We start from the raw sequence: 70,265 nt of genomic DNA, 5'->3' as shown, positions 1-70,265 counted from the left end.
AGTGTCCATCACCCGGCCACCCCAACCCTCCCACCCGCTCCACTTCAGCAATCCTCAGTTTGTTTCCTGAGATTAAGAGTCTCTTATGGTTTGTCTCCCTCTCTGGTTTCGTCTTGTTATATTTATCTTTAAAGTACTTATTGATGGATAAGAGCTTATTGTTACTATTTTAGCAGTTGTTTTCTGGCTGTTTTATAGATCTTTTGCTCCTTTCTTCCTCTGGTGACCATTCAGTTATCACTTTTGATTGGATGGTGGGGCTTTATTTTCTTTCTTTCAGGTGATAGATGAGGTGGAAACTTGATAATCTTTTCTGTTTTTTTAGAAAATCTGACAATTTTTTATTATCCTTTAAGCCAAATGATAAATTAATTTTCAAAATTGTCTAGCACATTTTCTTATTATTTAGGAATGTAATGAATAAACCTGCTAAATATTGTTTGAATATTTTGTGAAGCTGATAGAGCTTTCCCAGAAGGTGTTGACAATTATAATCCCAGAGTGTACTGCTGAGCAGGTTTTTCTTTTTTCTTTTACTACCTATTGTGGGTTGAATTGTGTCATCCAAAAAGATGTTGAAGTCTTAACCCCAATAGCTACAAATGTGACCTTACTCTAGTGTCTTTATAGGGGTGGCTCAGTCGGTTAAGTGTCTGCCTCCGGCTCAGGTCATGATCCCAGTGTCCTGGGATCCAACCCCACATCAGGCTGTCTGCTCAGTGGGGAACCTGCTTCTCCCTCTCCCTGTGCCTGCCCCTCCCCCAGCTTGTGTTCACTCTCTCTCGCTCTCAAATAAATAAATAAATAAAATCTTTAAAAAAAAGGAAATAGTGTCTTTATAGAGCTAACCAAGTAAAAATGAGCTCATTAGAGTGCACTCTGATACAGTGTTATGCTCTTATAAAAGTTGGGGTAAATTTGGGCACAGAGAAATGCATAGAGGGAAAATGATCTGAAAACAGGGATAATGCTATCTACAAGCCAAGGAATGATTGAAACTACCAGAAGCTAGGAGAGAGGCATGGGACAGATTTTTCCCTCACAGCCCTCAAAAGAAACCAACCTCACCAACACTCTCTCTTCAGTCTGCTACTCTACAGCACTGTGAGAAATTAACTTTTCTTTTGAGCTTAGAAACTAAAACACCACCTATAGGTTTGTTTGTTTGTTTGTTTTTCTTTTTGCCTAATGATACCAGGATTCCTAACCATCTTTTGCCTTGAAAGTATGTAGTACAAAGTACAATCTCCAAATTCATATTGTATGAGAGATACTGATGGAAAGAAGTCAATATTATTTCCTCTTACCTGTAAACGCAGTTTCCATGTTTTATTTCTTCCTTAGAGCATTAGGAGATGAATGCAAAATAAAATTGGCCATAAAATTTATAATCACAACATTCTAAATCAGACAATTAATATTTTAACTTGTTTGATGCAGTATGATGGTTTATCAGGGAGACTTGGAAATTGTGGTCATGTTGTCCAAACAATACTCTGGTCTTCTCAGAAATGAAGTATGATTTGATTTCATTTCTAATATTCAACATATGGTAAACTTCAGAGAAGGAGAAAAATCTGTTCTTGGATTATGATGAATGACTGATTATTACAAAGCAGAATGTACCCTTGGAACATATCCTATACATTTCTGAGCCATTGAATATTGCACAAAAGTGGCTGCCTGTGGATCTTGGAATTGCTCAGTACAAAGGAACATGTTAATTAAGGCAGTCTCAATTCAGCACACAAAAGCATGTAAATTATAACTCAATACAAGGTCAATGAAAGGCTATTTTCTTGTTTTATACAATAATACCTTAAAAAAAGAATATAAACACATGAATCTACTCTTCAATAATTATAAGGTTCAAATTCAGCCTACAAATATGAGAACATTCAGTTGGAATGTGGTTGTCTACACTTCTATTTCTTCTTCTAGGGTCCAACAAAATTTGCACTGACATACCACAAAGCAAATGTTGATACTGAATATATACTGATTAAAAGGCAGGACCTAAATGATGCTTGTATAAATTATAGTAGTATTGAAAGGACAAAAGGAGAACATTTTGTGGAGACAAGTAGTTTCCAACTGGCTTGTAACATTTTTCCTAAGAATGTAATATATTTAGTATCAGAATTTACAAATATAACTTGAACTACAAATAATTGGTGTATTTTTTTCTTTCTTAAGTCCAAGGTAATATTTCAGACCTTAAGTATTTTCTTGGTACACTTTGAAGTATTACACAGTCAAAAAAAAAAACACCCAGGACTATGATACTAATATGTACCAAGAAATAAAGGACCTGGGTCGTTGTCACAATATAAGCAATTTTATAATTTTACTCCACTCTTATAATTTGATTCTACTAATAAGAATATGTCTATAGGCTGTCTATGTTTGATTATTATTACATCTTGGATTTAATAAATAAATAGGGAGTCATTGTTAATAATATGTGCTTCATGGAATGGTAAAATTGAAAATTAAATATATAACAAAGTTAATTTTAGTGATTTTTTTTCACTTTTGTAGCCAGTCTCAGAGTTATAAAGGGCTTGAATATCTATTTGATATTCTAGAAGATATATAGGTGAAATTCATGGCAGATCTTGAAGTATACTGATGAGAAATAACAGTTGAATTTTAGCCAACAAGGATGTATGTAAAGGAAGGACCACACTTCAGTGACAAAAGCTTCTGTTTGAGCTGTACATGTGTAGTGGAGTGGTAGTGGGATCAGATTTTCATTAGAGTTAAGGTTGAATGGATATGGGAGCAGAGACATTCCACCATTGGACAAAATATTGAGCCTATCATATACAGATTCAAAGTTTCCTTTTCAGGCATGGGAGACTGACAGGGACAAGAGAGCACCTAAATTTACCAAAGGATTAAGTAGAAATGTTTTCAGTAAAAACAGGAAATATAAACCAAAGTAGAAGGCACATCGACTGGACCATAATATTAAGTGAGAATTGAATTATTGGATTGAGAGAAAAAAAACTGTGATGTTATATAAAAAATTATTCTGAAACTTGTTAAGAAGTAAGAAAGACTTTATTCCAGATATTACAATAGGAATATTATACTAGGGGAGACAGACCAGAGTCAGCTCCAAATATAGCAAAGATAACAGGAGATTTATGGCCAGTAGCAGAGTGAGGGGTCAGTGGATAGAAAATTAATGAAGAGGAGATCACCAAGGGTAGGGGAATTCTTGCTAATACACCTTAACAGGATTCTTTTTTTTTTTTTAATTTCATAATCTTTTTTAAAAAATTTTATTATGTTATGTGAATCATCATACATTATGTCATTAGTTTTTGATGTAGTGTTCCATGATTCATTGTTTGTGTGTAACACCCAGTGCTCCATTCAGTATGTGCCCTCTTTAATACCTATCACCAGGCTAACCCATCCCCTCACCCCCTCCCCTCTAGAACCCTCAGTTTGTTTCTCAGAGTCCATTGTCTCCCCCTCTGACTCCCCCCCATTCATTTTTCCCTTCCTGCTATCTTCTTTTTTTTTTTTTTTTGAACATATAATGTATTATTTGTTTCAGAGGTACAGGTCTGTGATTCAACAGTCTTACACAACTCACAGCGCTCACCATAGCACACATTCCCCCCAATGCCTATCATCCAGCCACCCCATCCCTCCCACCCCACCCCCCACTCCAGCAACCCTCAGTTTGTTTCTTGAGATTAAGAATTCCTCATATCAGTGAGGTCATATGATACATGTCTTTCTCTGATTGACTTATTTCACTCAGCATAACATCCTCCAGTTCCATCCACATCGTTGCAAATGGCAAGATTGCATTCCTTTTGATGGCTGCATAACATTCCATTGTATATATATACCACATCTTCTTTATCCATTCATCTTTCGATGCACATCTTGGCTCTTTCCATAGTTTGGCTATTGTGGACATTGCTGCTATAAACATCAGGGTACACATACCCCTTAGGATCCCTACATTTGTATCTTTGGGGTAAATACCCAGTAGTGCAGTTGCTGGGTCATAGGGTACCTCTATATTCAACTTTTTGAGGAACTTCATACTGTTTTCCAGAGTAACTGCACCAGCTTGCATTCCCATCAACAGCGTAGGAGGGTTCCCCTTTCTCCACACACCCTCCAACATCTGTCATTTCCTGACTTGTTAATTTTAGCCATTCTGACTGGTGTGAGGTGGTAACTCATTGCGGTTTTGATTTGGATTTCCCTGATGCTAAGAGATATTGAGCACTTTTTCATGTGTCTGTTGGCCATTTGGATGTCTTCTTTGGAAAAATGTCTGTCCATGTCTTCTGCCCATTTCTTGAGTGGGATTTATCCCTGGGCTGCAAGGTTGGTTCAACATCCATAAATCAATTAACGTGATACAATGCATTAATAAAAGAAAGAAAAAGAATCATATGATCCTCTCAATAGATGCAGAAAAAGCATTTGACAAAGGACAGCATCCTTTGTTGATCAAAACTCTTCAGAGTATAGGGATAGAGGGTACATACCTCAATATCATAAAAGCCATCTATGAAAAACCCACAGCGAATATCATTCTCAATGGGGAAAAACTGAGAGCTTTCACCCTAAGGTCAGGAACATGGCAGGGATGTCCACTATCACCACTGCTATTCAACATAGTAGTGGAAGTCCTAGCCACAGTAATTAGACAACAAAAAGAAATAAAAGGCATCTGAATCAGCAAAGAAGAATTCAAACTCTCACTCTTTACAGATGATATGATACTTTAGGTGGAAAACCCAAAAGACTCCACCCCAAAACTGCTAGAACGCATACAGGAATTCAGTAAAGTGGCAGGGTATAAAATCAATGCATAGAAATCAGTGGCATTCCTACACACTAACAACAAGACAGAAGAAAGAGAAATTAAGGAGTCAATCCCATTTACAATTGCACCCAAAACCATAAAATACCTAGGAATAAATCTAACCAAAGAGGCAAAGAATCTGTACTCAGAAAACTATAGAATACTCATGAAAGAAATTGCAGAAGACACAAAGAAATGGAAAAATGTTCCATGCTCATGGATTGGAGGAACAAATATTGTGAAGATGTCAATGCTACATAGAGCAATCTACACATTTAATGCAATCCCTATCAAAACACCATCAACTTTTAAAAGAAATGGAACAAATAATCCTAAAATTTGTATGAAACCAGAAAAGACCCCGAATAGCCAGAGGAATGTTGGAAAAGAAAAGCAAAGCTGGTGGCATGACAATTCCGGACTTCAAGCTCTATTACAAAGCTGTCATCATCAAGACAGTATGGTACTGGCACAAAAACAGATATATAGATCAATGGAACAAAAGAGAGAGCCCAGAAATGGACCCTCAACTCTATGGTCAACTAATCTTCAACAAAGCAAGAAAGAATGTCCAATGGAAAAAAGACAGTCTCTTCAACAAATGGTGTTGGGAAAATTGGACAGCCACATGCAGAAGAATGAAACTGGACCATTTCCTTACACCACACACAAAAATAGACTCAAAAGGGATGAAATACCTAAATGTGAGACAGGAGTCCATCAAAATCCTAAAGAACACAGGCAGCAACCTCTTTGACCTCAGCTGCAGCAACTTCTTCCTAGAAACATTGCCAAAGGCAAGGGAAGCAAGGGCAAAAATGAACTATTGGGACTTCATCAAGATAAAAAGCATTTGCATAGCAAGGGAACCCGTCAACAAAACCAAAAGACAACTGACAGAATGGGAGAAGATATTTGCAAATGACATATCAGATAAAGGGCTAGTATCCAAAATCTATAAAGAACTTATCAAACTCAACACCCAAAGAACAGATGGTCCAATCACCTTAACAGGATTCTTGATGAAGATAGCCGAAGGTGATCAGATATCAAGGGTGGAGATAAGGAATTTCATCAGGTATCAGGGTTGATCACATATGAAGGATGGGTGCATTCTTACCATACTGACTTAGTAAGACTTTTGCTAAAACTGGACTTGGCCAGGAGGGACATAGGAGACAATTGTAAAGGCCTGCTTGAGAAGAGGCTTCTGAGAAGCCTACCTGAAGTTTGGTCAAGGAAAAAGTCTTTGTCAGTGGGTAGAGGATACTTGAGAGTAAGGCTTAAAATGAGTAATTTAATAACAGATAATATTTATTGGATGTTTAATCTGTTTCATATATGATTAAGAGTATCTTGTTTTTTCTTATTTAATAATTGTAAATTAAATAATAACTTATAATAAAAATAAATTATAATTTTATAATTGGAGAGTTCAGCATTACTAGGAGGTAGAAGTAATAGTATACTTACTTTATCTTGGAGTATACAGAACTTAGATAAGAGAAACTTCTGCTCTCATCCAACCTGGAGCAATTGGATCAAAGTTACTCTCCTGCTCAAAACAAAACAAATCAAAGACCAGAACAAAGCAAACAAGAATTCAAAAATCAAAAATGATGCAAAATATATGACTGTTTTTCTAAGATACTGAGTATCAGGCAATGTAGGAAAGTGAGCTGTGAGAGACAGGAAAAAATTTAAGTGAACCATAGAATGCTCTAGCTTACTGCCTTGAGAAGTTTCTTTTTTTATTATTATTATTATGTTATGTTAATCACCATACATTACATCATTAGTTTTTGATGTAGTGTTCCATGATTCATTGTGTATAACACCCAGTGCTCCATGCAGAACATGCCCTCTTTAATACCCATCGCCAAGCTAACCCATCCTCCCACCCCCCTCCCCTCTAGAACCCTCAGTTTGTTTTTCAGAATCCATCGTCTCTCATGGTTCATCTCCCCCTCCGATTCCCCCCTTCATTCTTCCCTTCCTGCTATCTTCTTCTTCTTCTTCTTTTTTTTCTTTTTTTTTTAACATATAATGTATTATTTGTTTCAGAGGTACAGATCTGGGATTCAACAGTCTTGCACAATTCACAGTGCGCTCACCATAGCACGTACCCTCCCCAATGTCTATCACCCAGCCGCCCCATCCCTCCCACCCCCCCACCACTCCAGCAACCCTCAGTTTGTTTCCTAAGATTAAGAATTCCTCATATCAGTGTGGTCATATGATACATGTCTTTCTCTGATTGACTTATTTCACTTAGCATAATACCCTCCAGTTCCATCCACGTTGTTGCAAATGTCAAGGTTTCATTCCTTTTGATGGCTGCATAATATTCCATTATATGTATATACCACATCTTCTTTATCCATTCATCTGTCAATGGACATCTTGGTTCTTTCCATAGTTTGGCTATTGTGGACATTGCTGCTATAAACATTGGGGTGCACATACCCCTTAGGATCCCTACATTTGTATCTTTGGGGTACATACCCAGTAGTGCCATTGCTGGGTCATAGGGTAGCTCTATTTTCAACTTTTTGAGGAACCTCCATACTGTTTCCAGAGTAGCTGCACCAACTTGCATTTCCACCAACACTGTGGGAGGGTTCCCCTTTCTCTGCATCCCCACCAACATCTGTCGTTTCCTGATTCGTTAATTTTAGCCATTCTGACTGGTGTGAGGTGGTATCTCATTGAGGTTTTGATTTGGATTTCCCTGATGCCGAGCGATGTTGAGCACTTTTTCATGTGTCTGCTGACCATTCGGATGTCTTCTTTGGAAAAATGTTCATGTCTTCTGCCCATTTCTTGATTGGATCATTTGTTCTTTGGGTGTTGAGTTTAAGAAGTTCTTTATAGATTTTGGTTAGTAGCCCTTTATCTGATATGTCATTTGCAAATATCTTCTCCCATTCTGTTTCTAAGCCAGTACTTGAGACTATAGAAAGGCCATCCATAAGGATTAGAGATGACAGTACCTGGCACCAAGGCTGGGAATAGTGCTTGTTATTAGGCTGTTTCCAGCTCACCTATTTTGCTTCAGTTGTCAAGCAGGCTCAACTACTTCCTCTTCTCTCAGGGCTTGGTTGTACACAAGCTTCATCATGAAATTTAAATATTTAGCATTATTTTAGAAAGTCAATATATGCTAGATAATTATTTCTTCCTCAAACACAAAATTTCATTTATCTTTTGCAATTTTTAAAAATTTTATTTTGAACAGTATAAATAGATAAATACTATAAAAAGTAATGTTCCTGTATTGTATTACATAGTAGAATTCATAGAGACAAATTTAGTGGCCCCAGTATAGCACCTATGTAAGTCCATGGAATGAATTTTGGATTTATATTTAATTATAAATTATATTTCATTTTATTTATCTTAATTTAATAGGATACTTATGGTTAACTTTTTCAATACATTAACCAGAAAACAATGTTTTCTCCCTGCAGAGATGATTGATTTTAGGAACCCTGAAATACCTCCTTATACAGTGCAGTTTATGCCATGAGAATGAATATATATATATATATATGTATATATATATATAGAGAGAGAGAGAGAGAGAGAAAGAGAGAGAGATAGAGAGAGAGAGAGTATGTAATAACATTGAAGAGGAAGATTATGAGAAGAGGGAGAGACAAAGAGGAAAAAAACGCACAAAGGTCCTTGGTTTCAAGTCCTTCTCAGGACTTCCTATTTGTCAAGACCTGTGTGAGGTTATCTGGCTCACATTGGGAGGCAGACCTCACAGGCCAACCTAGATGTGAAAGGAGTAAAACCCAATATTCAGCAATTTTGAAGTAGGGACAATAAGAATATATACAACGAAAAGGTATTTAACTGATAGTTCTCATCTAATAAAACTGTATGATTTCAAGGCTGTGCATTTGGTTTTTAACAACTAAAATTTTATTGTGTAAGACTTTCTTTTATATTTTTGTGTGTGTGTACACATGTGTGTAGATAGATGGATAGAAAGATAGGTAGATAAATACATGTATTTTACACTAGCAAACATAAACTCTGATGGATGGTTTGGATTTTTTGTTTCCTTTTAAAAGTTCTTTACAGCAGCTTCCAAATAATAATGAGTAGTACTAATACTAAATATTAAAATGGATTGTTTTCAGTAGTGAGGTTTGCAGTACATTTTTTTTGTTTTCATATCCATAGGTTCATTCAAAATTTTTCCAACAGGTATTTTTTGAAAACCTACTATATGCCAGACAAAAATCAGAGATTGAGGTATAAACAACAGAAAAAATATTCTTCCTTCATGGAGTTTACATTCAGGTGAAAGATAACGTACTTGTATGTTTGTTTTTCAAAGATTATATAGGTTTTCACAGATTCTGAACAAAGTCACTAAGTGGATATAGATTGTACGTTTTCTTTTTTAAAATTAAAAAATGTAGCAATTTAGCTACATTTACCCTCATAATTAAGTTTTAATCAATTGTGTAATTGAGAACCCAATTCACTTCCTTAAACCCAAAATTCCCACAATAATTGGTCATTTTTTAAATATCTTCTTTGAATTAATATGTACTTAAGACTATCTTTCAGTCATTTCTTTCTTTCCTTTTTTTTTTTTTTTTTTTGTCCTATGCCCTTCAAGTTCTGAAATTAACTGGAGTCCTTTTGAAATTCGAAATAGCTCACATACTCAACAATCCAAATAAAACAATAATAATTGCTTCTCAAAATACATGTCTCAACCCAGCATTTTCATCTGATCTAATGTTATCAGTGTTTCTAATTCATACTCTGCCTGGTTTCAAAAATTCACTGATGTTATTCTTTTTAGATCAATGGAATCTAGCAATTGAGTAATCAATCTAACTTTCCATTATTTCACAAGATGACTTGAGAAATACCTTGTGGCATATCTTTGGTAAAATGTTCTGGACAAACAACAACAAAACGTTGTCCTCCTTGTCCTGGATTTATATTAGTGTGTATTTCTTGAAAGCACCCATGGAGCTCTCTCAGAGAACACAGGAATATAGTTGAATAGTGAACTCATTTTCCTGGGTACATTCTAAGTTCCTTTATTGAGTCCAAGACAATGAAGACATAATATTAAGTTTAGATCTCAGACATTCTACAAATCCGTGGAGTCACTGAAATCAAATTTCTCAGGGTATACAGAAAATAATGTTTTCTCATACTGAAGTCTTTTATTATACATACATGGAAGAAACATATGGCTGTGTTCCTTACAATTGAATTTCAGAAAGGCAAGTCAGGATGCTTTTGGTATTACATTTATGTTTACAATATTCTTCTATCAATATAAATAGATTTTGCTTTTTTATATGTGAGCAGAAATTCCAGCAGTGGTGAATGGGTTGGACACACCAATGTGACTGATCTATGCCATTACAGATAAAGCTTGAAAATGGATACATGACATGTTACTGATACCAATGTTATTTTCTTCGTGGCTCAAGAGAACTAAGTCCTCCAAAAGTCAACAAGATTTTTGTTTCTAATTGCTTATTTGAATGTAATGATTTTTAAAAAGTCACCATACAGTGTTACTTACTATAAAAAATTAAAAATTACCGCGAAATTTCTGACATTTCTCTTATTGAGATATAGGACCATGCCACTTCACTTTGAAATCAGGCAAGTTTCATGACTTCTCAGTGCAACAGAATATTAAGAGGTGGTCATCTGCCTGCGTCCAGACCCAGTCCTTAAGAGAGTAGCAGCTGTGTGTCCTTTGGAATAACTTACTTTGTGATACTGCCCTTCGGAATCCAACTGCTGTATCATAAGAAACCAAAATCATATGGAGAGGTTATCTAGGTGTTGTAGTAGACAGCATCATAAGAGTTTCCAGACAATACTACATATCAATTGCCACATATGAGTAAGTTCTCTTCAGGTTCTACTTCTGAGAACACTTCAGACGGCAATATCTGACCACAACCACTTGAGGTAACCCAAGAGAGAACCTCATGGTTGAGTTCAGTCAACCTAGAGAAGCATGAAAGAGAACAAATTATTATTTTAGCCACTGGATTTGATTTGCTTTCTTTGAAGAAGTAGATAATCAATACTAATCCCTTCATAATTTAAAATCTTTCAAGTTAGAATCTCTATTATGTTGATGAAATGGTCACAATAAAGCAAGAGACAGGAGTTTTGTTTTGTTTTGTTTTTTCCTTTCTGGTACTGTATAAATTCTTTTTTTTTCAAGGTTTGGGGCAGTATTTCTATCAAGTATCAATTTTCCAAATGTGAGCAGTTTGTTACTACCCATTTAATTCATCAAAATAACAAAAGAGAGTTGATCTTTTCTCAGATTCTTTAATGCTATGCCTCTCATTTCCCAAAGTTAAATAAGATTTTTTTTTTTTTTTAAAGGTAACTCCTTGGATTTCATCCATTAAATTATATGAGTGTTCATCAGATTCTTTCACATTCTCATTTTGAATATCCAACCTATGGCATAGACTAATTTACCAGATTATATTTGTTTCTGCTAACAATTCTTTGTAGCTAACTTGCTGTGTTCATGGATCATTTTTATCAACATTGAATAATTGAGAATCACACCTTTTTCATTACCTCTGAAGGTTCACTTTAATTGCTCACCTTGTAAAATTCTTCTAATTCACGTGGTCCAAAGGCATTTATCCTTTAGTCACTGCCTTTGTTGCTCTAATTCTTTTCCCCAAGCTATGAACATTACTGGAGACCTTTTCACCTTCATTTGGATTAGTATTTTGGAATTTGATAAAGAGAACTTCCGTACTCTCCACTCTCTCCACACAGTGAATGAAAGCCTCAAGCCGTCATGTATTGAGGCCAAAGAATTATCACATCTTGAACTACAATCACTTTAAATGTTTGGCCCTTAAGACCATCTAGCAGCTGCCTCTGTCACTCTGTATTGACATTTGTTATAGCTATAATATTTCTGAGGATTAATTCAGCCAGTTTTTAAATATTTCTCCACTGATTTGGGGAAAATATCCACACAAAAATTTTATTTTCAGTATTAACGTGGACTGTATTTCATCTTCTTTAAACTTGTGCAAAACATAAATTTGAGCATCAGGGGGATACTCTTATCCTCTATAAAGCCCTAGAAAATCTACCATAATCCTTTCTTTCTGGAATGGAAGCCAGTCTTTAAAAATTATGCATTTAAGTTTCAGACAAGTGATCTAGCCCCGTGATTTCTAAAGGGTGAAGCATCGTTCATTCGTCTAGTCAACAAATAATTTACGAAGTATGTGTTGTGTGCCATGTGCCATAGGTCAGGGTCTACAGAAGCTACAATAGTCAGGCCATTATCAAAAGTCAGACAATAAACAAGTAAGCACAGAAACAAATTAACTTTATGTTGTGAGAAGAACTAACTAGGAAATAAATGAGTTTTACGTAGAGCAATGCGATGATAATGATGGGCAGAGAATCTTAAATGTTAAAAAAGAACCCAGACATAGCAGGGATAAGAGGAAGTGCATTTCAGGCAGAAGAAAAACAAGCTTTATCTATTTGAGCACTGAAATGGAGGATAGCATGGATAAAGTTTGGTGTGAAAAAGGGGGAGTGTTCTGAAAGTTGAAGAAGTAGGAAGATTTCAACCATATTAGGGATTATATTCCATAGGGATATATTTATATTTTGTTCCCCAGGCACCTTGGTAATTTAAGCAAATAGACACTTTTTAAAACAATCTTACAAGTACATTTAGATCTTATTGTGTATGTATCTGTCAGGCTGGAGCATTCCTACTGTTTCTGTTATATGGATAATGGATAGAGATGATAATAATAGATGATAGCTAGCTAAATAGATGATAGATACAAATAGGTAGATCTGTATCACTTTTTTATGGTCAGTAAAATTGCAAGATTCCTTAGATAAGATCCGAAATTTTATAGTGCTGATATAGCTCCTAGAGTACTAGCACAGTGCTGAATATCTCATTGGTGCTTATAATTAGTGACCAATTAACTAAGTTGCATATGCTTTTTTAGTTTTATAGGCATTGTTTTTGAAAAAAAAGTTATTTTTTGACTGTTAAGCATTCACTTCTCCTTCTGATTAACTGAAGATTTAATTTGGGGGCTATCCCCTGTTGGCATATTCTTGGGAAGAGCTTTATGCTCCCTCTTCCTACCCAAGTAGAACTAGTGAATAGTCACATGATTTAGGCTCAGCCAACTGGATGTCCCCTTCAAGTTCTTTAAGGGCTCTAATACATGAAACAACAAACAGAGACAGTAGGATTCGAATTCATATACCACCAATTGTAGCATGCAAACCATTTTTCCTCTTTACTCTGGTTTACATTCAGTAGCTGCTTGGAGTGCTCCTTAAGCTTTCCACAGCATTGGTTCTTCGTTTCTGTGATTTCCCAATACCCTTAATAATAAACTTTTGTGTTGCCAGATAACCAGGTGACTTTTATGATATATTGGTTTACCTCCATACATAAACAAAATCTATTTACTTTTATATCTAAACAAATATCTATTTATCTAACTATATATTATATTAACATATATTAATATATAATATCTATTATATTAACAAAGAGGCTATTTATCAATACTTTCTGAGAAAAAAAAATGCCGACTTCAGTATTACAGTTTATTGGCAAAATAGGTTAATTAGTGGCTGTTAGTGTATTTGTACCAATACAGAATTCTGTAGTTCTAAAAGGCATATGTTTGTTCTGTAAAAGACAAACTATTGAATAGGTATATATCTAAACACTTGGTTAAGTAGATATTTCAGAAGTTTAAAGAAGCAAATCTTGATCCGTACTAATAAAAACTATATTTTTATTTAAATATTTGCATTTTGTTTATACTTAAAGTGAAGCATATAGGAGCCATTAGTTTTAGTCAACTAAAAGACCAAATATCACTAGTGTGATAAGGAAAGCGTAAGCCTTCCATCCCCACTATTCTTATTCCATTCACACTAATCTTTTCTCTGACATATATGTTTTACCTATAAATTTCTTCTTGCAAATTTCTAGCTCTCCTGTCCCTCCTCTTAAAAGCAGATGAATTCTCATCTTCTATAGAATTTCTTTGACAGCTAGAATTGAGCACTCAAAAGTCAGAACTCATTTGGCATTTTAATTTTTTTATGTCAATTTGCAAGTATGATAAGTTTGGTGTTTCTGAGTCTCAGATAGAATATAAGTCTGTTGAGGCAGACATTATACCTTATTTTGTTTTTTGGTTTCATTTACACAGTTTGCCCAAAGATTTAAGATGGTTATTAGAAAGATAATATAGACCTAGAAAAACAATAAGATACAAGGCTAAGTGAAAAATGAGATTTATTGGGTGACATTCTTACATAAAAGCAGGACATACCAGTCGTAAGAACCATTGTCTCTGACCTTCAGGTCTCCATAAATTTGCCAGTGCTTCTGATAATCCGTGAGCAGAAAGAGGATCTTGTTTTACATTCATTAAGAAATCTGTCTTTTTCTCCTCTCAGGGATTACTATACAGTCCTCCGCTTCTCTTCACTATTTTGAAAACTGACAACATGCTTGCCTATTTCCAAGTGCAAGGAACAGATCACCAGAGTCCTCCAATCCTGAGTAATTACTAAAAGACCGGGTGAATATCAAAAGTAATATAATTGGCTTTCCAGTCTCAGTAGGTTCGGGTTTCAGCCTGGGTCCATTTCTAGACCAGGAAAATTTAGCACAGTACCTTTAACATATTAGGAGCCGAAATGTCTGTAGGTTCAATAATAATATGTGTTGGCAGTGGTTTCTGAAAGCTTGTTTCATAGTACATTATTGCACACTCTTACTTACCTCAGTGTTGTGGGATCCATCCCTACATCCGGCCGCATAGGGCTCCCAGGGGCTCCATGCTCAACAGGGAGTCTGCTTCAGATTTTCTCTCCCTCTTCCTCTGCTCCTCCCTCCCACTTGCACTCATTTCTATCTCTGAAATAAATAAATAAAACCTTTTAAAAAAATAATAAAGCTCACCTTAATTCAGTATGACCTCATCTTTACTAAATACATCTGCCAAAACTGCTAACAAGCAACAATATGAGAAAAAAAAAGAGAGAGGGAGAAGGGAGGGAGGGAAGGAGGGAGAGAGAAAGAAAGAGAAAAAGAGAAAAGAAAAAAGTGTTGCAGAAGAAAAGTTGGAGGAAAATGTAAGAGCCTGTGTAGTTAGAATTGTTGGGAAAAATTTTTAATTTGGATTGGTTTTATTTTATTTTTTTGGAAAGGGGGTGAGTCTTTTTGAACAGTTATGGTTTATTACAGAGGAAGAAAGAGGAGAGTGTAAGTTTCTATTTTGGATGATTCCCAGAGAATAGGAACTATTTTGGATGATTCCCAGAGAAAAAGCTTTCACTGCTCATCCCTTAAGATACCAAATATCATCAAGATCAAATGTAGAATTCAGAAGATAACTTTTAAATGACAAATACTCATGAGTTAATATACTTTATGAATATGTGCTATGTATTATAAATGGTTATCTTCATCTGAGTAAAGACTGGATTATCTTTTTCCATTTTCATAGCCAAGCTACTTCTTTTAATGTCACTTCATAAAATATTAGATTGGAAGATACCTAGAATTTAAAAAAAAATTATATTAGCATGTTGATGCTTGAGAACATTTACAAAATAGAGATTTAAAAAGATACCTCCAGTTCTACCACTTAAACACAAAAGTTGTCTCCATTATTTAACATCTGGTATCATTTTATTAAATACACATATATTTAAAGTAGTGGTTTCAAGCTTATTATTTTATTGGTTACTAAGTATAACTATAAACTTTAAATTAAATTTTAAATTGTTTAATGGCCATAAATATAATTTTGTGTCTTATAATTGTTAAAATTTAGGAAACAATAGATTAATCTTCAAATTCAGTTTGGTTTTACTGTAGTTTTTAAATCCTCTTATTTCAATATTCTTTTAATATCATTTAACAACATATTCATGGTGTAGTCATCAAGTGAAGGAATGACATTTGTAACTAATTTGAAATTCTGATATTTTGTTCTTTATTATAGTCATTTCCACAACAAAGAAATTTAGTTTTTTACCCATATGGCATTCTATTTTTTCATCTTCTTATATAAAACAAGAAAGTTAAGGATACTCAACTGACCTTATTTACATGTTTTAAAAATATTTCTACTTTTACAGTTTTTAATAGAAGACATCTTACCTTGTACTATGAACAAAAAGCTGTTCTTTAAACTGCTTATTTGAGATAATGTCTTGATAATAGATTATCATACTATTTTAAGAAATAATATAGAGAGGTCCCTTGTAGCCTTTACCTGTTCCCCCAATAGTATTATCTTACAAAATTATAGTACTTACCACAACCGGAAAAATAATATTGGGATAAATTAAGATGGAAAAAATTTCCATCATCTCAAGGATCTCTCATATTGCTCTTTATAACCATGCTCACTTCTGTCCCACCACCACCCATTCCTTAAATTCTGGCAACCACTAATAAGTTTTCCATTTCTATAATTTTTTCAGGTCAAGAATGTCATTCTATAAATGGAATCATATAAAATGAAACCTTTAGGGATTGGCTTCTTTCACTGAGCAAAATTCTCTGGAGATCCATCAAGTTTATAAATGTATCAATAGTCTGTTCTTATTTATTTCTGAGTAGTATTCCCTGTTATGGATATAACAGATTGCTTAGCCATTCACCACTTGGAGAACATCTGGGTTGCTTCCAGCTTTTGGCTATTAAGAATAATGCTTCAATAAATATTCTTGTACAGGTTTTGATGGAAACATGAATTTCATTTCTCTGGGATAAATGCCCAGGAGTGTAACTGTGGGACTGTATGGTAGTTGCATGTTTAGTTTTTTTTTTTTTTTTTAAACTGCCAAACTGTTTTCCAGAATAGTTATATTATCTTACATTCCCATCAGAAGTTTATGGGTGATCCAGTTTTCCACTTTCTCTCTTGCATTTGGTGCTGTCACTATTTTTTATTTTAGCTATTCTGATAGGCATAGAGTGACATTTCACTGTGGTTTAATGTGCATTTCCCTAACAGCTAATAACATTGCACATCTTTCCAGGTGCTTATCTTCTGTTGTGTATTCTCTTCAATTAAATGTCTCTTCACGTCTTTTGCCCATTTTCTAATTAGATTTTTTTTTTCACTGTTGAATTTGGAGAGTTCCTTATATATTCTAGATACTAGCATTTTGTTGGATATATGGTTTTCAAATATATTTTTCCACTCTGTAAATTGTCTTTAATTCTATTAACAGAATATTTTGAATAGCATTTTTAATTTTAATGCAGTTTAATTTATCACTCTTTTCCTTTTATTAATTATGCTTTATGTCTTAATTATAAGAACTTATTACCTGGCTCTAGATTCCAAAGTTTTCTCTCTCTTTTTTTATTAACCTCATAGTCTCAAATTTTATGTTTTATGTTTAAATCTATGATTCACTTTGGGTTAATTTCATATAAGGTGTGATATTTGACTGAGGTTTTTGTTTTTTGTTTTCTGGGGTTTTTTTTTTTTTGGCTTATGGATGTCCAGTTACCCCATTTATTGAAAATACTGTCCTTACTCAATTGAATTGCCTTTTTACCTGTGTCAAAAATTAATTGAGAATATTGGTGCGATATGTCTGAATTCTTTGTTCTAGTTCATTGATCTATGTTTCTTTCCCTCTGTCAATACCACAGACTCTTGATTATTGTAGCTGTATAACATGTTTTGAAATTTAGTCGATTGATTTTTCCTCTTTGTACTTATTTTTAAATGATTTAGCTACACTTATTTCTTTGCCTTTTTATATGGATTTTATGATAAACTTGCCTATATGTACAAAAAATCTTGTGGAAATATGCCTAGCAATTCTGTTAAATCTGCATATCAGTTTGGAGAGAATCAACATCTTTTACTATTTTGAGCGTTCCAATCCATGAACACAGAATGTCTCCCCATTTATTTACATCCTTTATTTCTTACATCAGCTTCATGTAGTTTGCTGCATACAAATTCTAAACAAGGGTTGTTAGAGTTATATTTAAGTATTTCATTTTTTATATAGTTGTAAAAGATACTGGATTTTTCATTTCAATGTGTATATGTTCATTGCTAGCATATATATATATATTTTTTTAAAGATTTTATTTATTTATTTGAGACAGAGAGAATGAGAGAGACAGAGAGCACATGAGAGGGGGGAGGGTCAGAGGGAGAAGCAGGCTCCCTGCCGAGCAGGGAGCCCGATGTGGGACTCGATCCAGGGACTCCAGGATCATGACCTGAGCCAAAGGCAATCGCTTAACCAACTGAGCCACCCAGGCGCCCCAATTGCTAGCATATATTAATACCATTTTTAAAGAATTAACAGATTTGGGAAACCCCAGCAAGACAGTAGACTAGCAAGCTTCAGTCCTTATTCTTCCAAAAAGCATTAAATAAACAACTAGAGACTGGTGGAAATAACTTTATAGGAGCTCTGGAAGTCTGTCAAAGACCTACAGCAATTAAAAAAAAAAAAAATGCCCAACCAAGAAAAAGCCATTCAAAATGGTAGGGACTTTTGTGAGATTTCTACTCAGACTTGCCTAAACCATTCTCCATGATGGCTTGGCATGGTTTCGAGGAATTGAACTCTGCAGTGTATTAAAAGGATTATAAACCAAGTGAGATTTATTCCTGGAATGAAAGGATGCCTCAGCATACTAAAATCAATCAGTATAATATACTACATTAACAGAATGGTGAAAAACAATAACAAAAATACCTGATCACCTGAATTGATTCTGGGAAAGCATTCAACAAAATTCAACACTCTTTCAGGAAAACAATTAACAAACTAACAATAGAAAAAAATTACATCAATACTATAAAGGTTATATTTGAAAAATCCTCAGCAAACATCTTACTCAATGGTGAAGAGCTGAAATATTTTCCAGTAATCCTGTATATCAGCAGCAAGACAAGGATTACTTGTTTTTGCCACTTATATTCAACATAGTAATGGAAGACCTCACCAGAGAAATTAGTCTGGAAAAATAAAGAAAATTCAAATTGGAAAGGGAAAAATTAACACTATCTCTAAATGCAGATGATATGGTCTCTTATGTAGAAAACTGTAAAGGCTACACACACACACCTATTAGAATAGAAAAACAAAATTCAGTAAAGTTGCAGGATACAAAATAAACTCAAAAAATCAGTTACTTTTTTTTTTTAGATTTTTATTTATTTATTTGAGAAAGAGAGAGAGAGAGAGCACATGAGAGGGGGAAGGGTCAGAGGGAGAAGCAGATTCCCTGCTGAGCAGGGAGCCCGATGTGGGACTTGATCCCGGGACTCCAGGATCATGGCCTGAGCTGAAGGCAGTTGCTTAACTGACTGAGCCACCCAGGCACCCAAAAATCAGTTACATTTCTATACATGAACTATTAAAAATACAAAAATGACATTAAAAAATCAATCCCATTTACAGTAGCATCAAAAAAGAATAAAACACTCAGAACTGAATTTTACCAATGAAGTAAACAACTTGTGTACAGAAAACTACAAATTGTTGCTGAAAGAAATTAAAGAAGACACCATCAAATGGAAAGGCATCCCATGTTCATTGATTGGTTGATTCAAATTCCTTAAGATGTCAATACTACCCAAAGCAATCCATCATTCAGTTGAATCACTATCAAAATCCCAGTGACATTTTTTGCAGAAAAAACTCATCCTAAAGTTCATTTGAAATCTCAAGGGAATCTAAGGAGTAGCTAAAATTACCTTGATTGAAAAAGAAAAACAAAGTTAGAGGTCTCACATTTCCTGATTTCAAAACCTCCTACAAAACTACAGTAACATAATAGTACATAGTACTGACATAAAGACACCACATGGAATAGAATAGAGATCTCAGAAATAATTCTTCACATATATGTTCAATTGATTTTGACAAGGTTGTTAAGATTATTTAGTGGGGAAAGAACAATTTTTTTAACAAATGATTTTGGGAAAACTGGATATCCACATGGAAGAGAATAAAGTTGGGCCGTTACCTTATATGATATACAAAAAATTAATTCAAAATGGATCAAAGACCTAAATAAGAACACTAATACCATAACAATCTTAGAAGAAAACACATGGGATACCTTCATGACATTAGATATGGTGATGATTCCTTGGAAATGACACGAAAAGCACAGGCAACAAAAATAAAAAATAGATAAATTGAGCTATGTCAAATGTAAAAACTTTTGTGCATAAAAGTACATTATCAACAGAGTGAAAGGGAAAGAAGGGAAAAATATTTGCAAATAATATATCAGATCAAGATTGAAATAAAAAGAACTCTTATGACTTAAAAACAAAACAAAACAAAACCAAACTCACAAATCTCCATTTAAAAATGGGCAAAGCAGGTGCCTAGGTGGCTCAGTTGGTTAAGCATCTGCTTTTGGCTCAGGTCATGATCTCAGGGTCCTGGGATCGTGCCCCACATCGGTCTCCCTGCTCAGGGGAGGGCCCGCTTCTCCCTCTCCCTTTGCTGCTCCCCCTGCTTGTGCTCTTTCTCCCTCTGTCAAATAAATAAATAAAATCTTTAAAAAAAATGGGCAAATGATTTGAATAGATGCTTCTACAAAGAAAATATATAAATGGCCAAAAGCACATGAAAAGATGCTCAAAATCACTAATCATTAGGGGAATACAAATCAAAAGCACAAACAGATACCACTTAATATCCATTAGGGTGGTTATTATTAAAACACAAAACAAAACACAGAAAGTAAGTGTTCACTAGGATGTGGAGAAATTGCAACTTTTGTGTATTGTTGATAGGAAGGTAAAATAGTACAGCTACTATGGAAAAGGATATGGCAGTTCCTCAAAAAGTTAAAACTAAAGTTACCATGTGATTCAGCAATTCTACATCTGTGTATACCCAAAAGAATTGAAATCAGAGATTCAAATAGATATTTGCGTACCCATGTTTATAGCAGCCTTATTCATATTAGTCAAAAAAGGTGGAAGCAACCCAAGTTGCTTTCATTCATTGATGGATGGAATGGATAAACAAAATATGTTATATACATGCAGTGGGATATCATTCAGCCTTAAAAAGGAAGAATTTTTGGCACAAGCTACAAATGGATAAACCTTAAAGAGATTATGTAAGAGAAATAAGACAATCATAAAAGGACAAATTCTGTATGATTCTACTTGTATGGGGTATTAGTCAGGGTTCTCCAGAGAAACAGAACAATGGCATATCCAGTAGGCTGGAGAGTCAGGGAAGAATTGATATTGCAACTCAAATCCAAAGGCAGTCTAAAGGTAGAATTCCCTCTTCCTTGGAGGACGTCAGTCTTTTTTCTCTTAAGGCTTTCAATTGATTAGATAAGACCCACTCATATTAAAGAGTAATCTGTTTTATTCAAAATCTAATAATTTAAATGTTAATCTCATTTTTAAAATACCTTCATACAAACATTTAGACTATTGTTTGACCAAACGTCTTGGTACTATAGCCTAGCTATGTTGACACACAAAATTAACTATTACAAGTTCATCTCTTATCAATTTGGGACCCATATACATTTCTTTAAATAATACCTAATCTCCAAATAAAGACAATAACAAGGTCATACTTACACCTAACATGATAACAACAATCCTGTGTTTTCAGCAGTTACATCTTGGAATCAATAGCATTTATAAAATATTAAAGTGTTTTAACTTTGAATTTTTAAAGTTTTTTTTTTTTTTTTTTTTTTTAGGAAATTCTATGCCAAACATGGGGTTTGAACTCACAACCCCTTGATCAAAAGGGAATTGCTCTACCAACTGAGCCAGTCAGGCACCCTCTAAACTTTTACACTTTATTTTATTTTTGAGGATTTATTTATTTATTTGAGAGAAAGAGAGAGAGAGCCCACATGAGTGCATGGGAGTGGGGGAGGGGCAGAGGGAGAAAGAGAATCTCCAGCAGATTCTCCACTGAACGTGGAGCGGGACTCGAGGCTCGATCTCACAACCCTGAGATCATGACCCTGAGATCATGACCTGAGCTCAAATCAAGAGTTGAATGCTTAGCTGACTGAGCCACCCAGGCACCCCAAACTTTCACATTTTAAAGATTTATTTATTGTTTTAGAGAGAGAGAGAGAGCTGGAGGGGAGGAGCAGAGGGAGAGGGAGAGAAAAATCCAAGCAGACTCCATGCTGAGTGTGGTGCCCAACACGGAGCTCGATTCCCGGACCCTGAGACCATGACCTGAGACCAAACCAAGAGTCAGATGCAACAAACTGTGCCACCCAGGTGCCCCTGGAACTTCGACATTTTAAACAGCAATTGTATTGGTTCCGTTTTTCTCTTGGTCTATGACCTGAAGTCTCAATGGACCGTTAGATGCTTATTTTTTCTAAAAGAACTGTCTGAGATAATCTTCCCCTTTGCATGCACAATATCTGCTATGTAATTTGTGCTGAAGGTGTATGCTAGGAAAAATATGGATGAGAATGACATTGTATTCTTCTCATTGTTTTATTCCATTGCTGCTATACTCATTCCGTTTCTTAATTGATTATATTCCTATTGAAGACATTCTAATGTCTTTCCATTACCTGTAGAACATCATTTAAATTAATTAATTTGTTATTCCAGGCCTTCCATTAGGTTAAAATTTATCTTCTGATTTTACTTTTACTGATTATCTATTTGTAATAATCACATTGATGATGATGATGACAGTAATAATAATAATAAATGTCCAGCCATATATAACATTTGTCAAAAATTATTCTGAGCCCTTAACATGTATTAAAATTTTAATCCTCATTTAAATTTAATCCTTATTTAAATTTAATTTAATCCTCATTTAATTTAATCCCTATTCAAAGAAGCAGATACTATTATATTCACCACTTTATATAAGAGGTAACTGAAACAAAGATTACTTAAATAACTTGTTCAAAGTCACAGACATTGTTGGAGAAGGTCATAAAGAAAATGTGACCACCAGTTGACCCGCAAGCTGGGCCCTTGATATTGAAGACTCCCTATCCTTGGGATGTGTGTTCTGCTTGCCTTCCCCACTCCCAGAAGCACCTCCATGTATATGTCTTGAGATATAAATGTGGTATTGAGGCTATCCAGACAGGGTATATGACTGAATACAGTTAAAGCCTCTATATGAATGTTGAAGATTCTGGTGGGCAGGTGTGGAGATCTACCGGTCTTGTGGCCACCTGACTTAAGCCTCCTAAGTAATTCCCCTGGCTTATTAAACCTGCTGCCTACTAATCTGAAGTGGTCTGCCTTTTTCTGTGGTCTGTCTTTGCCCGCCAAGTATGGAGGCTAGTTTCAGATTATACCCAGGAATTGCCAGAGGAAGTTTCTCTCTAGCAGAGATAAAAGTTAGCTGAACAGGATTTGAAGAGAGCATTTCTCTCCAGATTTGTGCCATTAACCTCTATATTCAAATGCCTCTCTAAACTGAACATTTGCTATATATTATCAGTATGTTAAAATTTACTATTTTTTTAAATCATATATTCTCACTCTTTAATGTTTTACAGTGAAAATCCTATGAGATTGTTAAGTCTTGTCAAATTTCATCTTTTCCACAAAACCTTCCATAGTCTAAGTTTGAAGTATTGTCTCCTCTCCAGTGATCATGTATCTATTTTAACATTGTAGGACATATCGCTTTCTAGCATGGATCTTAATGATTTATAAAAATATTCAATTGACTGTAATGTTTTTTGAAAGAATGTTATTTATGCATTAATTTTCTTAACTCTACACAGCTAGCAGTTACTAATTCTCCATTCCTATCCTAAATCTCCTTTCTTTATCTTTGTTGATGGATTAACACATTGTAGTGATAAAATTTTCCTCTATCATTAATATTCTGCTTTGCCTTTATTACATATATTTTTACATTCTATAAACTACACAATATTATTTTGAGTGAAAATTCTTAATTTTGGTAGAAATGCAATTAATTGGATGATGGAACTATAAATTGGTTAACAATTACTAGGAAATAAATCACTTTAGCAATATGCATAGAACCCCCCAATGTGTTATATCCTTTATCCTGCTAATTTTAAATTTTGGTAATATTTCTAATCCTATTCTGGAATATTGTCAGAAATGGTAAATACAGAAGAGTTTATACATAGACATATAAATTATAGTATACTTTCTAATCGTGGAAAATTACAATCAGAATATTAAGCTAAAAAGAAATAAGTACATTACTCCTCATTTTTGTTACTATTCTGTCATCAAAAACATTTCTAACAAAGATCGTTAATATTATGCAAAAATTAACTATACTTTCTAAGTAAAGTTATGCAAGATATTTATGAGAGGCATTCAATATTTTTTCAACTGTCAAAAATATTTTTAGAACAATTATTAAAAGTCAAAACCATTAATAAATTGTGTTTTCACCAGGATTAGCTCTTGACTTGAATCTTGACTTGATTTTCTCCAGTTGAGGTGAATTGCCTTTTCCATGTAGATGCATGTTATAGTATTTATTAAAAAAATTTAAATATCTCTTAATCTTATCTTAAACAATATCTGTGATACTGGGGGTGTGAGAAGAATCTATGTTTTTTATTGCTACCTTCAGTTCCCGTAAGAATTGGTCATACAAAAGTTGAATGAATATATTTTGAATGAAATTAATTATTTGCTATAGTACTTCAATGAAGAGATATCTATGGGCTGCCTCAGGTTTCTAGAAAGTGTTAAACTTCTCGTGATATTTAATCTAATAATCACCAACAATAGAATGAAAGATTTCATCACAACCAATTATTAATTCCCTTTCCTTTTCACAACATTCATTCTGCCCACATTTATCAAAGGGCAACTATCAGTTGTATCTCTCAACACTTTAACCTAACAGCAAATACAAAATACAGACCAAAGTAAAATGTAGGCCACAGTTGATGCTTCTAAACATATCTTAGAACAAATATTAGAAAAATACCTACTTCTGAAACCATGAGAAAAAATTTAAGCAGAAACATGTTGATCATTTCAGATGTTTATTCTTATTTTTTGTGGATGAAAAGGACACAGATGTATTTCCTTATAATAAACTTTGTTCCTTCCCCATCTATTTTCTGTAAGAGTTTTTATATAATCTGTTCCATTTTTAAAAAATTGGTTACAGTTTATAACCATCTGAGCCTGATCTTTTCTTTGTGGGAATAAGTTAACTATGACTTCTTTTTTTTTAATATATAGCTATTCAGACATTCTATTTCTTTAAGTTTGGTGAGCTGTATTTACTAGGAATTGTCTATTCTATTCAAGTTATTGAACTTACTTGCAAAAAGGTGTTCATAATATTTTTCATTTTATCCTTTTTTTTCATTTTTATAGTTTTTATTTAAAGTCATATACAAGATTACTTTATTCCTGCATCTTCTCAATTGTTACTTCCTAATATTTTCCCTTTTCCTTTCCTAAACTTCGCAAAATTTGGTTTTATGTTCAAGGGTCATTTTGTGGTCTTTATTCAGTTTTAGTCTAGTGATAACCACCTTGCTGGGGTGAATGCCCATGTGGACAGTCATGCCATTCGCCTTCTCTTGCTGCACTCGTTCCATGTAGATGATGTATTTCTTCCTGTAAGCCTAGATTTCTTTGCCAATTTGAGGACCTTTGTAGTGTCCTCACATAACCTGTACTTCATCCTCCTTTCGGAAGGGCATGGATCGAACACTGCTCTTCTATCTCAGCTGTTTGGAAAGAGGGGAAGACAATCTTCCTGTGAATGTGCGAAGACTTAAATGTCTTTTACAGTTCTGGCTTTTGGTCAGAAGTTACAAAAGGACTGAACTTTATTTTGGCTGCTGGCGCTTCAGCCATGGCCACGAAAGGGGAAGAGCTCACTTTATCCTTTTAATGTCTGTAGGGCCCATGGTGATACCTATCCCCTCTTACATTTCCTGTTTTCTTTTTTCTTTCTTTTTTTGCTGAGTCTCTAAGGGGTTATTTGATTTTGTTAAACTTTTCAAAGTACCAAAATTTTTGTTCTTCTACATTTCCTCCAACACTTGATATGGTCCATCTTTTTAATTTTAGCCATACTAGTGAGTGGTAATAATTAATTATATTGAGCATTTTTGTATGTTTGATTGCAATCCATATGTCTTATAACAGCAAGTAATGTTTAATGAGAAGATAGCAGCAGTGCACATGCATTTTGATTTAATTAGAATAAATTATTTACAAAAAAAAGGAAGAACAGATATTAAATACAGAAATAGTATCTCAACAACAAAAGCAGTGAATTGTATTACTTAGAGAGAGGGAGAGAGAGAAGAGAGATGGAGAGAAAAACAGAGAAAGATTGGATATAAGATAGATTTATTGCTGTGCTTTGTTGAAGTGCTAAAAGGAGGCTGCCTAAATTATTACCCTGATATATTATATGTGTATGTAATTTGTGTATGTATATGCTAAGGTATGTTTTATTAATAATTATATACATTTGCATGACTCATTTACTATTTCTTATCTTCTTTTTGGAATATTTCACCTGTGAAACCTAGACTATAATGAGACTATGCTAAACCCTTATTTTTTTAATTTCATTTCCAAGTAGTTTCTTGTGCATTTTTTTCTTTATAAACTACTTCCCTAATACCCTAAGTTAATTTATTTCTAAAATATTGGACTTTTTAAAGCTGAAATAAACTTCAGATGGTTCTAACTTAAGATAAGTAGTTGTTAGTAATTTTTGTACAAGATGTTAATGTTAGTTATGGTATTTATTTTTCTTTAGGCCAAGATTGATTTCAGCCCAACTACTTTTCAAGTTTGACCTTAAAACAGGCCTTTTCAGGAACACTGATAACTGCATTCCCTGTAAAGGTGAGGTAAGTCCCAGGAATTCATAAAAGATGGCTTCATGAACTGTGCTTCTGAGCCACTTGAGGAGGATGAGCAACTGATGGGTGGTATTTAGTAATTTTCTGAGTGGTGTAAGATAGGAGTCCAATATCATTTTTCTGTATGTGGATATCCAGTTTTCCTAACTCCATTTATTGAAGAGACTCTCCTTTCCCCATTGAATATTCTTGGCTTCCTGTCAAATATTAGTTCACCATATATGCAAGGGGTTATTTTTGGGCTCTGTGTTCTGTTCCCTTAATTTTTGTGTCCATTTGTATGCCAGTCTTACACTGTTTTGATTACTATCACTTAGGATGGTTTGAGATGAGGAAGTATGATGACTTCAGCTTTGGTCTTTTGTAGTTCCATACAAATTTTAGTGCATTGTTGATGGGAATGTGAATTAGTGAAGCCACTGGACTATTATTCAGCCATGAGAAAGAAGAAATTCTAACATTTGCAAGAACATGGCTGGAACTTGAGAACATTATGCTAAATAAATCAGATGGAGAAAGACAAATATTATATGATATTACTTTTGTGTAGAATCTTGAGAAAAAAAGCTAAACTCATGGAAACAGAATAAAATGGTGGTTACCAGGGCTAGGGGAGCATGGTTAAAGAAATGGGGAGATACTGGTCAAAGGGTATAGATTTCCAGCTATAAAAGAATAAGTTCTGGGGATCTAATGCATAGTATGGTGATTATGGTTAACATCACTAGATTATATATTTGAAACTTGCTGAGAGAATAGAATTTAAATGTTCTTACCACAAAAAAGAAATGGTAATTATGTGATAAGATGGAGCTAAAGGTAAGGTAATAATCATTCTGCAATATATAACGGTATCAAATTTCAGGTTGTTTATCACTTACACAATATATGTCAATTATATCTTAAATGAAGCTGGGGGAAATATATATATGAACTACACAAGAAATACTTGAGTTAAGTTCTTCAAAATCCCAGGTAAAAAGAATAGGTTGGGGATACAGCACCACCATGCAGTCAACATTTTAGAATTAAACAACCAAAAAAGATACTTAAGGACTGACACATTTGAAGGGCTTACTGATTCTTAAAAGCGTTGCATTTCTGAGAAAGGAAGCCTCAGTAAGGATTATTAATATCTGGGAATGCTCCATTAAGAAAGTGGGAGATGGGCACCTGGGTGGCTCAGTTGGTTAAGCGACTGCCTTCGGCTCAGGTCATGATCCTGGAGTCCCGGGATCGAGTCCCGCATTGGGCTCCCTGCTCAGCGGGGAGTCTGCTTCTCCCTCTGACCCTCCCCCCTCTCATGCTCTCTATCTCATTCTCTCTCTCAAATAAATAAATAAAATCTTTAAAAAAAAAAGTGGGAGATGAACTAGAACTTGGAAGATGAGTAGGTTTTCATAATGCCTTACACTGGTATTTAGTAATAAGGAAATATATTTCAATAAAATAATCTTACTCTTTGTCCCTTCTGTTTGATGTTTATACAAGTGAAAAGTGAGGAGAGCATGGATTGGCATGTGGCAGCACAGCAGGTGCTAAACAAACACAACACACTGTGCTCTTGCACTAAATATCATGAAAAAACACCTCCTACTTTCCATATGAATAGAAATGTATTAAATTATGGATTACCCTCTTAAACAATATAATAAATTAAATACCACATTTTAAGTATATATAAGTATATGTATACATATATTTATACTTTCATGTATAGGTTTAGATTTTTAATAAAATGATCAGCATGGAATTTCACAGGCTTGTATGAAATTTTATAGTGGGTTTTATAGTAGTTAAGTAATTAGTCAAATAAATCTTCCTCAAAATTATTGTGCATTGTAAAGTTTCCTGTGATATAAAAAAATAAAATGTCAATGATCCTTGAATTTTCAAAGAATAGATGCAGCATACACAATATATAAAAATGCTAGCACTTTACTAAAAAAAAAAATAAATAAAATCAGTGAGCCCAAGGAAACTTAATGACAAAATATAAAAATACTTTTTATTATTCTAGAATTAGGACAAAAGTGTCAGATACATATCAGTTAAGTGATAAGGATACTCTTAGGCTTATCATTTGAAAAAACTTGTAAAGCAAGGAATATACTACGTATAATACAAGCAGTCATCTTTTGTCTATAGAGATGCTGAGTAATGTTCTTGAAAGGTTGAATTATTTGCACAGAAACTATCAGGACAATCCAAGAAAATTCTTTAAATTATTTCAGTGAATTAATGCTGGAGTTTATTTTGTTTAAGATACTGCTTGCAGCGCATTGGGGATTTCATATCTCTGGAATATAAAGAAGCCTCTGACATTTTCGTCCTCTATTGCTACTTCATGTGTGCACACATTTCCAGAAGGAGAGTGCCAAAATCTAGTCAAATGGTTGAAAATAATGAGCAAGAGTGAAAGTACATGATCACCATCTCAAAGAAAGTCTCTTTCACACTGACATTTAGGCAGTCTGAACTTCAATATACTCCATGGGAAAAAAATGACAATTTCTTGATTGATGAGGAGTTGGTGATGTAGAAGTAACTGTGGCAAGTTCTGGCCAATAATCCCAATATATTTCTTTCACAGTTAATAAAATTTCAAAACCTGAGTTGTTGTAGTAAAGTGATTGTAGCATGGTTCTTGGATGACGGGAAGAACATCCTTTAGAATGTGTGTTTTCTTGCCATATTTTTTAAATAGTGTTTTTAATTTATGTATGTTGCTGATAAGAAAAATGCCAAATTTCTTCATCCTTTAATAGTATCGACTCATTCCCCCGCTCTACTACCACCCAGTAGTTAAATTTTAATGATCTATGTTATTTGTTAGAGGTATTTCAGTAAATTAAATCTATCCATAATTAAATTTTTTTTCAGTTGAATTGTTTCAATGTTTCAAAATTTCCCCCTTTAAGATTTTAGCCAAGTATACTTGACATATTTCACTGTTCCTATGTTTTTAAAACAACAGGGACTAATCAGAAATTAAAAGCAGCTGTAAACACTCAGACTCAATAATTTTCTCAGTCACTGAATTCAGTGCAGTTAAAGCTAACAAAGTTTATTACACTGTGGTCAACAGTATAGTAGCAGGTTCTCATTATTGGATATTAATTTAGGAATATTCCCCCACCAACATTTTTGTTATGTTCTAAAAGCTGCCTGCAGAGAAGTTTAGCACTTTGAAATGCAGATTTTTTAAGTTCCTCTCATAAACAATACCGTAAAAGGTGATGAATTGTTGAAGCAAGTTCACAAATCCTATTTACTATGATGTTATAGAAGAATATTATTGACGGCAACATTTCTATTGTTACTAACCCCAGCTCCTAACCTAGTTTCTATGGAAAGTATATTCAGAATTCTCTCAGAGAATGCTGGTCTGCTTTCACCAAGTAAACAGTGGGAATGGAAACTCCTGGGTTGCTTTGGCAGTAGGAAAAGGATTCCAGAATGAGCTTCCCCAAGGTGACATCTTTAGGTGAACAGAGATTGAACAGCAGAGTATTAGGTTGCAGGAAGCTGAAACAGCTTATTTATTAATTATACTTGTAAAAACAACAACAACAAAAAAACTCTAAGTGAGAATTCTTTTTTTAATTTAATTTTATTTTGTTATGTTATATTAGTCACCATACAGTACATCATTAGTTTTTGATGTAGTGTTCCATGATTCATTGTTTTCATATAACACCCAGTGCTCCATGCAGTACATGCCCTCCTTAATACCCATCACCGGGCCAACCCATCCCCCCACCCCCCTCCTCTCTAAAACCCTCAGTTTGTTTCTCAGAGTCCATAGTCTCTCATGGTTCGTCTCCCCCTCCGATTCCCTCCCCTTCATTTTTCCCTTTCTTCTAATGTCTTCCATGCTATTCCTTATGTTCCACAAATAAGTGAAACCATATGATAATTGACTTTCTTTGCTTGACTTATTTCACTTGCATAATCCTCTCCAGTTCTATCCATGTTGGTGTAAAAGTTGGGTATTCATCCTTTGTGATGGCTGAGTAATATTCCATTGTATATATGGACCACATCTGCTTTATCCATTCGTCTGTTGAAGGGCATCTTGGCTCTTTCCACAGTTTGGCTATTGTGGACATTGCTGCTATAACATTGGGGTGCATATGGCCCTTCTTTTCACTATATCTGTGTCTTTGGGGTAAATACCCAGTAGTGCAATTGCTGGGTCATAGGGTAGCTCTATTTTCAACTTTTTGAGGCACCTCCACACTGTTCTCCAAAGTGGCTGTACCAACTTGCATTCAACAGTGTAAGAGGGTTGCTCTTTCTCCACAACCTCTCCAACATTTCTTGTTTCTTGCCTTGTCAATTTTTGCCATTCTAACTCTTATAAGGTGGTATCTCAGTGTGGTTTTGATTTGAATTTCCCTGATGGCTAACGAGAATTCTTAAATGTTATTGTATATTGACATCTCCTGCTGCTGTCTGGCTGCCTGGAACCACATTGTTGGGTCAGCCTTTTACAGAGAGTGCCTCACATTCCAAAATAGTTACTCCAACTTACCATAATAAAAACTGGCATTCTTCCACAGAAGATGCTTTAGGATAATGTTTTGAGAAGAGACTGGTAAAAGAAATTAATAAAAATATTTGAAGGCTAATAGTATATAATCTTGTATTTCACACACTTTAGTCTATAGCTGAATGATAATTTCAGAATGGAGTTTGTACTTGTAAAAGGACTTATGTGAGCACCACTAAAAAAAATTGTACCATTAATATATGTAGCTTAGTTATGTACAAGGGGCATTCTAATCCTAAAGTAATAATAAGGTGATGCCTTGAAAAATAAAGAATGAGAAAGAATTCAACACTATTATTTTAATGGTAATTGATAAAAATCTTTATGTCTTGAAACCTAATGCCTTTAGTTATGGAATAGATGGTAGTTTGGTTATCTTGAATAAGAATACAACCAATTATAAAAATGGTAGAAAAAAACTGCTTCTGTTTATTTTCTGAACAAGATGATGGGATTGATAAAGATAAAAACTTATTTAGTTTAATATATTTATAACATGTAAATATCACTGCATTAAATATTTAATTTTTTTGGATAATGATTCTGCATGTAGCATTTCACCATATCCTACAGCTTTTTTTTTTTTTTTGTGAGGAGGCAGAAAGTAACATCTGTTGATTCATTTAATAATCATTTTGAGTTTATTTATGAATTCACTTATTGTGTATATATCTGCTAACATATAGTAATTTAGCATAAACTTTAGGAACTACTTTCTTAGATAATGATGAGTAAGAAATATTTCTTGTTTTCATACACTATTTATGAAATTAGAGCTAATATTTATATAGTGCTTAACATGCTCCTGGCACTGTTCTATGTTCTTTAACATATAAATATATTATATCTTCATAGCAATCCTATATAAGAAATCATATTACTATCTCTGTTTAATAAGGTACAGTGTTTAACATGGCCAAGAATACACAATTAGTAAATGTAGAGAGAATATTATTTAATTTATTTATTTTTACCAAAGATATTTTCCAATTTTTAGGCATAGGAAAATATTCAGGATACTTTTGAAGTCATCTACCTTAAGAAGGTCTCAGTTTATCCTGAGGGATGATGTTCTTAAATACTGAAACACAGAGACAACAAATATGCAATCACAGTGTTTTTTGGTGTTTTGTGGTGAATTACATGAGATGTCAGTGAAGCAAATAAGAGAGATATGGTAATTTGGTAAGAATGGCATTTCTGAATATTTTCAAGGAAGGGGAATTATAATTTGAATAAAATGTGGAGAGTGGCTTGTAAAGCAGCAATGATAACTTACAGAAATTCAGAGGAGAATTAATGATAGCAAGATGAAATTCGTGGCAAGTAGCAATAAAAAAATTAGGGAGCATTTAGAAAATAGAATCCACATGTGGTTTGTTAGATATTGGCATGAGGTAGGAAATGGGCCACTGAATAATGACACATTGGCTTCTGGGCTAGGCATTAGGGTAGTTGCTGTTGATAACCATTAGTTTAGACAAAGTAAAAATAAAGAGCACCAGCAATAGCAAATTTGGATTGGAGGATAAATGACTTTAGATACGGACACACTGATTTGAGTTATAATGTGGGAGATTTTGTATATGTGATGGCATGGGGACAAGTTGAATTCTGCTATTAATAATATACTATAATTAGATTTTTAATTAAATTAGAATTTTTTTAAAAATCTGCATTCAAATCAAAGTATTGTAGAGTTAATTTTACAAAAGTTCTTATGACTTATATGACTAAATGGTGGTTTATTGATTGTGTACTTCAAAAAAAGTCTGCTTTTTATAATCTTATAAATGAATGTGTAGTGTAGTGTGTGACATTTTTAAAAATAAACTTTGCACCAGGGCCTCTGTGAAACCTTCTTTTGCTCAGAGTTTGCCTGGTCCTCGGAGCACTCTGTGGGGCAGCCCCCAAGCCTCCCCAAGGTGTGAGCAAGTGTTTACTCCTGGCTTGACTACAGAAGGTGGACCAGGGCAGTGACCCTGAACAGGCCTCAACCTATGGTGCAGACAAGAGACTACAGAAGGAAGGGGCCCTAGGCTGAGCCATTGAAGGACAGGTGGTCAACAGCGCTTCAGGTTAAATAAAGGAGGCTATTTTCTTAGTGTGGATTGCTGCCTTTGGTAAGAACATGTCCATCTTGCCATTCACTCCACCACTCCACTTCTGCTGGGGTAGAATAAATCATCTGGTGGGCCTGGAGGAGCAGGTAGAGGAGAACAGAATGGACAGGCAGAAAAATGGTATGAAAAAGAAGTTAAAAGTTTGAAGAAGAAACTAAAGAAAACAGGTCAATTAGATGAGCTTGAGAAAGCCATCACCACTAAAAATTGTAATACTAAAGATGTTACCATACCAAGCACTTGTTCTGAAATTTGGAGACTGAGTACACCAAATATGATAGATAGTGGGATAAGATAGCCCTGTCATTGAAAAGGACTGCCACATTTTATGGGGTGCTGATCATGGTTCTGGCCTAATCATCACAGTCATCACAAACTCAAAGCAATTGTAAACTGTGAATGTGCTTTTAATCTCTAAAAGGATGAAGTATGTTTACTACTACCAGAGATTTGAGACACAAGTTTTGCCTCCAGTATTGAAATCCTAACCGAACTGCCACCTCTAGATGATTATACCTATTCCATCCCAGAAAACAGTAATTTCCCAGTGTGAACCAAGCCACAGAGTAACTACATCTCAGAAACTTCATCTCCTGGATGTATCAGGGAAGATGGAAAAACAGGTGATCAACGATGAACTAATGTATGGATATAGGATCTCCCACAGAACTATCTCCCATTACTCTTTCTCTGTTAATCATAGTTTGAATTTGCAGCCAGTTACTCAGACCCTGTACTTTGGTGTTCAGTAGCATATCATGAATTAAACCAGAGAGTGGCGGAGACTTTCCATGCATCACAGCTCTCACTCATTGTAGATGGTGTCACAGATCCAACAAACTCAGAAAGGTCCTGCACAGGATTATTCTCCAATGTTAACCAAAATGCTACTGTAGAAATGGCAAGCAGACATAGGAAGAGGAATGTGCTCATGTTAGATAAGTGGGGAATTTTTTTTACTGAGTACCTAAGTGATAGTGTAGTCTTTGTGCAAAGCCCCAAGTGTAATCAGAGATTAAGCTGGCCCCCTGCAACAGAGTGTAAGATTCTACCAGGCTGCAATCTCAAGATCTTCACCAACCAGGAATTTGCTGCTCTTCTTGCTCAGTGTGTTAATCAGAGTTTTGAAGTTGTGTATCAACTAACTAGGATGTGCACCATAAGAATCAGTTTTGTGAAAGAGTAGGAAGCAGAATACAGAAGGGCAGATGGTAACAAGCACTTGTTGGATTGAACTTCATCTGAATGGACATCTACAGTGGTTGGACAGAGTGTTAGTTCACATGTGATCCCTTCCGTGTGTTGCTCAAGCATGTCATAAAGTTTCATCATCAGTCAATCCCATCAAAAGGTTTAATGTAATAACTCTTTTGTCATAGTATTTGTCATAGCCTCATGGGGTTATGTGTGTTAGGTCCAAAAACTTGGACATAATTAATGGCAACACCTTGTAGAATAGGTTTTCTGTGTTTGAATATTAAATGAGAAAATTAGTTTCAAAAATACCCTCTCATACAGGAGGGAGAGAAGATTTTAAAGACATGCTGATGTCATCTTGGGCATAAAACTGAGTGTCCCAAAGGTTTATTAAAAACAGTAGTAGTTACGTGTACAGATAATGTATCATGATTCAGTATCACAGTATTTGTGCTGCTTATATACATTTTTAATTTGCATAACTTAGGTATTTGTGTGCAGCTTCTTGATTTAATCATGCCTTCATAAAGTTACAGTTATCTAATCTGTTATTCCCACTTACTCATTATTTTTGTCCTTTTAAAATATAGAATATATATTAAGACTGTCATATTATCATTTAGAAACAGATTTTCCTTGTAGAAAAACTAATTTTTCTGCCTTTTACCAAAAATAATTTCTTTTTGGGGGAAGTAAAATAAAATAATATAAAACACCTTGCAACAAAAGAGAATTCTTTCAGTCTTCAAGAAAAAAAATACTTTAGTTACTGTATTAAGTAGTAACATTTGTAAAAAATAATTCAAATAAATTAATATTTAGAAAATAAATAAAAATTAGAATTCGAAATTAGAAAATAAAGCATTTCGTCTGTCTTACTGATTACTTGCTGCTAATAAGAATTTCCCCTGCTATTGAAGTCCGCCTGACTTTGCCTATAGTTTATACAAATGAATATATTTGTGACCTTTCCATCTAAAAAATAAAAATCTCTGAGGTGACAAACATGCTATTTCCACTTAAATCAAATTTCATCTCATGGTTTTAGAATTATGCACTTTTCTGATATTTATGGTGAAACACATTTAGAAGCATCAACTATGGCCTACATTTTACTTTGGCCTGTAGTTTGTATTTCCTGTTATCTTAAGAAAGTGTTGAGCGATATACATATCTGATAGTTGCCCTTTGATAACTGTGAACAGAATGAATGTTGTGAAAGTAGGGGAACTAATAGATTGTGATTAAATCTTTCATTCTGTTATTGGGTGGTTATTAGATTAGTTATCATGAGAAATGTTTCACACTTTGCACAAGCCTGAGGCAGCTCTTAGATATGTTTTATTGAAGTCCTATAGCATATATCTAAATTAATTTTATTCAAAATCTATTCATTCACCACCTTTTGTATGACCAGTTTTTCCCAGGAGCAGAAAATATCTTTCAAAAACAGAGTGATTCTCTCCTTCCTGCCCCCAAACCATTATGTGGTTTAAGAGATAAATTTCAACACAGAATCTTTAAAAGTATATGGTTTTAGCTTAATAATCAGAAATTATAGTTTTAGCGTTTAGCCAAAGAATTGGAATACATTAAGAAGTCTAGGTAATAATTACCTCTCTGAGACTTTATATGAGACACTTCTGAAAAATAAATGTATTTTAATAGAGGTTCAATGGACAAAATAGACAATATAAAATGTGTTATTTATCATGAATCTGTTAATAAAAAATGAGGAAGTTGATTAATGACATTATAAACATGACCTTAATGAAGCTAGTATTAAATAAAATATCCAATTAGTTGGATTTCATTACCTTGCTAAAAGAAATTTTCCCGTGTGCTGTAGAAAAATGTTGCAAAGAATTGAAAACCTTTGAATGATATATTATGTGCTGTTGATGATTTAAAATTTTAGTGGTGGTAAGAGTATAATCTGATTTGTGTGTTTGGTCAGATCACTCTATTGATCTTATACATGATACCATTCCACTTGGCAGTTGAAATTGAAAATGAATGTCCGAAATGATGCATTTTATTTTCAGTGCATATAGTCATTAAGGCTAGACGTCAGAATACTAGCAGCTACTATATCCTAATAGATTTACTGCAAATATTGAAAGGAAATTCCTCATTATGAAATTCTGTACAGTATCCAAAACAAGCAAAATATATGATTTATGCACGTTTATAACATAATCCAATAAGCGTATTTCTCCACTGATACATGGCATTTACCATGGTTAGTTTGGTATAGTAAGCTTATTTAAAGGTATGTTTACTTTTTAATTTCAACTCATAAAGCCAGGGAACATATTTATATAAGGTATTACAAATTGTGCCTACATAATTTAGCTGCTCTGCGCTGTACTTTTTCTACTTTGTCATTCTTGTACCTTATGTTGACTACAAAGCAAGGGTGTATACTTGTCCTTTACAACTTCTCTGAATGTTTTGTTAACAAGAATGTTATTCATAAGTAAGGAAAATGATAGTTTCCCAAGACATAAAATTGCAGCATGCTTACTTGTTATTTTAGGTTGTATCTTTCTTAGAAGTCTCTTGCATATATGAAAGGAGGGGAACAAATTATAATAATCATTTTGAGTATGTATTTCCTTACCAAAGATCTTTTCCATTTTCATGCACAGGAAAATATGCAGGAGACTTTTTGAAATCATATAACAATAATTTGAAAAGGATTTTAGGTTTGTGGTTTAAAGAAGTAGCATATTTGGTTAAGATGGAATGTGCAACTAGATATAATTTTTTGTGTGTCTATCATTTAGTCCTATAACTATTTCCTTTAATTAAAATCTGAAAATATATTTTCCTTCTGTATCTTGTATGTGTCTGTGATCATGAGGAGCGCAACTCAGATGAACTGTAACTGTGGACTAGTGTTAAAAAATTAAGCTTACCCAAAGAGAGGTTGGCCTTTGCCCTCATTTTCTGGAAGGTAATCTCTAAATGCTTGGGATATCCTACCTGATAAAATGCCTTTATTGGCCTGGGGCCTTGGGACACGTCTGATAGTGTGTGCTGACAGTCTTTTATTGTGGGAGCTTTGGGCCTCTGGAGGGGCTGGAAGCATAGGTCAGCCACATGGGTAGTAAGGCATGTCTATATTAAACTCCGGATACCAGGACTCGGATGACTTTCCTTGTTGTTGTACTCTGTGTGTGTTACGGCTCAATCCTGGGCGCTGTTAGTGTTTGTTCATAGCTCCACTGGAAGAGTACTACTAGAAGTTTTAAACTTGGAAATTTCATAGACTCTATCTCATGAACCTCTTCCTGTGGCTGATTATAATCTGTGTCTTTTCACTATTAAATAGTAACTGTGAATATAATAGCTTTTAGTGAGTTCTGTGAGTCTGAGTGAATTATCAAACTGGAAGGTGTTTTCGGGGACCTCCAGACTTGTAGTTTGTGTGAGAGCAGGGAAAATGACTTGTAGACTCTGAAACTTTGCAGAACTAAGTATTTGTCTCTTTAAAATCTGGTTTTAGAGTGGAGTAGGAGTTAGGAACAGGTTTCTAGGACAATGTGGGTCTGGGCTTATAGAGAAGCTGACAAAATCTTGTGAAGATTACATAATTTAATGTTTTAAAGCACTTTAGAATGGTTCTTAAAGCAGGTTAAGCACTACATAAATGTTAGGTCTTGTCTTAATTCTTCGACATAAATAAAATCCTTTAAGTATGACTTTAATATAGCAAGTACTAGTTAAAGGAATGTATACACAGTCAATCATTGTTAAGATCTTAAGTGATTTTGGGGGCACCTGCATAACTCAGTCATTAAGCGTCTGCCTTTGGCTCAGGTCATGATCCCAGGGTCCTGGGATCGAGCCCTGCATCGGGCTCCCTGCTCCGCGGGAAGCCTGTTTCTCTCTCTCCCACTTCCCCTGCTTGTGTTCCTGCTCTCGCTCTGTCTCTCTCTGTCAAATAAATAAATAAAATCTTAAAAAAAAAGATCTTAAGTGATTTTTGGTTGACTTTGGCCTTAGAGCCTCTACTCGTCAGTCTCTTCCATTCACTCTAAATGAAGGGATTGAATTTTCAGTTCAAAGAAGTTTGTTCTAGAATCTCCTTTCCTGTTGATGTGATGAAGTTTCTATTCTAGAACCTGTCACTCACAGGTCTGAGTAAATCTATTTTTCTGGATCTTTTCGTGAGGTAATGAACCAAACATTAGTTCCTTCAACTAGGACAGTTATTTTCTGTCCAACTTTTGAACATTCTCAGAAACTGACTTTTTATTCATATAAAATGATATATTGATTTAATCTGTAATCTATGTATGTAATGGGCGCACTGGATCTTCTCTCCCATTTATTAATATCCTTAAAATGCTTGATAATCTTTACATGATCATTAAATTCAATACTTAGAAATCTAATGATGCCTCCTGAATTCTTATTTATAGGAACATCTTATGTATGGTTTACTTTGATTTATTTTGAAAAAATTCTTTGCATAATTTTGTCTTTTAATGATAATGCTCAATAGCTTTTTCTTTAGGAAAACATATTTTTATTGCTTTTATAAATCTTAATATAATTTTAGCATATCACCAAATTTTAATTTTCAATTTTTAAAGTGAATTAATCCAGATACTACACGTGACAAGTATTAGTAAGTTTACTGACTTCTTGCCAAGTTATTTTAAAATGTATTTTTTCTTCCCTAAACAATAATTAGGCCATAATGGATTTCACTAGACTAATTATCAATTATTACTATTTCATTTAATACTGGTGATCATTTTCTTTTCATATTTGAAAAAATAATGTTTCTAATATCTTTTGTATTCTAAAGTAGAGAATGGATGAAGTTTTCTTGGGGGGAAGTATTTATTCATTAGATGTGTTATTAATGAATTCTCTGCAAATGATTCTCAAAAAATTGTCTATAGTGTGTTTCTAACAATAAATCTGAATCTTTTAAGCTCATTTATATAAAGATTTTGACATTTTTTTCAATTATCTTATTCTGGATTAAGAGTTGTCAAACTTTTCCTTTAAAGATAGCCAGATTTTTGAAAATATTTTTTAAAAATATTTACTTATTTATTAGAGAGAGAGCATGCGTGCAGGGGGAGAGGCAGAGGGAGAGAGAGAGAATCTCAAGCAGACTCCTTGCTGAGCATTGGAGCCCTACAAGGGGCTTGATCCCAAGACTTGAGATCATGACCTGAGCTGAAAAGAAGAGTTGGATGCTTAACCTACTGAGCCACCCAGGCACCCCATAGGCATCCGGTGTTTATGGTGTCTGTTGCAACTACTTACCTCTGACATTGTAGTACAAAAGCAGCCATGGAAAATATGAAAATAGGGGGGCCTTGTGGCTCAGTCGTTAAGCATCTGCCTTCGGCTCAGGTCATGGTCCCAGGGTCCTGGGATCGAGTCCCTCATCGGGCTCCCTGCTGGGCGGGAAGCCTGCTTCTCCCCCTCCCACTCCTCCTGCTTGTGTTCCCTCTCTCACTGTCTCTCTCATCAAATAAATAAATAAAATCTTAAAAAAAAAGAAAATATGAAAATAAAAGGATGTGGCTGTAACCTAAAAAACTTTATTTAGAAAAAACAGATGGCAGCCCATGGGCCATAGTTTGCCAGCCTCTGTTGTAGATTAATAATGTATACATGTACAAATCAGTGACAGATTGAAGTCATCTGAATGTGAGAACACATTATAATAAACGTTACCATTTTTAAAGCCCAAATGTTATCCCATCAAAAACATTTGATTCTTTAGAATCAGTTATATAAACCTAGACTAGTAAAGTGTTTTGGTTTTGGTTTTGTTTTGATTTTTTCTGTGCAAATTCAAGAGTGAGGAGAGATTGAAAAATAAGTGAACAGTGTTTTAGGGACATGTGGAACAATATTAAAAACTGTAATCAGTGTCTCAGAGAGACATAATATTTGAAGAAATAATGGCTGAAATTTTTGCAAAAGTATTGATAGATACAAATTTACAGTTTTGAGAAGCTGAGCAAAACACAAGAAGAATAAAAACAAAGAAAATGACCTAGGCATATTGTCAAACCACTAAAATCAAAGATAAAGAGAAAATCAAGATGAATCTTAAGAGTAGCCAGAAAAAAAACAGCATGTTTTCCACAAAGGGTTATGATTTGAACAATCATTGACTTCTTATCAGAAACAACAGAGGCCTGAAGACAATGGAACAATGTATTTTTAAGTGCCACTGAAATTGATTTCTGTATCCACTCAGAATGTCTTTTAAAAATGAAATTGATATAAAGATGTTTTCATGTAGACAAAACAAAGAGAATTTCTTTGCCAGAAAACCTGTACTTTAAGAAATGCTAAAAGTTTTTTAAAATAAAGGATAAAAAAAATAATAAAGTTTTTAAAAGATAAGAATAAAATGAAAGATAATGATATGCAATGGAAACTTGAATCTGGAGGAAATAATAACAGATAAAATGATGAATAAAAGGATATATTTTCCTCTTAATATTTTTAACAATATACAGTTGTTTTGAGGCAAAATTGTGTTATTGTCTTGTGGGATTTAAAATATATGTAGTCATAATATATGTATGTATAATAACAGTAATATATAAGGACTTATGGTAGGTAAATTGTTATATATGGTCGCAAGGTTTCCACATTTTCTGTTAGTGTAAATATGTTATTTCTTGGGGACTATGAAAATGTGTGGAGGTATATTTTAATCCATAGAGCAGGCACCAAAAATTTGTGCCAACAGTTTTATCTAAAATGTCATTAGATAAACTAAAATGAAAGTCTAAAAGTATTCCAGTAGTTCAAAAGAAGACAAGAAAAGAGGGACAGAAATAAAAAAGAGAATGATAAGCAATAAATTAAAATAAAATTCTAAAATTAAATCTAACCTCAACAATAATTGCACTAAGTAGTAATGAACAAAATATACCAATTAAATGTAATGATGACAGAATGGAGAAGAATAATTCTACAAATGATGCAATTTAAATAAAGTCATATAGATATGTTGAAAGTGATTGGTTAGAAAAATATACACCAACCCAAAGCATAAGAAGCTTAAGTAGACTGTGTGTGTTAGAATAATATGGGACGGGGTGCCTGGGTGGCTCAGACGGTTAAGCGTCTGCCTTTGGTTCAGGTCATGATCTCAGCGTTCTGTGATCGGGCCCCGCATTGGGCTCCCTGCTCCAGCAGGGAGTCTGCTTCTCCCTCTCTCTCTGCTGTTCCCCCTGCTTGTGCTCTCTCTCTCTGTCAAAAATAAATAAAATCTTAAAAAAAAAAAAAGAATGATATGGGACAAAAGTAGATTTCACCACAAATGTAAATTGCAAGAGATAAAGGACAGTATTTCATAATGATGAAAGATGAATTATTCAGAAATTTCAAACAATTAAAAATATGTAGGTTCAAATAATAGAACTTCTAAGTATATGAAACAAGAATTAATAGATACAAGAAATACAGTATATCATAAGCAGATTATATGATATTAAATTGGTCTTTCAGAAATTGATAAAAACAACTAGAAAAAAAAAGCAGGGAAAGCACAGAAAAATGAAAACAATCACCTGGTATTGATTGTGATGTATAGAACATTGAACCTAACAACTTCACAATATGCAATCATTTCAGTTGGACATGGTACATTCAGCAAGATATATCACTTGATGAAACTTAAAATAAATGTCAAATAATTTAAAAAGCTAAATATTATATAGAATTTTGTGAATAAAATGCAATTAATCAATAACATATCTCTGAAAACTACAAATTTTGTTAAGTTTATACACAAAAATCATTCAGAGACCAAAGATCTCTCTCTCACCCACACACACATAAACAGACAAACACACAAGATGAAAATATTTTGAACTAGAAAGCATAACATATCAAAATCAGTAGGATGCAGGTATAAAAATAATTGGTTAAATTTATAGTTTTAAATTTTATGTTAGAAAAAATTTGGAAGTAAATTTATAAAATTACACATTAGACTACTCATTGTATGATCCACTAGCTGAGTTTCTAGAAGAAGCCAGGTGAGTATGTGCCAGAAAATAATCAGAATTATTGTTTTCTCTGGGTAAATGGGGGTACAGGAATCGAAAGAGAAGGGGCATGAAGGAAATTTCTGTAGCAGTGATGGTGTTCTCCCTCATTTAGGATTTCAATTGCAAATGGTATATTTATGAAAATTGACTATCCCTCAAACCACCAAAAAATATTCATATTAACAAGTGAAAAAACAGGGTTGCCTAGGTGGCTCAGTTGGTTAAGGGGCTGCCTTCAGCTCAGGTTGTGATCCCAGTGTCCTGGGATGGAGCCCCGCATCATCATCAGGCTCCCTGTCAGCAGGTAGTCGGCTTCTCCCTCTCCTTTTGACCACCCGCCCCGCTCATGCTCTCTTTCATGTTCTTTCTCTCAAATAAATAAATAACATCTTAAAAAAAACAATTCTAGACAGAGCATTCTCTGACCATAATACAATAAAATTAGAAATCCATAACAAAATTCAAATTTTGAATTTTCAAAATTCAAATTAAAATTTCAAAGATGTTATTAATCAGCTGTTGGGTCTTAGGGAAAATACAGACTAAAATTTCAGAACACTTCGGAAATAATGAAAACAAAGCAACTGGAATTTACAGGATAAAAAAAATTATAAGAGAAAATTTACAGTAAACTGATATTAAAAAGAAAAAAAATGAAATTAAACATATAATAAATAAAGCTAGAAAAAGAAACAATTTAAGCCAATAGTGAATGAATGCATAAAATTCAGATATCCTTTAATAAGGGAATAATTGAATAAATTATAATATATGCACCCAGTGTAATGCTATGGAGCATATTATAGGCGATTATATTAATAGCTTCCTGGGATGTATTATTAAATAAAAAATATTGTGAAATTATGCTTCCACTTTATCTAAGAAAGGATGGGTGACACAAACATGCATGTGTGTGTATACCTTATATTAAAAACAAATACAGAAACATAAACCAAAAAATTAAAGTGGAATGGTTATGTATAGGCAGGGTAAAGAGCACATAAAGAAAAGTCTCATTTCTCTGTTTTTGTACATTTAGCTTTGGATACATAGCTATTTTCCATAATTTTAAAACCAAGTTATATTAAAAGAGCAAATCCTAAAGAGTTAAAGTAAAGGTCAGGAACATGACAGGGATGTCCACTCTCACTATTGTTTTTCAACATAGTACTGGAAGTCCTGGCCTCTGACAACAGAAAGAAATAAAAGGCATCCAAATTGACAAGGAAGACGTCAAACTCTCACTCTTCACAGATGACATCATACTCTACATAGAAAACCCAAAAGACTCCACTCAAAATTTGCTAGAACTGGTGGAGGAATTCAGCGAAGTCACAGGATGCAAAATCAATGCACAGAAGTCAGTTGCATTTCTATACACTAACAATGAGGCAGAAGAAAGAGAAACAAAGGAATTGACCCCATTTACAATTGCATTAAAACCATAAGATATCTAGGAATAAACCTAACCAAAGAGGTAAAGGATCTGTACTCTGAAAACTATATAACACTTATGAAAGAAATTGAGGAAGACACAAAGAAATGGAAAAACATTCCATGCTCATGGATTGGAAGAAAAAATAGTGTTAAAATGTCTGTGCTGACCAAAGCAATCTACACATAGAATGCAATCCCTATCAAAATACCATCAAAATTTTTCACAGAGCTGGAACAAACAATCCTAAAATTTGTATGGACCCAGAAAAGACCCCAAATAACCAAAAGAATGTTGAAAAAGAAAACCAAAGCTAGAGGCATCAAGCTATAATACAAAAATGTAATCATCAAGACAGTGTTTTGTTTTGGCACAAAAATAGACACATAGATCAATGGAACAGAATAGAGAATCCAGAAGTGGACCCACAACTATATGGTCAACTAATCTTTTGCAAAGCAGGAAATAATATCCAATGGAAAAAAGACAGTCTCTTCAACAAATGGTGTTGGGCAAATTGGACAGCCACATGCAGAAGAATGAAACTGGACTACTTTCTTACACCATACACAAAAATAAACTCAAAATGGATGAAACACCTAAATGTGAGACAGGAATCCTAGAGGAGAACACAGGCAACAACCTCTTTGACCTTGGTTGCAGCAACTTCTTGCTAGACACATTTCCAAGGGCAAGATAAACAGGCAAAAATGAACTATTGGGACTTCATCAAGATAAAAAACTTTTACACAGCAAAGGAAACAATCAACAAAACTAAAAGGCAACCTACGGAATTGGAGAAGATATCTGCAAATGTCTTTTCAGATAAAGGGCTAGTATTTAAAATCTATAAAGAACTTACCAAACTCAACACCCAAAAGACAAAGATCCAGTCAAGAAATGGGCAGAAAACATGAACAGACATTTCTCCAAAGAAGACATACAGATGCCCAAGAGACATATGAAAAAGTGCTCAACATCACACAGCATCAGGGAAATCCAAATCAAAACCACAGTGAGATACCACCTCACACCTGTCAGAATGGCTAAAATGAACAACACAGGAAACAACAGATGTTGGCGAGGCTGTGGAGAAAGGGGAACCCTCTTACACTGTTGGTGGGAATGCAAGTTGGTGCAGCCACTCTGGAAAACAGTATGGAGGTTCCTCAAAACATTAAAAATAGAACTGCCCTATGACCCAGCAATTTTACTACTAGGTATTTATCCAAAGGATACAAACATAGTGATTCAAAGGGGCACATGCATCCTAATGTTTACAGCAGCAATGTCCACAATAGCCAAAATGTGGAAAGAGCCCAGATTTCCATCAATAGATGATTGGGTAAAGAAGATGTGGTACACACACACACACACACACACACACACACAGTGGACTGTTACTCAGCCATCAGAAAGAATGAAATCTTGCCGTTTGCAACAACGTCGATGGAACAAGAGAGTATTATGCTAACAAAATCAGTCAGAGCGGGCGCCTGGGTGGCTCAGTTGGTTAAGCGACTGCCTTCGGCTCAGGTCATGATCCTGGAGTCCCGGGATCGAGTCCCGCATCGGGCTCCCTGCTCAGCAGGGAGTCTGCTTCTCCCTCTGACCCTCCTCCCTCTCATGCTCTCTGTCTCTCATTCTCTCTGTCTCAAATAAATAAATAAAATCTTAAAAAAAAAAATCAGTCAGAGAAAGACATACATCATATGACTTCACTCATATGTGGCATTTAAGAAACAAGGTAGATGAACATAGAGGAAGGAGGGGAAAAATAAAACAAGACAAAATCAGAAAGGGAGACAAACCATAAGAGACTCAATCATAGGGAACAAACTGAGGGTTGCTAGAGGGGGGATGGGGTACCTGGGTGATGGGCATTAAGGAGGGCATTTGATGTAGTGAGCACTGGGTGTTATATGAAACTGATGAATCACTAAATTATACTTCTGTAACTAATGATATAATATATGTTAATTAAACTGTATTTAAATAAAAAATTTAATAAAGTAAAATAAAACAAATGAGTTTAACTATATCAAGCTGGTTGCATAGCTCATATAAAGTAAATATATCAAGTGATTTTAAAATATAGTAATTTGATGGGGCATGTCTTAAAGAGAAAAAAACTGCAATAAATAAACTGTTCTCAATGATCGTATTATTGATAGTCATATTCGTGTTTTTATTCTGAAAGTGGCATACATGCAAAAAATTGCATGTAAAGCAAATTATTAATTATGAGAATGTGATTATGAACCAAGTTTTTAAGTATAAAAAACACTTAAGTATAAAATAAAAAAGTAAAAATCCAAGATTATATATATGATCTAGGAATATCAGTATGAAGTTATGACTCATGTGCATATGTATGTGTGTTTTTTAGCTCTATTCCCTGAAAAGGAATGGAAACAATGACTAACTTAGTAGCAATGAATATCACTATTCACAGATTCTGGCCTCTTAATGTCATTCCCACTAATAGGAATGAAGATTCCCTGTAGAAATAGCTGATTCCATTTCTGTGACAAGAAATACACAAATGTTTTGTCATACCAGAAAAGAAGGAAACTGCCAAAGAGAAGAGGTCATGTCAAGAAGACATAAAAGCTATCATGCATTTTCTCTCGGTGGCCAATGATGGGACAATTTTGAGCATCAATACACGTAATAATTAGAAGGCATTTACATACTAAACATACATACTAAGTATATCTGAATCCAAGATATTGTTACTTAAAAATGTATAGTAATAACACAGAGGTCATCTTGAATGATTCTAGAAAGTGACTCCATATTCTGAATTTTGGCAAATGAAGTGAAAGAAGCTTTTAATCTGCCTGTCTGGTACAAGCTCTGCCTCAGGTTAAGCAAAGAATTTTTGAGAGAAAATTGCTCTTTGTAGTATCCAGCTAAACATGAAGATGGGATGATAGAATTAGAATTTCAACATTTTGCCATCCATAATGAAATAATGGATGTAGGTAGCTAAATTCATTATTTTGTGATACAATAAGAAAAATAATGATTGCCATGTATGTGCTTCCTAATGGAAGATGACATCACCTATGAAGTAATCTTGGAGAAAAACAAAACAGACCAAAAAATCACAATCAGATCAAGACTCTAGAATTAACATTCAGTTTAAAGAAAATACAGGATACATAGCAATATGTTGAATGACACTGCATGGAGAAAGTCAGCAAGATCACAACTCAACAGGATAAATGGCCTAGTTTCTTTAAAAGAAACAAAAAACTTTTGAAGTAATCAACATAGAGGTAGGGACAATTATGAATTAAAAGAAATTCAAGAGAAATGGAGATGGCAGTTTATTGACTTTTTTGTTGTGATTGTTTCTGATAAAAACATATTGTAAAAATGATTATAAGATATAAGAGCATTGAAAACACTGACAGGATATTTGTTATTAGAATAGTTGTTCATTTATTTAGGTGTAACAATGGTTTTGGGCATGTGTATATTTTAATTAAAGAGTTTCTGTCTTAAAAATGCAATGATCTGTATAGATAAACACTAATTGATGCATAATATTGATAGCTTCCAGAGTCAAGTCTTATATTTAAGCAGATTTCCAACTTAAGTTTGTTAACCAAAATTTTGGATTGTGTTTTACTGTAATAATGATTTTCAAATATATATATGGATTAGATGGATCGTTAGATGAAGGATGGATGGATGGATACATACATACATTCATAAGCGTGGTGATGGATGGATTAGGAAAGAGAAAGTGACGAGGTGGAGGAGATTAGGGCAGGAAAAAGTAAAGGAGGAAAGAGGAGAGAGAGGAAGAGGAGAGGAGGGGATGTGGGGAAAGGAGAGAGCTTGTGCGTGTATGTGTATGCAAAGGTATGAACACCATTCCATGAACTTATTAGTCATCACAAGATATTTTCCTATTTTACTAAGTGATTTAATTCCCCTCAACCCCTTTCTTTCCAGTATTCTGTGAATATAATTTCAAGGGGAAATTGCAAAAACTTTGATCTCTTAGTAAAATTGGTTTTGCATTATTATCTCGGTTAAATGATCACAGTTGCCTTATAAATAATGAAGTAACTATGTGTAAGGTTAACTGAAGTATTTGATAGACAAAGAGTGATCTTTACTGAAGTTGAAAAACATGCACAGATGAATTGCATGCAAGTTAACAGAGAAATTTAAAGAACTGTTCTATATGGAATATTGATAATGAAGAATGGTTGCATAATATTACCTATATAAAATATATTCAAAACCAGTAAGGACTAGGCAATTAATTTATAGAGAACATAGCTATTGTGTACTCTGAGGGGATTCTCTGGAATCTTTAAATGAGGTAATCTAACTCCACTGCTGTGTAAAAAGATATCTGAATTATCATTATTTAATTCTATATTTGGTTTATTATATGTATTACATTACCTTGGGACATCATAATTCAAACAGTAGTTCCTTAATTCAAATGATTTGGGCAAGACATAGTTTATTTGGTTATTTTGTACAGCTAAATATTAAGTCTGGCAGGAAATTTAGCCTTCGTTATCATATAATTATTGGCAAAGGAATTATGCAAAAGAAATTGGTACTTAATAAATGAAACCTGAAAATTATTTCATGAACAACAGCAAAAGGAGTGTGCCTTACTTTGCTTTATTAAATATTGCTTCTTTTTAGGAATTGTGATGTGATTCAAGAAAAGATAAAGGTTCAAGAATAAATCCTTTTTTTATTCTTATTTTTGTTCTTAAGCTACTTAGCATGTTCTTCAAGTTAAAAAAAAAAATACCCACGAAGTAAATGACTATAGACTCATATGATCCTATTTAACAAATTAAAACAATAAGTACAAGTTCAATTAAAACATTGCTGATTTTTTTCAGTATTAGACACTGTAAGAACCTTTTTTTTTGTTTAGATAACTGTCCTTTTAGGGCCTTCTAAAAAGTGCCTAATAATGTATTATTTCTTTCAATTAAAATGAATTGGATTTTGAGACTTTCTTGGCATCTTCATGACACCTTATAGCTAACTATTCATGTGGAGGGAAAGCCATAGGCCAATTTATTATTCCTTTTATAATTCTTATTGCCATTTTCTCTGAAGACAACTTAATTGTAGCTCAGTGAGTTAATTCTGCTATTCATCTGTTATACAATGTAAATAAATGTCTATAATTTTAACCTTTTTCAAATCTAAAGAGTGTTCAAACTGTTTATAATTAGGGTCATGTATCAAGATTGAGTCCATTTTACTTTGTCTAACATACCCCATATAAAAGGTGAACTCAATGCTATTTAACATTTATCTTTGTATTATTTATTTTATTATGGAAAATTGAAGTGCTTTCTTAAGGTTTACAGAAGTTAGCACTTTAAACTGAAGGTTCCATTGCAAAATAAATATTAACTCTAAATGAAAAACATAGTACCTTAAATTTTAATGAATATGCATGAATGTTATTTATGAAGTGGATAAATTGGAGACTTAAATTGGTCTCTCTTGAAACATTAAAATATGCCTGTAGGATGACTTTGGGAAAATATAAGAACACTTTTAAATTTTAAACTATAAATATCCCTTTCAAAGTACAGATTTTCATTTATCAGGGATCTTCCACATTATTTTCTGGCGGTCAAAGGATACCTATATTCATCTCAGATAATTCCTCTGTTTCTCTCTCTCTCTCTCTCTCTCTCTCTCTCTCCCCCTCCCTCCCCTCCTTCCTCTCCCTGTTTCATGAGATTATAGCACATTCAGTTTTGATGCCAAGTGTAAATCTTTTTCAACTCTTTAAACAATGGAAACTCTGTAAATTTAGAAAAGGGACATTTTGTGTATTTTTTAAAGTTGAGACAGAAATAACACTCCCTTGAGTTTTACCAAATCTTTTCTTATCTCTGCATGTCTGTCTTTACCATCTACATTAAAATAGGTCTGTGTTTATACATTCCCTGGTGGTTCCCAGTCTGGATTTTTAAAATAAATGGATCATTCAATTTAGATATTTCAATCATGTTTTATCTTTTGTTCCTTTAGCATTGCTAAATCAGGTTTTTTTGTTTTTGTTTTCCATTTTTTTAGATTCCATGAATTTCAAAGCATTGTTAGGCTTGAGGAAGGAGCAGCTTACAAGAGCTTCTTAGTATTTTGGAATTTTGAGGGTGTCCTATACATTTTAAAATTCTATAAAGTATTACCATATAGCTTTAAGTATAAAATAAATCTTGGTATAGCTGTAAGAGCTTTCCTCAGCCTCCTGTAGTCTTGTTTTCTCTCGGAGACTAAGCTTAATATAATGTCCCTTTCCTTCTACTTAGCTATTTAAAATCAGTGGTCTAACAAAACTTCCGAGGTGGTAAGTTGGGTCAGTGTGCAGTAGAGAGATCTTTCAGACTGTGTTTTCTTTTATCTCTTTGTTTTATGAACACTTCCACATTTAGCTGTCTTATGCCCTCTGGGAGATCAACCAACCTCAGAGTATTTTCTTAAAGCCTTTTCTGAACTTCTTCTACCTTTATTATGAGAATTGTGAAGTCTTTTCTCTGAACCTTTTCCAGTTGATTAATGTGGTCAGCGCTGTGTCTTTGTGTGAGCCACTTTGATTCCTCTCCCTGGGACTGTATTCACAATTTTTTACACTTTTTTGTTCCTTATTGATCCTCCTGCTAAGAACTTCTCTTTTTTTTCCTAGGATATTGAGATTCCACATTGCACATCCAGTTCCTTTAGCTTTTAAGGAGGTTCTTACTGAATTGTTCATTCAACAGCAGGACTAGGAAAACCCAGTAGAGCAGAGAGGATACCATGTCTGAAGACACTTGTCACAAGAGGAAACCAAGACTACAGTACAAATCAATAAATAAATGAACCTCCATAAACTATTTAAATCCAAGTAGGGAATGTTGAGGGAAAGGTGTTGTAAGTGTTGTATTATAGAATGTTGGAGACACAAACGTTTGTAAGTATCATCTAGTCCAACACATCATTTTACAAAAGAAGCTGAATGAGGCCAAGCAGTTTGCTAAGTCTGATCTGAAACAGGAAGATAATTATGGTAACATTATCAAAGGAAATAGATCTTAATCTCTCCTTTCCAAACTTTTGCAAGTTTTCAAATTTCAGAAGGAATTGCTAGAGTCTGTGGTATGCATTAAGTTAAATGGTTGATCCATATTAATACAAATATAATGTGAGACTCCAAGGGAGTCACTAACAAAAGTTGTGGGTGTAAACACTTTAACCATGAAATATTAAGAAAATTATAATGCAAACCAAAAGGATTCTACATTTAAACTCTTAGAGAATTTTTAAAACTCGTTTGTCACTTCCAAGATACCCAGACAAAACTATGTGCATGATACATTAGGATGAGATCATTGAAAACCAGGCAGTGTAGAACTTGACTTAAAAAGGGCCTTTTTGAATACACACACATACACACATATATGTATATGTATAAATCATTATATACATTTCAGTATTACACACATACACACATACATATAAAGTGAAAGAAATGTTTAAGTATGTACATATGATTTTGCTTGAAGACCTTTGTCCCACATATAAAGTATATGAAATTTACTTGTAACCAAGGACTAGATTAATCTTCATTTCTACTTAAGTTTATTTACTTACTTAAAATAGCAAAGAATATGTTTTTATTGTTCGGAGCAAAACCTGGCTGTTTCTTGGGGGAGGGGTTCCTATAATCTTTTTAACAGTTAGATTGTTTTTGAAATTTACTCTCACACTTCCAATAATTATAATCTTAACAAATTTTTCTGGAATCTAAAGCAGAGGCTTAAATATTATACTGTTGTTCTCTGCTTTTGTCAGGAAAATAACCTCTATTGTCAATTGATTATTTTTGTGGATTGCAGACTAATTTTACTAGCAAAAAATAATTAAAAAAACCCAGATACAGTAAGATTGTGAAATAAATCTTTTTTATGTTTCAGATTTTGAGTAATTTTTGCAGTGACCTAAAAAATCTCCTATATTTTCATGACAACACTTTTTTTTTTCCCCCTCCCCAGTGACAACACCATTGTAGGGAAATTTTCTGATATTTTTATTTCAAATTTCCCTGTTTTTTTTTTTTTTATGATATAGGTTTATGTATAAGTTTCTTTCTTCTTTCTTTCTTTCTTTCTTTCTTTCTTTCTTTCTTTCTTTCTTTTTTTTGTAGTTTTTAATTTCATTATATTATGCTAGTCACCATACAATACATCATTAGTTTTTGATGTAGTGATCCACGATCCATTGTTTTCGTATAACACCCAGTGCTCCATGCAGTACGTGCCCTCCTTAATACCCATCACCGGGCTAACCAATTCCCCCTCCCCCCTCCCCTCTAGAACCCTGTTTATTTCTCAGGTCCATAGTCTTTCATGGTTCATCTCTCCCTCCAATCCCCCCCCCCATTTTTCCCTTCCTTCTCCTAATGTCCTCCATGTTATTCCTTATGTTCCACAAATAAGTGAAACCATATGATAATTGACTTTCTCTGCTTGACTTATTTCACTTAGCATAATCTCCTCCAGTCCCATCCATGTTGATGTAAAAGTTGGGTATTCATCTTTTCTGATGGCTGAGTAATATTCCATTGTATATATGGACCATATCTTCTTTACCCATTCATCTGTTGAAGGGCATCTCGGCTCTTTCCACAGTTTGGCTATTGCGGACATTGCTGCTATGAACATTGGGGTGCATGTGGCCCTTCTTTTCACTACATCTGTGTCTTTGGGGTAAATACCCAGTAGTGCAATTGCTGCGTCATAGGGTAGCTCTATTTTTAAATTTTTGAAGAACCTCCACACTGTCTTCCAAAGTGGCTGTACCAACTTGCATTCCCATCAACAGTGTAAGAGGGTTCCCCTTTCTCCACAACCTCTCCAACATTTGTTGTTTCTTTCCCTGTCCATTTTTGCCATTCTAACTGGTGTAAGATGGTATCTCAGTGTGGTTTTGATTTGGTTTTCCCTGATGGCTAATGATGATGAACATTTTTTCATGTGTCTGTTAGCCATTTGTATGTCTTCCTCAGAGAAGTGTCTGTTCATCTCTTCTGCCCACTTTTTGACTTGATTATTTGTTTTTTGGGTGTTGAGTTTGAGAAGTTCTTTATAGATTTTGGATACCAGCCCTTTATCTGTAGTGTCATTTGCAAATATCTTCTCCCATTCTGTGGGTTGCCTCTTTGTTTTGTTGACTGTTTCCTTTGCTGTGCAGAACCTTTTTATCTTGATGAAGTCCCAAAAGTTCATTTTTGCTTTTGTCTCACTAGCTTTTGGAGATGTATCTTGAAAGAAGTTGCCGTGGCCAATGTCAAAGAGGTTACTGCCTGTGTTCTCCTCTAGGATTTTGATGGATTCCTGTCTCACATTGAGGTCTTTCATCCACTTTGAGTTTATCTTTGTGAATGGTGTTAGAGAATGGTCGAGTTTCATTCTTCTGCATGTGGCTGTCCAATTTTCCCAGCACCATTTATTGAAGAGACTGTCTTTTTTCCATTGCATGTTTTTTCCTGCTTTGTCAAAGATTATTTGACCATAGAGTTGAGGGTCCATATCTGGGTTCTCTATTCTGTTCCATTGGTCTGTATGTCTGTTTTTGTGCCAGTACCATGCTGTCTTGGTGATCACTGATTTGTAATATAGCTTGAAATCAGGCAACGTGATGCCCCCAGCTTTGTTTTTCTTTTTCAACATCTCCTTGGCGATTATGTATAAGTTTCAAAAAGAAAGGAAACTGATGTTAGCCAAAATAAAATAGCCATGGTTCCTGATTATCATTAACTCACAAAATATCTAAGATTAATGATGATTGATGAGTGAGAGGACAGAACAATACTTGGATATATTAATTATCTTCTATTTCAATATTACATTAAACAGGTAAGTTAAATCAAGAAATTAAAAGTGTAATTATTGTACATCCCTCCATGAAATATGTTAATAACCATAGGTTGGAAAAAAGGTGAAAATAATTTCACTTTAAAAGACTCTAGGGATGCCTGGGTGGCCCAGTTGGTTAGGCGTCTGCCTTTGGCTCTGGTCATGATCCCAGGGTCCTGGGATTGAGTCCCACATCGGCTTCTTCCTCAGTGGGCATCCTGTTTCTCCATCTGCCTGCCTTTTTCCCTGCTTCTGCTCTCTCTCTTTCTGGCAAACAAATAAAAATAAAATCTTTTAAAAAATTAAAAAAAAAATAAAAGATTCTAAATTCTTACTACTATTAAGCTAACTTTATTAACCACCCTTCCTACAGGTCAAATGAAGTTCTGGATACTGAAAATACAAAGGCATAAATGTGATGGACTCTCAGTGAGCTTCCAAATTAATAGAGGAAAAGAGACCTATTATGGTAGTTCGTTCCACAAATAGAAGGGAGTGACTTCTAAACTAAGCTCTGAATGATGAGTCAGAACATCCAGAGTTTGGAGGAGGGGTGGGACAATAGGACAAGAACAACAGTAGTGAAGTGTCCTAATCCATTGTAAATCATGAGCTGATTCTTTGAGGCAAAACAAAAAATGTCACCTTAGGAGAAAGAAAATAATTATATAAGAGTTGGAGGAGGATGGGGTGATAGCGTGTGTGCTTGTGTGTGCATGCTTGTAACACAGGTGCACCCTCATTTGTCCTGGAGGGCTCACATGAAGGCTTTAGGAGCAGCAATCTGTTTAGAAAGAGAAGCTTAAGAAATATTTATATGCCCTCTCCCACTCCCCCTGCTTGTGTTCCCTCTCTCGCTGTCGCTCTCTGTGTCAAATGGATAAGATCTTTAAAACAAATATATATATATTTGCTTCACCCTTTTCCTAAAATGAGTAAGTGCCAGTTTTCTATATCAGAGTGTTGACTACATCAGGCTGATACAGTAAAACCTCTCAAACTTGTGTTTTCTCAAATCCTTGTGGATGAATTGGCTGGGCAAGGCGCTGAGGACCCTTCTAATCCTTGTAAAGAGGTTGGACCACGTTCTGAAGGCAGAGAGATGCCATTGAAGGGCTAAAAGAGAAATGGTAATGATCAGAATGTGTTTTTAAAATCACTGTAAAGGTTGAATGAGAAAAGAGTAGGATTAAAAGCAAAAAACAAGAGACTGATAATGGATAGAGATATATAAATGAAGAGAAACCTTACACAGATTAGTGAAAATAGAAAAGTTAGCCCTTGGTATCTGAGATATGACAGCTAGGTCTTGGTGTTCTTCTGTGGCACATAAACAATTTCACAGAATATCAACATTGGTAAAGTTACTCTGAACATAATGGTTCGAGATAAAAACAAGACCAGTCTGTACTCCTGTCTGAACACAGACAATGGACATTGCCCACACTGTAAAAATAACCAAACTTCTCCCTATCCTGACTAAAATGAGTGACTCCTGCCTCTACTGATTACAGTTTTAGCCTCCCTAGAGTCATACAATCCTGTGATTTGATCACAATCACAGAGGGCGCCTGGGTGGCTCAGTTGGTTGGGCGACTGCCTTCGGCTCAGGTCATGATCCTGGAGTCCCTGGATCGAGTCCCGCATCGGGCTCCCTGCTCGGCGGGGAGTTTGCTTCTCCCTCTGACCCTCCCCCCTCTCATGTGCTTGCTCTCTCTCATTCTCTCTGTCTCAAATAAATAAATAAAAAATCTTAAAAAAAAAAAAAAAAGAATTAACCCCCACTTCCTGACAGTAAAACCAATCCGATCAAAGAGCAAAGACCCACTTCCTAAACTCTCCCAAAAATGATAGAACGTAAGTCCAAAACTTATAGTAAGTTTATTTGAATACACTCTAATTGGGATGCTGGACAGTTGGCTCTAGTGTGTGGGTAGTTCATTATTGCAACTGCAGGTGCGTCCCTTGTGGTCTTTAGCTAGGGACCATTGGTGTTAGTGAGATAATGTAGCTTTGAAAATATTCAAATATTTGAAAATATTTAGTTTCTAAATTTAAGGTTTAATATATGACTAAATATCTTAATTGAACTTTCTTAGAGCAAAAGGGAAAATTTGTAAGATATATGGAAATTAGAGAAGAAATTCTTCTAATCTGAGTTGTTGGTCTTTCTCTCTCTACTGGTCCTAGAATACATCTTCAAATTTCTTTTATAAATGATTGCATCTCAAAAACAGCAGATATATTGTTCAAACAAGATTATTTTTATTATATTAATCACCATTAATGCTGTAGCACTCTACGTTTATAAGTATATTCATTAGGCTCTTTGAAGAATGTCTTCTGAAGGAATAATTTTTTCTGTTTAAGTATTTGGTTATGTAAATTTTGACTCCTGTTACATTTCCATAGTAGTGCTAAGAAATACGTTTTAAAAAATTTTGTTTTTTCTTTAATACCAATATTTCTTAACATCTTAATAGTAAAGAGATGCATCTCTCTATCAAATTGTGATTGAGATTAGGTGAAATGTAATTTTTAAAGTTTTCATATTTATTAAATATAAATGTAATTCCTTTCATTGATAGTTAATAGCGCCTTAAGTTTTTACAGTTTACCATAGATAGATAACCATGATTGCATATTGTTTGAAATATAAAGATGGAAAACTTTATGTAGTTTTTAATTAGTTCTGAATTTGTGAATGTATCTGTTAACATTTTTCTGCTTCAAAAGAAAACCTGGAATAAAAATAGCTTTGTTACTTATTTTGCTGAATTCCTATGGCTGAATATTCATCATTTTATGTGTATTTTTTTTATTTTTTATTTTTTTAAACATTTTATTTATTTATTTGACAGAGAGACACAGCAAGAGAGGGGACACAAGGGCGGGGGGGAGTGGGAGAGGGAGAAGCAGGCTTCCCATGGAGCAGGGAGCCAGATGTGGGGCTCAATCCCAGGACACTGGGATCATGACCTGAGCCGAAGGCAGACACCTAACAACTGAGCCACCCAGGCGCTCCTTTATGTGTATTTTATGTAGTGAAGTATATGGGTATTCTGTCACATAAAACAAAGTAAGTAATATACAACAGTTTGATATAGAAAAAATGTTTCAAAATATTTAAGAAATATAAAGGTATGAATGGGAAAAATAAAATTTACCATAAAAATATTTAAGAAATAAATGATATAAAGAATAATCATAAGAAAAATTTTGAATGTATCATTTGAAATGCTTATTTAGTCAACTGATTATTACTTTGCTAATTTTTTGAATTTTTGAATTGACTGTGTTATGAATTTACCAGATGATTTTATTGGGCATAACATGAAAAGTATTTGTATATTAGTCAAGAGTTTTAGAGAAACAGAATCAATAGAATGTGTGCATGTACATAAAAAGATTTATTTTAAGGAATTGACTGATGTGATTATGGAGACTAGCAAACCCAAAATCTGCAGGGTAAATTGACAGACTGGAGACCTGGGAGAGAGTTGATTTTGCAGCTTGAGTCCAAAGGCAATCTGGAGGCAGAATTCCCTCTTTCTCAAGGGACCTCAGTCTTTTCAGCTTATTGCATAAGGTTTTTTCTATAAACCACTAATTTTAAGGGAAAGTCCAAACATCCTGAATCTTTAAATGTACTGTTCTTTCATAAGACATTAACTAACTGGTAGAATTAAGGGCTGTTCTTTTTTATACCCTATTTTCTTCTTTCTTTTACCTCCCGCCCTCCCTTAATTCCTCCCTCTCTTATTTCCTTCCTTCCTTCCTTCTCTTCTTCCTTCACTCCTTCCTGTCTCCTTTTTCTTTTGCAAGCATGGTGCATTCATTTTCATTTTAAAGAGATATAGAAAGGCAACTTAAAAAAGGATGTTCAAAACTTTAAATGAGGATCTTTTTTCTTCATTAAACCTATACACATGTGGGCAGAGTATCTAGTACCTACTTTTAACAAGGTTTTATTAGATCCATAGCTGAGTGAAATATTTAAACACTTTTAATTGTTTCAAAGGCATGATACAGTTTATATGCAGTACCTTTTATTTTACCCCAAATATTTATGATCTAAAGAATGAAAACGATTGTTTAAATGTTCAAGTGGCTTTGTATTCAGTGTTTATTAGAAAATAGCTCTGATTGCTATGGCACATATTATTCGTAGCACAGCATACATATAATGGAAGTTCCGATTGCTAGCCCTTACTGAGGCAGCATCTACCCTGTTATTGCTGATGTTAGTAAGCCAAACACAGAAAATAGCACAACAGAAGCTTCAATGCACTTTCATAACTCATTATATTCAATGGGAAGTGTGCGTGCACGTAACAAAGAGCAGAAATTTTGGCTAATAAATCTCTAAGACATTTCTTTTTTCTTTTTTTTTAAACTCTACACATATTATTCTACATTTCAGCATCTTAGATGGGGAATGGATAGTTGGAAGCAAGAGTTTTTTTTTTTTTTTTAATCTGCGAAAACTGTTTTATCCAAAACACACGTACACACATACAAAAACAAAATGAGAAGGGCATGAGAGCTTATTAAAATGACTTATTAAAAAAGCTTTTACAATTTTTTTGTATTGGTGCTGTGAATATATATAGCGGGTCCAATGTATGCAGATGTTTTCTGATAGTTTCATACTTTAGATTGACTGTGTGTGTGTATGTGTATGCGCAAATGTGTGGGCTACTTGCATGTGTGTATGTTAGTGTTTGAGTGTATAAGAATAACAGAAACAGCAGAAATTTATCTGTGGTAATACAAAAATCTTAACTTAAAAATAGTGAAGAGAGATATACATTTTTTATTCTCCTAAAGTTTCTATTTCTAGATAAACCTAGAATACTTCATGCTGAGGCCCATACATAAACATCAAGAATATTTGAATGCCCTAAAGTTATGTAGAAAGTTTGTTTTGTCTTGATGCATATTTTAGCTTTTTTCCAAGGGCTTAAGAAAGAACTGATGTTCAGACAAGGCACCCTAGTTTGGTATCAGACAAGTTGAGTATTCTTTCTGATTTGGTGAAAGTTTTTACGTACTTCAAATTCACCCTGACATTTCCCCAGTGTCCATAGTTCTAACTCTGTTCTTTTTTTTTTTTTAATTTTATTTATAAATTTGACAGAGAGAGGCACAGCGAGAGAGGGAACACAGGCAGAGGGAGTGGGAGAGGGAGAAGCAGGCTTCCTGCCGAGCAGGGAGCCCAATGTGGGGCTCAATCCCAGGACCCTGGGATCACGACCGAGCGGAAGGCAGACGCTTAACAACTGAGCCACCGAGGCGCCTCTCTAACTCTGTTCTTAAAGAGAGGTCGAGTTCTCCTCAGAAAGTTATCACTGATTCATCTGAGATATTCTGGAGAATGATTTTTGTTTGTTTGTTTTGGTTTGTTTGTTTTGGTTTGTTTTTGAGATAGCAAATTGCTGACAATTACATAATTTATACAAAAATGTAGACGACTCAGTAGTAATTTTAATCATTCCAAGTGGTTAATATAACTTTTCAACACAGGACAATGGCACCTCCTGTAGGCCAATTCTTGAAGTCTAGGATGTGAAAAAAAACAAATCTCAGGGCGCCTGGGTGGCTCAGTTGGTTAAGCGACTGCCTTCGGCTCAGGTCATGGTCCTGGAGTCCCGGGATCGAGTCCCGCATCGGGCTCCCTGCTCTGCAGGGAGTCTGCTTCTCCCTCTGACCCTCCCCCCTCTCATGTGCTCTCTCTCTCTCTCTCATTCTCTCTCTTTCAAATAAAAAAAAAAAATCTCTTTAATAGTAAACAATGCTATTTCTTCTCTCACTCCCTCCTTTTTTTCCTCCCTATTTTTTTCTCTTCTCCTTTTTACTTCTTTTTGTCATGCAAAATTAAAGTAGACCAATTTGTAACTTTTAATAAACATAAAAAGGTGGTCACTATTCCATTATTTGATGAGACAAAAATGTAAGTATGACAAACTGAATAAAATATGTCACAACTATAGGGCAAGACGAACTACATCCAATATCATTAATTGTTAAGACCCCTAAGAACACAAGGCATTGTAGTGATACATCATGCTAAGAATTTAATGTTGTAGACTGACATTCTAACTTTTTTAGCGGGAAATACTAAATCTTGCCAGACAACTTTGCCCAGACATCTTCAGAAGAAATTGAATACAAGGAATATGCAACATGAAAAATGTGTAATCTAATAAAATAGAGATCCAAACAATCAAGGAACACATGTCGTTCTAAAATGATCTGTATTGTTCAATTACGGCTTGACTCTCCCCTAATCTAGGACCAAGTACTTTCAGAGACTACCCACAAACAATCCAAGAACCAAAACTTAGTTAATTAGAACCACAGTCCACGATGGGAGTACAAGAGGAATGGCATACTTGCCAACTTATTGCATTTTGACCATGTGAGAGAGGAGGCACAAAATATATTAAGGCTTTTAGCAACATCAATAAATGTAAGACTGGAGATAAAAATATTAATAAAACTTTATATAAAATGGTGAGGGATGTGTTTTCTGCCTCAAGTTCTTATTACTACTAGTGTGCCTTGTTATGAAGTAGGTTTTGTTTTTATATTTCCTAATAGTCATTTTCCTGATTTCCCCATAAAGGCATTATAAATTCAACAGACAGCTTTCATTCGTGTTCTTCTCTCCTCTGAAGTCTCTAACTCAGTTTTTCTTATAAAATCAGCAACGGAAGTGACTAAACAGTGTAGAGAACCAAAGAATTTTTTAAAAAATTAAATGAGCAAGAAGCAAGGAACATCCATCCTCTCAGGGATTATTCTAAGACTCATTCTGAAACTCAGAATCACACTGTTACTTTAGTCTCCATCTCCAGGAAATAACAATGAGATAAAGGTCCGTATTTGCCATGCTGTAGGGTATTTGTAGGCCAAGTGTTTCCTCCACTAACATGTGCCGATGCCAATTAATGTTTCACTCCCTGTTATGTACTAAAGGTTTGTGTCTCCCCAGAATTCATCTGTTGAAGCCCTAACCCTCACTGTGGCTGTATTGGGAGATGGGATCTCTAAGGAAGGAATTAGGTTAAATAAGATCATAATGGGGGGAACCTATCTCATAGTATTAATGTCCCTATGGACAGACACCAGACAGCTCGCTTGCGCGCTCTCTCTCTGTCCCTACACACCTAGGAAAGACAATGTGAGGACAAATCAGCCATCTGCAAACCGGAAAAAGAGTTTTTCCCAGAAGCCAAACCCTGCTGGAACCTTGAGCTTTCACTTTCCAGCCATCAGAATGTTAAGAAAACAAATTTCTTATGTTTAAGCCACCCAGTTTGTGGCTGGCAGCCTAATTCATTCCCTCTACCCCATATCACAACTCCGAAAACTCCTTCAGTATTTAGATTTACTCTAGCCTACCACCTTTCCTGACTAATTTTTGTTACTAGCAACACAGCCTTTCGACGTCACATCACCCACAGTTCTGCTTCTACATCTTCAGTTGTCCAGACATCTGCTGTTCACTCTGTATGCTTAAGAGCTACCACTGTGATCTGTTATATCCCAAAGGAGAAATATAAAACCTGGGGACTGCCCAGTTATAGACCAAGAAATTCCTGTCCCACAAAGATGGGTTAAGGGAGCAAAGACTAGAGATAAGAAATCGTCGCGGCCCTTTATTCTAAAGAGCAATAGGCAAAAAGGAGGGCTGAGAAAGGGCTAGTATCTGCTTTACATGTGTAAGTATGAATCCTATGGTTTTGTGGATGTTTTCTGTCCTGTAGTGAATCTGATGGCATTTAATAGCAGAGTTCAGCTATCCCTTTTGCCTTGTGAGCAATGAAGCCCCGAAGAAAGCAAATCTATTTCCATTCTGAATATCTGGTGCTATTTAAAACATCAGTGGACTTTGAAAGCTTTTATTTTAAGGCACTCTGAATTCTGACCCAGTTCTGTCACTAGGTTGTTACACGTTTCCTATGTTTGCTGTATATTTGCCATTTTACATATTTTGAGATCGTCTCCATTTTCTTTGGTTCCTTTAACGTATTTATTATATTACAAATTTAAATTGTTGTCATCTAAACCAGAGTGTTCACTAGATTCTTCTTTAACTGATCTTGGAGAAACATGAAACAATGACATTGATAATTTCAGGGATGTGGCTTGCCTTTGAAATTTAATGCATCGTTGAGTGACATATGAAAGGAGAATAAGATATATAATGTGTAGGTTTTATGAAGTGGAAAACTACAATAGAAATTTCTACTTCAGTTTTGCTTTAACTCTGACTTAGCAGCAGCCACTCCTCTCCTTGTCTGTGTATGATTGTGTAAGTGTCCTGTGCCAGACATTGTAGACCTTTATATAAATGATCACATTTCAAATGAGTTTGCATGGTTACTTTTTAAAATTCAAACTACTTTTCACAGTTAAAAAACAAAAACAAAAAAAGAATAGCTGACAGATTTAGCCTGTCTCAGGAGTAAGGTAAATCCGTCTGGTTGAAGAAACTATAAACGCTTTTCTCAGGACCAAAAGAGTTTGCTAGATTTAGGATTTAGGGAAGCAGAGAATGCACTATTGTCATTCTGGAAGAGAAGTCTGCAAGAGAAACAGCTTTCGGTGTGTTCTCTGATTCCTAGTTTAACACTTCCTGTTCTCCCAAGGATCTATTGGAAAAATACTATACAGATGTGGTCAAGTTAATTTTACTTTCATTTAGTAATTTACTTTGTAGTAATTTTTTTATTATATTGTCTTATAAATGAGGCATAACTCAAGGGCAGATTAGTGAATAAAATGCATTTTGATTTTACTGTCTTCTCTGATACTGTCGTTGAGTTTGCTTTTCAAATCACTTTTACCAAAGAAAGTTATACAGATAATAAAATAAAACAATAGGAATTTATACTAGATAGTTTTATCCACATCACCATCAACTCAGAATTTTGAATCTGAAAGGACTGTGAAATTTCATTCTTTATATCTGCCACCCAGTTTTACATGGTGTTTTAAGGGATTGAGGTACTTGTTAAACTAAATTTATTTACCTTATTCTGTGAGACTTTGCATCATACTGAATCCTGGTTTATATCACATTTTAGAAAAGGGTACCTATGGGTTAATCTTGTTTAATGGCTCTAAGACCTAAAGATACAAAGAAACTAAAATTATCATCTATCTGACATCCAGAAAGGTAAAAGAAAGGCATTTACTCTCAAATGTACTCACTGAAGAAAATGTCCAGGACTGTTTCCTATTGCTTAGCCCTGAGATGTTCACACATATATCTTTATAGAGCTATTCATGCTGATCTTTATCAAAAATTGCAAAGTTTTGATTTTTCCCAGTGTGCAGCAGTTGACAAGAGACTAACCATTCCCTCTGATCTCCTTAAATTCACTTGGGTACATATCATATTATTTTCTGTTGTTTCTGCTTTGCAGAAGACTTATAATCTTACTTTGATCTTTCAGACCATTTTTCATCACATTTTTTGCAAACAGGTAAAATGGAAAAAGAGACATTCCATGCAATTATTAAAAATGTTTTTTTTGCCAGTCTTCTGTGTCTCTTGAACTGCAAATTGTCTGGGTTTCCAACAATATTTCAAGTTTTTTTTTTTTTTTTCTTTAGAGGATCTAACCCCCTTCTTAACTGGGATGAATCCATGAATATAGACAACATTTTGACAACTGAGATAAAATTGGTCTTGTCAACATCACAACTCACGTACTTTTGGCTTTCTGAAACCGCACAGATCTATCACAGAAATTAAAGAAGATTTTTGCCTTAATTATAGGATAATTTTCAAATCAAACAAATGGAAAATCACTTTGATGTCAATAGGCTTGTGTGTTGATAAGTTCAACAAATAATACTTTATAAGAAAAGAGAAAAATCAGTGCTATCAATTAGAAAAATATTTAAATTAGCAAATGTCTTGGGTTTCATGGGACATTAGACTAAAAACAATAATAACATGAGTTAATATTTATTCTAGATAGCCAACATATTTTTAAAGCAATATCAATTATAATAAACTTCCTTCAATGGCTTAAGTTAGGCTATACACAAATATTTTTTTTTTTATTTTTTTGAGCACGAATGAATTTTTAAATATTTCTCTGGTACTTTGCTTTGGGCTTTCTTCTGAAAGAAAACCAAGCAGAAATTACCTGAAGAGGCTTATAGTGAAATGGAAGAATAGAAGTCACACTGAATAAAGCTAATGCAAATAAAACTTTGATTCGCTATTTAAAGCTTCATGGAATCTAACCTTTTAAACATTTGTGTGCTTTAAACGAGCACACAAATGACCTTTAAAACTAAGTGGTAAAGTCTGTTGTTAGATTCACTGTAGTTTGATTCTGGTGCTGGATGTTGGATTTTTTTTTTTTTTCTTGACATATCCTTAGAAATGCTTTTGTGTTCCAATAAATGGTGATAGTTAGATAGCATAAAAAGAAAAAGACAACCTGGTCAGAAGAAAATTTTCTGTCTATGCACATCTTAATTTAAGCAGAAAATTGAAAGAATTTTCCAGGGACACAATAACAAATTTATGTTGTACAAGCAGTGATTCAACTCATCCCATTTAGTGACAGCATAGAAGTTAAGGTGGCAAGATCTAAATTCTGAGACTCTGTGTACTTCTTCCCAACATGTAGCCTTGGAAATTATAATTAGCCTCTCTGAGTCTTCCTTTTTTAATCTAGAAAATGAGGCCAAGACTGCACATTCCTTAGAGGGTTTTGTTGAGGATCAAATAATACGAAGTTTGTAAACCAATTATTTTGGTGCCTGGTTCATGCTCAACTGTTGCCGACTGTTATAACTTTGATAATATTGAAATCATTGCCATGAAACAGTTCAGTTAATGGCTACAAACAACATGGATTTCCCAGTGCTCCTGTTGATAGATTTATTTTTTTTCCCCCATAGCATGATTATTCATACGACGAGGCTGAGCTCTTGATCTCTGCTTTCCAGTTCATAGGGCAACTTCTCAGAAACTTCTATCTTTCCTGCCATTTCTCCCTTGTTTCTAGAAGCTCACTTTAGCCCCAAAGAAGTACTTTTACTATTTTTTTTTCTTTTTTACTGACATCCTGGGATGGTTGTACTATTGTGACTCCTTAAACTCAGAAATAGAAACATTTTAGAAGAAACATTATATAAGGTATATCATCACATTACGTAGTTTATTTTATTTGCTCTTGAAATGTAGCTCCTACACAGTGTAACTTATGAATCTCTGAAATTTCAGAGAAATGATATTTAAGTATTCTTACCTGTCATTGGTCAAATATTATTTATCCACCATCATAAGATTTACATGGGATTATCAGCTATTATATATTTTAATCATATAAAGACTACTACATAAAGCTACATAGAAATACATATACATGTATTTGCATAGTATGCATGTGTATATATATATGCACATATATGTATATATTTATATGCTACAATAATGTTTTGAATGAATGTTCTTGCAAGACTCAGAATTCAAACAATCAACTATGAGTAGCCCATATTGGACACCCTTGGCTATATTTAGGGATTGGTAGAAGTAAATTTTTGAAAAGAACTGTATATTTTTTTAATGGAAGTTAGTACTTCTCATTATGAATCCTAGGACAATGATAGGTGGTATCAATGATCTCTATTTTATTACCAAGGAATTTGGAAAAGTATGGAACCAGGCAAAACATGCAAGGTAGTGGGACTGGTTATGGCTGGGAAGTCTGTTCAGATGCTACTGCTCAGAAGTGACTAGAGAGGAAATTAACATGGAAAAGCACAAACATGTATTTGGAAACTGCAGGAAGATGGGGTCAGGAGAACTGAAAATCAAAAAGGTAAACATTAACAAGCGAAACCTGAGGATTCATGGAGGAAATTTTAAATATCAATCATATATAGATATTGAAGAGAAACAAAGTAAGTTGATAAACATAGTTGTTGTATAAGTTTTAGAAGTAGGTCCTAATACTGAAGTATTTGCCTATATCCTATATCTGTGATGGCCACTGGAGGTAGGAAGTTCTAGATAAAAAGATACTAATTTTGGCTGAAAAGAAACAAGCATATTAGTGTGTTCACCTTCTAGATAAACTTGGAGCTTCTTTCTGTGACTCACATGTTTAGATCATGGGTTAGAAGTTGACAGGGAGCCACAGTGCACAAGATGTATTTCTCACGGGCATGTCTAAGACATGTAGGAGATCCTAGACAAGGCTGTAAAGTAAGGGGTTAGGATAAAACCAAATCATATGCTTCATGAGAAACAGGAAGGAATACAGAAACCTTTCAATAGAGATACAGTATTTCCCACATATAAATCTACTGAAAAGGCAAAATAGCTTAAGGCTATTTTATCACCAAAGCTATTTGTTTCTTCAGGAGTTATTTGAACTGCAGAAGGTGTATAACTCCAAAGTTCATTAGAGAGTTCGTTCTCAAAGGAAAGGAGAAAAAGTAAGATTGTGTCAAGGTTACAGGTAACACAGCATTTATTTATAAAGCATATTTAATATTATACTAGGCCTAACTTGGAGAAAATATTAGCAAAAATGTGTATAGAATATTAATTGTACTCTTTTTAAGCAAGGGTCATTATAATTACTTTAAAATATTCTAAAATATATTTCATTATGAAATATTTTGAGAAAAAACTTTACAGATAAAGAATTGAAATTATCTGAAATGGTGATTTAATGATTTTAATAAACTATTATTCGCAGGTGGAAAAATATGGATTAATGGAGATTAAAAGTTTAAAGGGATGTTAAGGCTCATGAACCTGATCTTAATCCAAAGTTTTCTCAGCATCAGCATCACTTGGAAACAATAGAAATGCAAATTCTTGGGCGCCTGGGTGGCTCAGTTGGTTAAGCAACTGCCTTCAGCTCAGGTCATGATCCCAGGGTCCTGGGATCGAGTCCCGCGTTGGGCTCCCTGCTCTGCGGGGAGCCTGCTTCTCCCTCTCCCACTCCCCCTGCTTGTGTTCCCTCTCTCGCTGTGTCTCTCTCTGTCAAATAAACAAATAAAATCTTAAAAAAAAAAAAAAAAAAAAGAAATGCAAATTCTTGGCCTCTCCTTAGATATAGTGAATCAGACACTCTGGGAGTGGGTCTCAGCACTGTGTTTCATCAAACCTTCCAGGTCCTTCTTACACATGCTAAATTTGCAGAACCACTAATCTACTACGATTATATTTGAATTAGGATTGCCAGAAAGGAACCAAATAAGCAAAACCAATAGCAACAACAACAACGAAAAACAGGTCACCCCTCAGAGTTTCAGAACAATAACAAATTTTTAGTATAATCATGTCCTACATAGTGCATTGTTACTGTTTGTTAGTTGTTTATCTGAAATTCAAATTTGTTTCTTTCATCTAGCAATTCTAGATCGGTCTATGTAACCCTTTTATTTTAAACATGGAAATACTCAGGTTTAAGAAAGTAGAAAACATGGTCGTGTTTCAGAGTTGATTTATTTCAAAAGATAGTCTGTGTGACAGTATGTTGAATTCTGGCCCCATGCTCTTTCCACTACTTCCTCCTGACATACCCTAAGCTCAGTGGAACATTGTCTTAGTCTGCTAGTGCTGCCATTACCAAATACATTAGGAAAGGTGGCTTAAAGAATAGAAAGTTATTTTCTCACAATTCTAGAGACCGAAAAGCTGAGATCAGGGTGTCACCAGTGCTGTTCTGGGGACAGATTTCTTCCTGGCTTGCAGAAGGCCTCCTTCTCATATGGCAGAGAGAGCAACTCTCTAGAGTCTCTTCTTATAGGGGCACTAATCCCATCATGAGGGTCCCTCATGACTTCATCTATACCTGATTACCTCCCAAAAAGCCCCATCTTCAAATACCATCTTATTGGGGTTAGGGCTTCAACATATGAATGGGGGGAGTACAATTCAGTTCATAGCAAGGGTTATATGTCTTATAAATGTTTAAAAAAATGCCTTGAAAAACATATTTTGAAATTTAGTACAAAGAAAATGGATGTTGAAATACCTAATAAAGGCTAGTATTTCTGAGAAAAGTTCTGGAGTGTTTTTGATCTCAACTACCCACATTCATGAAGTTCTAAGCAGTGCAACAGTCAATGAAGCCACATAATCCAGAGTGTATATTGAGTTGGCCCAAATTGTGTAATATGCACCAGAGTGCATAGCAAGGATTCAATTTTTATTTAAGTTAATAGACCGTTCTTTTGAGTAGTTTTAGGTTTGTAGAAAATACAGAGTTCCAATATACCTCCTCACTCATCCTCTATTTCTTTTATTATTAACATCTTTTATTAGTCTGCATGTTTGCTGCAATCAGTGAGCCAATATTGATACATTATTATTATTAACTAAAGTCCCTTGTTTACATTAACTCTTTATATAAAACTCTCTGTGTTTCATATCCTATGGGTTTTGGCAAATGTATAATGCTACATATTTATTACAGTATCACACATAGTAACTTCATTGCTCTAAACGCCCCTGTGCTCAAGGATTAATTTCTAAACCAGATGTTTTCATTGATTGCAAAGTGAAATCTCTACTGCAGATATGTAAAAAGAATTATTTGAACAAAGGAAGAGAAACGTCTTTTATTCTTATTCCCACAGAAGCAGTTTCTATGGTTGTACATTTGTGTTTGCATTCTTTTTTCCTCCTTCTGTTTTCTGAAAGTTAAAAGGCCTAGGTTATATGGACTTTATTCATCTCCCAATATTCACTCAGTACCACCAACTAAAATTAAATGAGGATTAACTAATTAACCAATTAATCTAACAGAAAATAAGAATAATTTTAAAAGACCCAAAGAAAATCTTCTTCCTTGAGTCTTTAGGCAGCACTAAGTGACATAGAGGGGATATTTATGCTACCTTTCTAATAGCAAAGCAATCTTTTTTATTTGCTGTATTCAAGCACTAGCATCTGGTTGGTTACATTTCAGCTAAGTTTCATGTTGTTAATAGTCTGTTCAAAACAGCCACTTCAAAGATTTGTTTCCATAGCTGTGTTTGATATCGGTATTTGTTCTTAGTCCTTTGTTGGGTACATTAATTGGATCATTTTACACTAATCGAAACTGTTAGGCAAACAGTTACTTTGGCAATTTGGAATAGAATTTCTATTTTTGTCTTGCATACAGGCTCTGTCTGGATCAGAGTAGATACAAGAAAACTGATAGATATGCATTTTCTTCTTACCAGTCCCCAGTATTTCAGCTTCATGGTTAATTAAGCTCAATCTGCATACCTTTATAGATAATAGGAAATTTTAGTTATAAAACTTCTTTTTAATTACTGTACCTTTTTTGTTCAGCTGGCTGGAAAACTATACCTATTTGGGTCACTGTATTTTCCCCTTCAGGGTTATTTAAATTCTAACAGGAAAATTGTCATTTCTTTTGTTTAACAAAAAAAAACATTGTCAAGTAAAAATGAACTAAGGGCATGAGACACTCATTACTTTTCAAACATTGAAATCTTACATATATTTTCCTAGAAAACTTTGACCTGTGATTTGAATGTAAAGAGCATTCTAGTTAAGTAACAAAATGATATTCAGTAAACAATCCATGGACATTCAAAAAGGAAGAAGTGTGTAAGAATAGAAATATTAAATATTGCAAAATTGAACACCATAAAAAATCTTTAGGGTTACTTTTAAGTGAGTCCATTGTGAAATTTGAGAATTAAGGATATTAACAATGAAAGGAAGGTTTTGGTATTAATATTTTTTAAATGACACTCTCTTAAATCACATTAGTTTTTACTTACCAATATGCAGTTAGTACAATATTAATTTTACTAATAAAATCAGGATACACTTTGACAAAATTGACAGGCAAAATTTTGTCTATGCCAGTTGTATGGGATCTTTCATTTAGATTTTAGATTTGTCTTTATGTTGAATATCTCTTTGCTTATCACCAGTGTTCTCAATTCTTCTGTCTAATTTATCAATGTAAAATGCTTAATATACACAGGCATTTTTTCCCAAATAACCTATCAGTTTGGTTGATATGGTTGAGTCAGCTGTTTTCTTTCTGGAAGCACAGAAATTGTATACTTCTAACCATTAAGTGTCATAGTCTAATCTAGAAATGGACCTTTATGGCAATACTGTCTTCAACTTTTACTCTCAATTTTAAAACTTTTTGTAAATCTAGGACTGATTTTTCTCATTTCA

General features: G+C 34.3%; 1 pseudogene; it reads left to right on the top strand.

Annotated features, from left to right (window-relative positions):
- The first annotated feature begins 33,273 nt into the window (after positions 1-33,273).
- Positions 33,274-34,785, top strand: LOC118017417 (annotated as a pseudogene).
- The last annotated feature ends 35,480 nt before the right edge of the window (positions 34,786-70,265 follow it).

Source organism: Mirounga leonina, unplaced genomic scaffold, assembly GCF_011800145.1.
Source record: "Mirounga leonina isolate KUSES-001 unplaced genomic scaffold, KU_Mleo_1.0 Mir_169, whole genome shotgun sequence".
Lineage (NCBI taxonomy): Eukaryota > Metazoa > Chordata > Mammalia > Carnivora > Phocidae > Mirounga > Mirounga leonina.
This window is presented reverse-complemented; position numbering and strand designations above follow the sequence as displayed.